At 45.1% G+C, this 72,089-nt stretch overlaps 2 protein-coding genes across 2 annotated transcripts; both read left to right on the plus strand.

Moving 5' to 3' along the window:
• Positions 1-12,100: 12,100 nt before the first annotated feature.
• LOC309557653 (uncharacterized protein) lies at positions 12,101-52,046 on the plus strand (the record flags this gene model as incomplete). Its single annotated transcript, XM_082260442.1, has 6 exons — positions 12,101-12,228; positions 15,136-15,273; positions 32,755-32,830; positions 34,716-37,537; positions 45,620-46,605; positions 51,974-52,046. The coding sequence occupies exons 1-6, from the start codon at positions 12,172-12,174 to the stop codon at positions 52,044-52,046; spliced, it is 4,152 nt and encodes a 1,383-aa protein (XP_082116568.1). The 5' UTR covers positions 12,101-12,171.
• Positions 37,547-44,485, plus strand: LOC309557654 (uncharacterized protein; the record flags this gene model as incomplete). Its single annotated transcript, XM_082260443.1, has 2 exons — positions 37,547-41,014; positions 41,354-44,485. Exons 1-2 carry the CDS (start codon positions 37,829-37,831, stop codon positions 44,483-44,485), a joined length of 6,318 nt encoding a protein of 2,105 aa, XP_082116569.1. The 5' UTR covers positions 37,547-37,828.
• Positions 52,047-72,089: the final 20,043 nt, after the last annotated feature.

The raw sequence follows: 72,089 nt of genomic DNA on the forward strand, positions 1-72,089 counted from the left end.
GCTGAAGCTGATTGGCTACTATGAACAACTGTACCAGATTCTGTGTGTACCAGTTTAAGTAAATCTCACCCAAAGTTTCAACATTTACACATTTTTTCATTATTTTGTTTACCTTGTTTCAGGAGAAATTGTAAGGTAGTGGTCTCCAAACTGCAGCCCGGGAGCCAGATGTGGCCCTCTGCTTGCTTTTATCCAGCCCTTGGGGGGTGCTATTTTATTTACTGACACCGATGAAGGGCACAATTACTCCCAACGACACCAACGATGGGACCCAATGACACCAATGATGGGGCACAATTCCTCACAATGACACCAACAACAGAGCCCAATGACAACAATAAAGGGCACAATTTCTCCCAATGATACCAACGATGGGGCCCAATGACACCAATGAAGGGCACACTTTCTCCCACTGATACCAATGATGGGGCTTAATTACACCAATGATGGGGCACAATTCCTCCCAATGGGACCAATAATGGGACCCAATGATACCAATGATGGGGCACAATTCCTCCCCATTACACCAACAATGGGGCCCAATGACAAAAATTAATGGCACAATTCCTCTCAATGACACCAACAACAGGGCCCAATGACAACAAGAAAGTGTACAATTCCTCCCAATGACCCAAACAATGGGGCCCAATGACAACAAGGAAGTGTACAATTCCTCCCAATGATACCAACAATGGGACCCAATGACACCAATGATGGGGCACAATTTCTCCCAATGAGACTAATAATGGGGCCCAATGATACCAATGATGGGGGCACAATTCCTCCCAATGTCATCAACAACGGGGCCCAATGACAACAATGAAGTGTACAATTCCTCCCAAAGACACCAATGATGGGGCCCAATGACACCAATCATGGGGCACAATTCCACCCAATGGGAGCAATAATGGGGCCTAATGATACCAATGATGGGGCACAATTCTTCCCAATGACACCAACGATGGGGCCCAATAAACCCAATGATGGGGCACAATTCCTTCCAAAGACATCAACAACGGGGCCCTAAGACAACAATGAAGTGTACAATTCTTCCCAGTGACACCAACAATGGGGCCCAATGACACCAATGAAGGGCACAATTCCTTCAAATAATACCAACGATGGGGCCCAATGACACCAATGATGGGGCATAATTCCTCCCAATAATACCAACAATGGGGCCCAATGACACAAATAAGGGCACAATTCCTCCCAATGATACCAGCGATGGGGCTCAATGACACCAATGATGGGGCACAATTCCTCCCAATGACACCAACAATGAAGCCAAAAGATGGGGCACAATTACTTCCACTGACACCAATGATGGGGGATTGTTTACTCCTACTGATGCTGGGACATTTTGTTCTCCCGATGGCCATAGTCTGGCTGCTCCTAAAGTCTGAAGGACAGTATTCTTGCCCTTTGCTTAGAAAGTTGGGAGACCCCTGCTGTAAGGGATGTAGGGGTTGTTGAGGGGAGTCAGAAGGATACACAGCTCAAAAAACAATTGATCTACAATGGCTAAATGTAGAGAAATGTTGGGGTACGGGTGCAGGGGACTTAACATCTGACACCATCTTTCCTTTCTACAGTGTGCTGTTCTATATATTTTAAAAGGTTTCCCACATGTAAAGGAGATCCAGGGGCGGACATGCTATTTACTGTGCAGATGCATTTGGATCCTCTTGGACTTTAGATCCCATTTTTACTAGACAGGGGCCAGATGGAGATGGGGCTGAGACCCTCCCCACTATTCTTGGCCATGTCTTGCTTCTTGGAGGGGGGGGGGGGGGGTTGTGTTGGATCCAAAACTTGTTGTAGCACATGGGCCCTTTGCTAAATTTGGAGCTTCCACATATCTCACAATGGAGGAAAGCTCCCTGATGAAGTGTGGGTGGTATCTATGCCCAATGGCCAACTTGGAGCAAAGTCTGTATTTGTATACTGCCCCTCCCCTGTCTAGGGGTATGCACATTGGGCACATTGCAGTTGAATTATAGGCAATATTACTGCCATCAAGGTAGAGTCATTTTTGAAGTTTCTCTTTATAGTATTGAACCCTCTGTGGTTTTTGGCTTAACACAGTGGTCTCTAAACTGCGGCCCGGGGGCCCTTTGTCTGCATTTATCTGGCCCTTGGAGCACTATTCCTCCCACTGGCATTAACAATGGGGTACTATTCCTCTCATTGAAACCAATGATGGGGCACTATATCTCCCACTGATACCATAGATGGGGCACAATGCTTCCCACTGACACCAACGATGGAGCACAATTCCTCAATTCCTCCCACTGACACCAATGATGGGGCACTATGCTTCCCACTGACACCAACGATTGGGCACTATACCTCCCACTGACACCAACGATGGGGCACTATACCTCCCACTGACACCAACGATGAGGCACTATTCCTCCCACTGACACCAATGATGGGGCACTATTCCTCCCACTGACACCAATGATGGGGCACTATTCCTCCCACTGAATACAGTGATGGGGCACTATTCCTCCCACTGATACCAGTGATGTAGCACTATTCCTCCCACTGACACTAACGATGGGGCACTATTCCTCCCACTGACAACAACAATGGGGCACTATTTCTCCCACTGACACCAATGATGGGGCACTATTCCTCCCACTGGCACCAATGATGGGGCACTATTCCTTCCACTGGCACCAATGATGGGACACTATTCCTCCCACTGACACCAATGATGGGGCACTATTCCTCCCACTGGCACCAATGATGGGGCACTATTCCTTCCACTGGCACCAATGATGGGACACTATTCCTCCCACTGACATCAATGATGGGGCACTATTACTCCCACTGACACCAATGATGGGGCACTATTCCTCCCACTGACACCAATGATGGGGCACTATTCCTCCCACTGACACCAATGATGAGGCACTATTGATCTTTTATTGAAAAGAATCAAGCAACATATTTTATACAAAAGTAAAAAACAGAACTATAGTACAATATTCCAACAGAAAAAAACAAAGGAATTCACATCCATGTGCAGAATATATACAATATATACATAATCCACTTCCAACATTCTTAGAAAACTATTTACATAAAGCAGCAGAGAGGGCCTAAGAGGCACAACCCATCACCTATGTATGCAGCCATTTATCAAAAACTGAGCATTAAGAAAAAATCTAGGGTGATAAGAGACAGAAAGCCACACCCGGGAAAGAGACTCCTGGCAGTCAGGGAGGCTTGAAACCCCTCCACGCCTTCAGCCAAGCCCTGTGACCCCACTTGTCTCTCTCAAGCGCCCGAATCTTCCCCACCTCATGCAGAATGTCACACACCACCACCTGAACAGGAAGGATTTTACGCCGAAGGGTGACCTGACACCGTGCGTTCCATGTGTAATAACGGACTACTAAACTAACTAAAAAAAGTGTATCCAAACAAAAGCCCCCACCAGTATTGAATGCTCCGTACACCCACTCAGCATAACCCAGCCTGGAGAGGAAAGGAACACAGAGGGCCCGCCCAACCTGTTTGTATACCTCTATGTTAAAAGGGCAACGAAGCAGAAAATGGTCCATAGTCTCCTCCTCACCTGCACATTCCTCCCGAGGACAACCACGATCCATCCCACTGCGGAATTTCAAATTGCCCCGAACATAGAGCCTCCCGTGGAAGCACAACCAGGCCAGATCCCTGAATTTAAGGGGGACTCTAGCCAAATTAATCAATCTTAACCCTTCCCTCAAAATTGGGCCTGGGCAATCCCTTAAGGCCAGTGGGTCATGAAAGACTTCACTCAAGACTCGGCTCATAAGGACTTTCCTCGGAGCGGATCTGAGATCTTCAGCCGACAGTCGCCACTGCCGCAGCAACTTCAGACACGGAGCGACATAGGCTGGGAGCTGACCACGATGACCCCTGAGATTCTTCACTTGGCCACCTTCTTCCCAAAGTCGCAGAAAAGGCCTAAACCAAGATCTAAACATGCCTGCCCATCCAGGAGGTTCCACTGCAAGCATACTACCAATGTTAAACTTGAGAAATAGCAGTGAAAAGAAAAGAACGGGGTTGACCATACCTAAGCCACCCTCACTCCTGGATAGATAGGTGACATTCCTCTTGATGGGGTTCAGTCTGTTCCCCCACAGCATCTGGAAGAACACACTATAGATCCTAGCATAGAGAGACACTGGCAAGATGCAGACAGGGCTGACATACAAGAAGATCGGTATCAGGTAAGTCTTAATCAGATCAACCCTTTCCCTCAGAGATAACTTCCATCTCTTCCAGCTGACCACCTTAGTATTTGCAACTTCCAGCCTGCCTTCCCAGTTTTTGAGGCCATAATCGCCAGGTCCAAATTCAATGCCTAATATCTTAATTTTTTCCTGGGGCACTGGAAAGGTGTCCGGGAGATCAAACCCCTCACCTTCCTTTCCCATCCAAAAAACTTCACTCTTTTCCTGATTGATCTTGGAGCCTGATGCTTCAGAGTACCGTGATGTCAGAGAGACCACCTCCTCCGCTTCATCTGTCCCAGTGACAATCACTGACACATCATCCGCATAGGCAACAACCCTCAAAGGCGGCTCACCCGGGATTCCCACTGGTACCCCACACAACATGCTGCTCTCTAGCCTCCTGATGAAGGGATCGATTGCAAACACATAGAGCAGGGGACTCAGCGGACAACCCTGGCGCACCCCAGAACCAACCTCAAAGGACTGTCCAACCCAACCATTAACAAGAGGGAAGCTTTCTGCCCCCTTATACAAAACTTTTAACCAATCGACAAAACCACCCGGCAGACCGTACTTACTAAAGAGCAACCACAGGTACTCATGGTTGACACGATCGAAAGCCTTTGCCTGATCCAATGCCAGTAGATACTTTCCCCAGCCTGCAGCCCTGCACTGCTCCAAGGCCTCCCGGACAGCTAAAACCGCTGTGAAGGTGCTCCTACCCTGGATCGAACAGTGCTGATGGCGAGAAAGCAAAGACTCTGCTACTGCCGATAGGCGCCAGAAAAGTATCTTCGCCAGCACCTTTCTATCGACATTGAGAAGGCTGATGGGGCGCCAATTCTCAATCATCGAAGGATCTTTACCTTTTGAAAGAAGAATCACAGCTGAGTGTCTCATGGAAGGGGGAAGCACCCCCTCCGCAAGACAACTGTTAAAAACCTCTACCAAATGTGGGGCCAGAATAGACTTAAAGGCTTTGTAAAACTCAGCCGTCAGACCATCCGGTCCAGGTGACTTTTTGATGGCAAGCTGTTCAATTGCCCTCGTCACCTCTTCAACTGTGATCTCTTCTGTCAAATTCATCAAAGGGACATCTCCACCATTTAGACCTGGAGTAGAGTCCAAAAAGCTTTCCATTTTGTCTCGGTCAAGCTCTTTCCTCCCAAGAAGTTCAGCATAAAAAGACCTCACGACCTCCAGGATCCCTGACCTGGACTTTGTCAAGGAACCTGTACTATCCTTAAGGCCAACGACCATCTTAACAGCTACACCCTGTTTGCAGTTCTGGTAAGAGTCAGGCGAGTGGTATTTCCCATAGTCCCGCTCGAGAACCAAAGAGGTATGCCGGTCATATTGACACTTCCTGAGGAGGATTTTCACTTCAGAGATTGCCCCAGGATCTCCTCCTCTCGAGACAAGAATATCCAGCTTCCTCCGCAAACGTTGGTAGGTCATGTATCTATTAAACTGTTTTTTATTGGCTAGGCCCCTGAAGAATCCAGCAATCCTCTTTTTGGTCAGCTCCCACCACTCAGCCTTGCTGCTACAAAAGTCCAGGATGGTCACCTGTGCCTGAAAGAATTCCTCAAAGGATTGTCTAACATGTTCTTCCTCAAGGAGAGTCGAATTTAATCTCCAGATGCCTTTGCCCCTCTGAGGGAAGTCTGAAGCATTCAAGACCACAGATAGCATACAGTGATCAGAGAACTCCACTGCCTGCACCACTGGGGGTGAGAAAGCAGAGGCCTCCTTCAAAAAAAACCTATCTATCCTACTCTGACTATTACCTCGATGAAATGTGAACCCTGTGTCATCCGGAAGGTGCTTAATGTGCACATCCACAAGACCAGCATCCCTAACCATACTATTTAAAAAAACGCTATCATATCCCAGCCGGTCATTGAAGTCCTTCCTGTCCTTGGGCCTAGTCACAGTATTAAAGTCACCTCCAAAAACCACTTGCCGGGATGTAAAAAGAAATGGCTTGATCCTTGTAAAAAGGCATTTCCTGTCCCACTTTGTGTGCGGCCCATAAATATTAATTAGGCGCAGGTCCTGCCCTCCCACAAGAACGTCTAAGACCATACATCTCCCAATCTCCACCTCAATAACCCGCCGGACAGTTACCATGCCGGTTTTAAACAACACCGCCACCCCGCCGTAAGGCTCGGCCGCAAGAGACCAGTAAGATGGACCATACCTCCACTCTCTCTTGGCCATATGAATATCTGCCAAGGAGGTGAGCCTAGTCTCCTGCAAAAATAAAATTTCAGCATCTAATTGGCTGAACAAAAAGAAGGCCATAGAACGAGCTCTTACTGACTTAATACTGGCGACATTTATTGTCACCACTTTTAACGGAGGGGGAACCGCCATTTGGGTTATTGAGTGGATTGCTTCTTAGCTCCCCTCTGCTGCTCATCACCAGAAGCCTCTCTCTTTCTTGAAGCCTCCTCCAACTCCATTTCAATTTCTGAATTCTGCTCAGAAGAATCCCCAGATGAGGAGATATCCCAAGCAGAAGCCCTAGAACAGTTGGGGACAGACACTGGGGCATCCTGTCCCTGTTCCGTCCTCACCGTCTGTCTCTTCCGCCTCACAACCTTCCTTCTCTCCTCCAGGTACTGCAGGTCAGATTCAGAGATGCTTTCATCTCTTGTTTTCTTCTTCTTCTTTGAAGTATTCACAGAAGACTTCTTTACAGAGGAAGCCGCAGCAGCACCCTTTTTGGTACCCTCTACCACTCCTGGTGGGTGGGGGGCTTCTTTAAGGTCACACTTAGGAAGGGAAGATTTATCGGGAATAACTGACTTGGGGGGCACAGACTTGGAAGGTTCTGACACAAGAGGAGCAGGGACAGTAGGCTGGGGGGACACAGGGACAGACACAGAAGGAATACTTACAGATACAGGAGGGGTGGGCACAGGGACTGGGGAGGGATCCTGAACAAGACCAGGGGGGTCAGTCACCGCAGAGGAGGGTGGTACACCAGGGGCCTCATCCTCCATCCTGTCCAGCCTTAAGAGGTCATCTATCACCTCTCTATCCATATTATGCAAGGCTTCAGGACATCGGCTGTAGGGGTGGCCAAGGCGCAGGCACAGGTTGCACCTTATCGCCTGGGTGCAGTCCCTGGCCACATGACCCTGCCCCCGACACACTGAACAGATCAGAGCTGAACAAGAGGAGCTAAAATGCCCCTTTTCTCCACAGCGGTGACACAGTTTTGGCTGACCGGGATAAAAAATGGTCATCCTATCCCTCCCTATAAAGGCAGAGGAGGGCAGGTGACGGACAACATTCCCATCCCTAGCCAACCTGACCGTTACCGACCAACCCCCGGTCCAGATGCCACGCTCATCATAAATTTTATCTGGCCTGGTCAAAACATCCCCATAATTTCTCAACCAGACCTCTAAGTCCCGAGCAGGAACACTCTCATTTGTGAGGATAATAGTGATTTTCTTTACTGTTGACCTTTGGGAAACTGCCACTGGCACCAGACCTTCCCATTCGGGTCTTGACCTGCACCGAGCCATATATCGTTCCCAGAACAGGTCAAGACCCTCTGGTCTGGTGAAACTAACCGTGTACTCCCGACTTCCAGCCACATGTATCAAGGCATATAGGTCATTAGCCCCGAAACCCATATCCAAGATCAGGTCCACAACCATACGCCGTGCTACAGGGACTGCACCACCTTCCCATTTAAGGAGGACTACGTTCCGCCTTGGACCCCCAGCAGGAGCCATAGACCCAAGACCAGATCCAATGGTGCTCATAGTGGCAGCCTGCAAGGGAAAACCCCGATTGGAAGCGGAGCTCCTCCTTGATTGTATTCCTGGCTTGATGATATTGCAAGGAGCACAGCTTACCACCTGTGCAAATGTAGGCTTATTAGGGCCAAGACCCCACACTGATGTCACATTATCAGGTACATTTCTATTATTATTTTCAGCTTGGCCTAAATCAGCAGCATTATCAGTTAAACATACAATGGTGGGTCCCACCACACCTGCAATGTTATTAGGTGTAGTTACTGTTTCTAATGCAGTACCAAATGCTTCCTGCTGCTGCGCTGTAGAGTCCTGGTTAGTTATTACTGAGACAGTTTTGGGCTCAGCAGAAGCAGGGTTAATCGGCTCTTCTGGGTTTTGTAGTTCCTGAGCAGAAATGTCATTTTTTAAACGTAACATTTTCTCAGCAGGCAAAGCATTGCTGAGCACAGGGGTATCATCCTGGGTGTCACTGGGAAAACCCTCATTATTAGGCAAGGTGCTAAAAGGCACAAAAACAGTTTTGTCTATTACCTGAGACTTGATAGCTTTTATCTTATCAGGTACATGATCCGGCAAGTCCTCCACATCACCAAACACCAGCTTATCTCCCTGTACTGGAGACTCCATTACCTGGATTACCTTTAGCATGCCTCCTGAGCCCTGAGATGGCAATGGGCTGCTTACCTCACCTTGAGGGGGAAGGGGGTCAGAACATGGGGTCTCCTCCTCCACCTCCATCTTTGCAAACCTTCGGTCGTTGCTAAACTTCTCCCTGAAGGGACCATCCCTGCCTTCCATCATGGCCACGATGGTTTCCTGATGTTCCACACGGACCTTAGCTAATTGGACCTCTGAATCCATGGATCCGCGGTTCTTGCTGAACAAGCCTTCACGCTGCTTTCTCAGGCGCTTTAAATCCGCTCTAAGCTTGTAGAGCTTGTCTCTTTCCTTATTGAGGACTTTGATCCCGGCCACCACTCGCTCCCGAATGGATCCAGCATCCTTATCCTCACCAGGTGCAGAGAGATCACCAACCACGGCTTGTCCAGGAGCAGGGGTGCCATCCATCCGACCAGGGGATGGCTGAGAGCCTCCAGCAGGAGAGGCCCCGCTGGCCTGCATGGCCTCCCCAGGAAGGAGCCAGCAGGGCTGGGAGGGATTTCACCTCACTCCCCTCTCAAACAGATCACCTGGAGCAGCTCCAGACACACAGCCAGAGAACCTTGCAGCAGCCACACCCGAAGCTGAATGATGGGAAACGACTCCTCCCACTGACAGCAATGATGGGGCACTATTCCTCCCACTGACACCATTGATGGGGCACTATTCCTCCCACTGACACTATTGATGTGGCACTATTCCTCCCACTGACACCAATGATGAGGCACTATTCCTCCCACTGACACCAATGATGGGGCACTATTCCTCCCACTGACATCAATGATGGGGCATTGTTACCGACGCCAGAACATTTTCTACTTTTGCTGGCAACAGCCCAGCCCTTTCAAAGTCGAAAGGATAATAAACTGGCCTTTTGTTTAGAAAGTTCGGAGACCCCTGGCTTAACACATTGAGCACAAAAAAAAAAAACATTCCCTGGTAAACTATTTGTAAATAATCTTACCGCAGCACTTGCACTTTACAACTTTCACTTCTGCTTGTTTCTGTTTCTTAGTGCTGCTTCCCTGAACTTCCAGTCTTTACAGGAAAGCATTAACAGTGGACAGTGCAGTCTGCAGTCAGTCTGTTAACTTAGAGAAGGGGTCAGGGGGGAGGAGGGAGGAGCAGGGGAGTGCCTTGCCATCCTAGCCTATAGGGTTGTGTGTTTCTATTGATGCACACAGTGAAGGGAGGTACAACTCTAGTCCCTGCATGAAAGGTGGCTCCATAGGACCACCATGCACCAATGATGGGGCACTATTCTTCCCACTGGCACCAACAATGGGGCACTATTTCTCCCACTGACACCAATGATGGGGCACTATTCCTCCCACTGGCACCAATGATGGGGCACTATTCCTCCCACTGACACCAATGATGGGGCACTATTCCTCCCACTGACACCAATGATGCAGCACTATTCCTCCAACTGACACCAATGATGGGGCACTATTCCTCCCACTGACACCAATGATGGGGCACTATTCCTCCCACTGACACCAATGATGGGGCACTATTCTCCCACTGGCACTAACACTTGGGCACTATTCCTCCCACTGACACCAATGATGGGGCACTATTCCTCCCACTGACACCATTGATGGGGCACTATTCCTCCCACTGACACCAATGATGAGGCACTATTCCTCCCACTGACACCAATGATGGGGCACTATTCCTCCCACTGACATCAATGATGGGGCATTGTTACCGACGCCAGAACATTTTCTACTTTTGCTGGCAACAGCCCAGCCCTTTCAAAGTCGAAAGGATAATAAACTGGCCTTTTGTTTAGAAAGTTCGGAGACCCCTGGCTTAACACATTGAGCACAAAAAAAAAAACATTCCCTGGTAAACTATTTGTAAATAATCTTACCGCAGCACTTGCACTTTACAACTTTCACTTCTGCTTGTTTCTGTTTCTTAGTGCTGCTTCCCTGAACTTCCAGTCTTTACAGGAAAGCATTAACAGTGGACAGTGCAGTCTGCAGTCAGTCTGTTAACTTAGAGAAGGGGTCAGGGGGGAGGAGGGAGGAGCAGGGGAGTGCCTTGCCATCCTAGCCTATAGGGTTGTGTGTTTCTATTGATGCACACAGTGAAGGGAGGTACAACTCTAGTCCCTGCATGAAAGGTGGCTCCATAGGACCACCATGCACCAATGATGGGGCACTATTCTTCCCACTGGCACCAACAATGGGGCACTATTTCTCCCACTGACACCAATGATGGGGCACTATTCCTCCCACTGGCACCAATGATGGGGCACTATTCCTCCCACTGACACCAATGATGGGGCACTATTCCTCCCACTGACACCAATGATGGGGCACTATTCCTCCAACTGACACCAATGATGGGGCACTATTCCTCCCACTGACACCAATGATGGGGCACTATTCCTCCCACTGACACCAATGATGGGGCACTATTCCTCCCACTGACACCAATGATGGGGCACTATTCTCCCACTGGCACTAACACTTGGGCACTATTCCTCCCACTGACACCAATGATGGGGCATTATTCCTCCCACTGACACCAATGATGGGGCACTATTCCTCCCATTGACACCAATGATGGGGCACTATTCTCCCACTGGCACTAACACTTGGGCACTATTCCTCCCACTGACACCAATGATGGGGCACTATTCCTCCCACTGACACCAATGGTGGGGCACTATTCCTCCAAGATATATGAGCATTGTGTCAGCAAAAATTCCCCCAGAAAAACAATGAGCACTAATCTGCATGCTTACCCCCTAAGCATACATTACCCCTCCTCCCAGTACGAAACCACCCCCTGCTAAAATCCCTCCTCTCTTGCCTCCCATCCCCCAACCCCCCCCCCCCACCAGCTCAAATGCCCCCCCAAAAATTCCCACCTCCTAGCACAAATCCTCTACCCCTAAATTTTCCCCTCATAGTACACATCTCCCTCCCCCCACACACACACTACAAATCCCCCCTGCCAACACAAATTCCCCCCAAATCCTCCTTCCTAGCACAAATCTTCTCCCTCCCCCAATACAAATCCCCCTAAATCACCACTATTACCCCCCCCCCCCCAAATTCCACTCCTAAAACAATACTTACCTCCTGCTGCCCCTCAAATGCCCCCTTGATCTCTTGGTGGTGCCCCCCCCCCTTCTTCTTCACATGATACCACAGTGCCCGGGGCAGTCGCCCCTCCTGGGCACCAGCTTAAACTGGAACATAGGCAAGGATAAGAAGGTAAAAAAGTGCATACTCACTAAGTGAAAGTGCCTAAAAAAAAGGAGATTTGAATAAGACTTTAATGAGCCTGTAAGGTGCAGGCCCCCAGCAGTGAATGGGTTATGCAGAGTGAAGAGGAAGTGTATATGGTGGAAGGAGAAATAGCAGTGATGTTACACATTGCTTGTGGTTTATGGCCACTTCCCGCACACAAGTCTCATCGAACAGACGCAGAGGGAGAGACGGCCGTGAGACAGCGCAGGGTCTGCAAGCAGCATGGAGTTCCTGCAGCGACATCTCCCGCGGGTCTACCAGGCTGTACAGGATGCTATGGTGAGAAGAGGGGCAGAGGGGGGGTGGGGTCTGAGGACTTGGGGCGGATTGGTCTTTCAGTCAGTGGCTTGTGATCCTCATGTTGCACTAGAATACCCTCTGATGTTTACCCTCTCACTTTTCAATTTTCCTTCTTGTCTGAACCAATGTTGCAATTCCTACAGAGCACAAAGCCAGCTTCTAATTTCGTCAGCTAAAATATGCCTCCCCCATAATATTTGGTGGGGGGGTAGAGATGGCATAGGGCAGTGATGGTGAACCTTGGCACCCCAGATATTTTGGAACTACATTTCCCATGGTGATCATGCACTCTGCAGTGTAGTTGAGCTTCATGGGAAATGTAGTTCCAAAACATCTGGGGTGCCAAGGTTTGCCATCACAGGCATAGGGGGTGCTAAAAGGAACTTTGTTTAAACTGTATCTAAAGCCAAATTTTTTTTTTTTTTTATATATACAGTATATTGTCAAAAGTATTGGGACGCCTGCCTTTACACGCACATGAACTTTAATGGCACCCCAGTCTTAGTCCGTAGGGTTCAATATTGAGTTGGCCCACCCTTTGCAGCTATAACAGCTTCAACTCTTCTGGGAAGGCTGTCCACAAGGTTTAGGAGTGTGTCTATGGGAATGTTTGACCATTCTTCTAGAAGCACATTTGTGAGGTCAGGCACTGATGTTGGAGAGAAGGCCTGGCTCTAAAATCATAATCTTATCTAAACGATATTATCATATTTCAAAAAGCTAGGTTCCAAAATTCCAATCTGTCTCAGTTGACGTCCGCATTAGGAGGAAACGCGTCAGGGAGGAGCGCCGCATCGTCACCATTCATTCCGCGGTCCGCGCTGCAGGCGGCCGCAGTCTTTTTTCATATATCACTCGGTTCATTTTATGCCTCTATACAAGACTACTTCTGTAAGACCCCGTTCACACTGGGGCAACTTGTCAGGCGACCTGGTTGCCTGACAAGTCGCCGTAGGTCGCCTGCCATAGAGTAGCACAGGACCCCTTCTAATAGGAGCGACACAAGTCGCTCCGAATTAGAAAAAGGGTCCTGAGCTTCTTTGGGGCGACCTCGGAGCGACCTGCATTGACTTCAATGATATGAAGTCCGTGCAGGTCTCTCCGAGGTCGCGGTGCGCGCTGTGCACCGCGACCTCACAGGTCGCCTCGGCAAGTCGGGTCGCTGCAATGTGAACCGGCTCTTAGTGTTCCCATATATTTTATTAAACCTATTTTGAGGATACTACAGTATTAGTCCATTCCTTTTTTACATGGTTTATCCTGAGGTTCATACCAACAAGTAACCAGAGGGGTCCTCCTTGGCGTCGTATACAATGATTCCACTCCCTGTACCTAGAAGATGCATTTTTACAGTATATAGTATAGTTTTTATCTGCCACCATCATATGTGAAATTTGTAATGGGAATATTGTTATATAGGACCTGTGCAGTACTCAAGTACCGGGCTCCATTGGGACAGCATGGTGGCCTGGGCTTGGCAGGGGCTGTCTATGGGTGCATGCATTTGCCACAATTGATGGCCTGAGAAGTCGAAGATTTTGCAAAGCCTTTGACCCTCCATCATCACCTTCTTAGTGTTGAGGGCCATGCTTCCCAAGCACTATTCCAGGAGTAGAGTGTAATGAGCCCTATCGGGTCAGCGGAGTGGCCTGGGCCTTGCAGTGCATGAGGTTGCTGAAATTGAGGACCTTAAAAGTTCAATAATCTGCAGAGCCTTTGACCCTCCAGAATCACTACCCTGATGTTGAAGGCTGTGCTGCCCAAGTGATAGTTCAGTGGTAGTCCGTACTGGGCCCTACTGCATCATCAGGATGCCCTGGGCCTGGCAGGTGCTGCCTGTGAGTGCATAAAGTTGCTAAAATTGAGGACCTTAGAAGTTCAAGAATCTGCAGAGCCTTTGGCCCTCCAGAATCACTACCTTGGTGTTGAAGGCTGCGCTGCCCAAGTGATAGTCCAGTGGTAGTCCGTACTGGGCCCTACTGCATTAGCAGGGTGCCCTGGGCCTGGCAGGGGCTGCCTGTGAGTGCATGAAGTTGCTGAAATTGAGGACCTTAAAAGTTCAAGAATCTGCAGAGCCTTTGGCCCTCCAGAATCACTACCTTGGTGTTGAAGGCTGCGCTGCCCAAGTGATAGTCCAGTGGTAGTCCGTACCGGGCCCTACTGCATCAGCAGGGTGGCCTTGGCCTGGGAAAGGCTGTGGGTGCATGCAGTTGTCGAAATTGAGGACTTGAGAAGTACAGAAGCCTTTGGCCCTCCAGCATCACCATCTTGTTGTTGAGAGCCATGCTGCCAAAGCAGTAGTTCAGCTTCTGGCCGTACCAGACCACATTAAAGCAACTCCACCATACACATACAGTTGGAGTTGGACAGAGATGGGTCAACCCTCTTGGACTCTCCTCCTTGGCATTGTGAATGACCCTCCTTCTGATGCACTGGAAGTCCAGCACCCAGACCATCAAGGTGGTAAGCAGGAGGCAGGCCAAAGCAGATGGCCACCTGTTTGAGTAGTTTGCAGCAGGTGTGTGCTCCGGCCACGCCAGTTTCTGCTCCATGTCAGCTCTGCTCATCACAATCAGCTTAGGGGGCACTTGCTCCTCTTTTACCCCCCATTTTATAGGCACTTATTTAAAATGTATAGGAATACACTGGGGAAGGAGGGGGTTGGATCACCTGACAAGAAGGCTGTACAGGGCTCCATGATTTCTAATGGTGGCCCAATATATCCAAATTCTGCATTCCTTCAGAACATCAGTACACTGATCCTTATGCATGATCACGTTAAACTGGCATAGGGGCCCATTAATTAAACACACCCTGGGACCCTTGGTATAATTTAGGAACTGCTGGGCTCCAGTATCACATGACCTCTTTTCTTCTGTGTTGCAGACTTTTTTCACCAATTTCACAGCACAAGTTTTTGGAGCTCCACCGGATGCCCCACAGCCCAGGAATGCCAGGACCAACGTGCCGATTCAGAAAGAGTCAGAAGAACCACCCGCACCGGAAGAGACATGTGACAAGAAGGTATGAGAGTCTGTTCTCTAGATGTAACTCCTAATGATGGCTATTTGAAGCCTAACTTAATACTTTTTTTCTTTTTTAAAATATGACTATAATGGTAAAAAGTTAAAACTTCTGTAATGGTAACGTTTTGATTACCCTCTGTGAGATTTCCCCTACCTTCCAATGTCTGTGACACCCTGATGGATAGGGTGTTACCAAGACAGGAACTATGGGGATATCACAGACAGCAATACAAAACCTGGGAAAGTTTCAACATTTTTATCTCTTTGGGAAAAAAGTTTTGTTTGAATTTGGGTTTTAGAAATAAAGACAAAGCTTAACATATTTAATAATTAATCCTTGTTGTACCTGTCAAGTGAGTGAATAGAGTTGGGCTGCAACCTACCATTCATTTATCAGAAATTTGGCAAGAGACTGTAGACCCGCTCAATCTGAAAAGTTTTGGCACAGCAGCGCTTTGCCACTGTGTGGAACCGAACGGTACGGCTCTCTAATGGCGCTTTTCCACTGCATGGAACCGAATGGTTCGGCACGCTTTTGTGCTTTTCCACTGCTGGTACCGCATGGTATAGTGTCGGAACGGTTCGGTACGGTACGGCGGCGCTTTTCCACTGCATGGAACCGAACGGTACGGTACGGTACGGCTCTGAAAAAACAGTACCTACTCGATTGTGGTTCCAACAGGTACCATAACTGGTACCATATCCCACAATCCTTTGCATGCAGTCACTTCTAGCCACTGATTGGTCAGAGAATCCCACCCACCCCATTGTTATCCCACCCACTTAACTTTAGTACTACTTTAGTGGAAAAGCAAACCTATACCGTACCGTACCGAACCGTTCCAACACCGTACCATGCGGTACCAGCAGTGGAAAAGCAAACCGGGCCAAGCAGGGCCAAGCAGGGCCGAGTAGAGCCGAGCCGGTACTTGCAGTGGAAAAGTGCAAACAGTACCACCTCGATTGTGGTTCCAAGAGGTACCATACCGGTACCATATCCCACAATCCTTTGCATGCAGTCACTACTAGCCACTGATTGGTCAGAGAATCGTTGTTATCCCACCCACTTAACTTTAGTACTACTTTAGTGGAAAAGCAAACCGTACCGTACCGTACCGTTCCAACACCGTACCATGCGGTACCAGCAGTGGAAAAGCAAACCGGGCCAAGCAGGGCCGTGTAGAGCCGAGCCGGTACTTGCAGTGGAAAAGTGCTAATAGTAAAAATCAGACTACATATGACTTATTTCTCAGAAGACCTAAAGTCCTACTGCTTGTAGGCAGGAGAGTCAGGTGGTGCCCTCTGCTGGCTTCCGAGGGGCAATGTTAGGTGGTCATATGTCAGCTGCTTTACTACTGGCACCAAGGCGAGCACTGCATGTCCTCTGCTATGGTCACCATCATGGGGAAAAAGGTAAAAAAAATATAAGTTGCGCTAAAAATGTGAAAAATTGAAAATTGACATTCAAGAAATGTTCAGGTAAATATAAATAGTGTAATTAGAAAACAATAAATGTGATAAAAAGTCAATAATCAAACACCAGCGTCTGTCCAACATATATTGGTAATGTGAATCTTCAGACGTGAGAAAGAAACACAAAAATGATATCTGTGAGTTGATGTAGAATCCACCACCAAATGGAATATCCACCACCGCTAGGTTAATCTGCTTACCAGAACAACCTGACCTCAAGGGTCAATGGCGCTTGTAACAATCAAAGCCAAGGCATCCAACTCCAATGGGGATCACAGGGCCCTCATCCTTAGACCTCCATCCAGAGCTCACTTGGCAAAAGGACATAGATTCCCCATACAATGCAATAGAAGAGGCGCCATAGTGTTAAACTGCAATTTTATTTTAAAATACCATAAAATATTACACTTAGATGAGCAGTAGAAACAAAGCATAAAAAAAAAGCCAGCCGGCTACAGCTGCACATCCGTCCTTCCGGGATCGTATGCAGGGGAGGACTGGGCCAGGGGGCAGGGGGGCAATTGCCCCCCTGGGCTGCTCTGATGTCCCGTAAAAAGGCTGCACTGCTTCTACCACAGACATGCCTAAAGGATTCCTGGTGAAGAGAAGAAAAATGTCCCCACCACTGAGCTACTGAGTGCGGGATAAAGACAAGGACAGAGCACAGACCCCCCCAGCATGGATAGTGTAAACTGTGTCTGAGCAGAGGCCGGTTTCTCGCCCCACTGGAGACTCTCCTACCCCGGCCAGCCCTGAAGGAACTGTCCCAGCTCCCCCCAAACACCCCCTGCTGGCCAGGTCGGGAACCTGGATTCAGCCGGTGAGTAGAGAGTACCTGGAGCAGAGCTTCAGCTTGGAATGGGGATCAGGAGGAGGTTGGGAAGAGGGAGAGTAGGAGGAGGGCCGAGTCGTGCACCATGGGCCTCTGGTTTGTACTTGCCCCCTGGGCCAAAAGTTGGCAGGCTGCCCCTGATCGTATGAGCATGGTGACGTCATGATTCGGTGTATCTCTCACTTTATAGTTGCTGCTCCGGAACCATTTTTTACTACAGTTTAGCGCAGTTATCTTCTCCTTTTTATACTGCCACCATCATGGGGAAGCCTGTGCCAAAACTAGGCTTGAATTCCTGCAATATTTTGAAGGCTGATGTGCTATATATAACACAGTTTGCGTCACAAGGTGGACCTTGGATTGGGAAGTTAAGTAGAGACAGGAACCGGTCTTATGCAAGGATACTTAGGATATGAATACTTCCTCAAATGGGCGGCTTGGGTGCTTGACCAGAAAGTGCAGGCAGCTTTGGAGATAGGACCCATGTGGAGGTGCCAATCGGCAGAGTGTAGTGAAAAGAGCTACATTGGTTGCAGAGGTTTCCCTTTGTGGGACACTCATGTGCCTTGAAAAAAAGTGAGGACCTGTGAATAGTCATTAATGGAGCACTGAAATGTAACAATTGAATGATTAAGGGTGACATCCTCTGGTAATTCCCACTGTTCTGTATAAAGTGAAGTTCTGTGTGCTGAACCTGTTGAACCTGTATATAAAAAAAGCGCTACCTTACTTCCCTAAAGTCTGTATGTTGCTTTATTGGGATAAAAAAAATGTGCTGTGGTCTGCTGGCACAAAATCTAAGTGGTAATAAAGATTCAGCTTTAACCACTTAAGCCCCGGAAGATTTTACCCCCTTCCTGACCAGGGCCTATTTTGCGATTCGGCACTGTGTGACTTTAACGGACAATTGCACGGTCGTGCAGCGCTGTACCTAAACGAATTTGACGTCCTTTTTTCCCACAAACAGAGCTTTCTTTTCGTGGTATTTGATCACCTGTGCGATTTTTTGATCATGCGCTATAAACAAAAAAAGAGCGTCAATTTTGCAAAAATAACAATATTTTTCACATTTTTTTATATGAAATTCCCCCCCCAAAAAATTAAAAAATCTAAATTTTTTAACATTTTAGGCCAATTTGTTTTATGCTACATATGTTTGGTAAAAAAAGATCGCAAAAAGCGTATTTTGATTGGTTTGCGCAAAAGTTATTGCGTTTACTAACTAAGGGAAAGATTTTTGTCATTTTTGTTGGTTTTTTTTTTTTAACGAGTAATGGCGGCGATCTGCGATTTTTTTCGCGGTACTGCGACATTGCGGCGGGCAGATCGGACCCTTGACTGACATTTTTGACATTTTTGGGGTTACCAGTGACATTACTACAGTAATCAGTGCTATACATATGCACTGTTACTGTAAAAATGACACTGGCAGGGCAGGGGTTAACTTTATTGGAGAGGGAGGGGTTAAGCGTGTCCCTAGGGGCGTGCTTCTAACTGTGGCTTGAGGTGTAGGAACAGAGATCAACGGTCCTACATAGCAGAACCGTATGATCTCCATTCTTACACAGGGAAGAATGACAGGCGGCTTTTTTTACATTAGCCGCCTGCCTTTCTCCCGCTGTAACGGACAATCGCGAGTGCCTGGCGGACATCGGGTCTGCCGAGCACACGCGCGGGGGGGGTCCGTGAGCGAGCGGGAGCGGAAGCGCGCCTCCGGCGGCGCACGCTCGCTCCCTAGAGCCTCACAGGCTAGCAACGTAGACCTACGTCGCTTTGCCTGTGAGGGGCTGACCGCCGCCGTAAATAGTCGTGCGGAGGTCGGCAAGTGGTTAAAAAACCAAACAAAAACAAACATGTCATACTGCTCTGTGTAATGATTTTGCACAGAACAGCCTCGATCCTTCTTTTCTGGGGTCCACCACTAGCGCTCCTGGCTCCTCCCCCTTGACCAGTTCCCCCAATAGCAAGCTGCTTGCTATGGGGGCACTGGGGCATGCTCGCTCCCTAGCCCTGCTCTGTGCATCCATAGAACACATAGAGCCAGCCCCCTTCTTTCTCCTCATTGGCTCACTGGCTGTGATTGACCGCAGTGGGAGCCAACGAATGGAAAAAAACGTTCTGCCTTTACAATCACTTTAAGTCTCATATGGTCAAAGTCAAGCACCATTGTCCCAGTGCTCATCGGAGGTCATCATTCCACCATGTGGTGATCCAATGACAAGAGGTGGGAAAGGTAGATTAATAGCATGGTTGTCCCTAATCCATGGTGGTTAGAGATCTGCTGAGAGACCTAAACCAAACCCCTGATATCCTAAGATGGCCTTAGATGTGCAGAATTTAAACAAACATTGTTAGTAAAGGAATCTTTTAAGAAAGTTTGTTATTTTTTCTATTCATTAGTGGGGTCACATCGACATTCATTTCCAACCTTCAGTGACAAGAAGGAAGGAGGAAACAAAAGAGCGGAAGTTCCACTTTTGGATGGAACTCCGCTTTAACCGTCCGATATTCTTAGGCTTTAGCCTGAACCCTTCCAGCTAGGAGAGAAGGTTTAAAGGCTTCGCCAGTTTCTTTTTGCCATCTCTGTTGGGAAGATATCCCTTCACTTTCCATGACGTTGGAAAGCGGTAAGCATCACACCCACATCTCCAAGGTCTCCTCTCCAGCGTACAGCCATAGGCACTTACAGGTCTCAATGGGAATATCGATGCTGTAAACATTCAAGAGACATTTTTCCCTGATCAGTGCTGTGTCCTATCAGGAGACAGCTTTCCTGACTGGTGCCGTCTCAAAATGCGAAATGTCTTATAGCTTGGTGTTCCAGCAGAGGGCCACCAACCTTCTGCTGTGCCCCCTGCTGCTACAGTACAATTATTTATTATTATACAGGATTTATATAGCGCCAACAGTTTGCGCAGCTCTTTACAATGTGAGGGAAGACAATACAGTTACATTACAATTCAAAACAGGAGGAACTAGAGGGCTGACCGGAATACTGACTGGAATCCTCATGCCACCTCCATCCTCCATGCCAGCCTTCCAGTCTCCTCTAGGTAACGTAGTGGCTTTTGTGCGCCCTCTGTGTCTTCAGATGTTCCCCTGGTATGCCTGCTATTGATTCCTAGTGCCCCCGGTGCACCTCTGTGACACCTGCGTCCCCATTAAGCCACCAATACGTTTCTGCATCAAGTAGACAAGCCTTTCTCAAACTTTTTACCTCGGAGGAACCCTTGAAATAATAGGCATGTCTCACTAAATCCCTGCAAAGATTAGTTCATTGGGGGTCATTAGAAAAATGCTACTTACATTGGTGGTCAGTGGGAAAAATTACCCCCCCCCCCCCCCTTGCAGTGCTGAATAGAATGCCACCCTTACGGACAGCTTTCAAAATCATTGGCATCATGGTACTGGCTCTACCAAGTGGTGATGGACCCAGGTCTGTAAAGGCACCATCAGATGGGAGGTCAATCATCCACAGCTCAAGGAACCCATGGCAGCCCCTGGTGGCTGCTCTAAACAATCTTCTCTTAGAAGATATGAACCAACAGAGAGACAGAGAAATACAAAAACACCTTTTAGTAGAGTCATGAAGGGTTAGAACAGGGGTATCAACTCTGTTTCATTGTGGGCCAGCCGCATCAGCATTATGGCTGCCCTCAAAGGGCCGATTGTATCTGTAAGACTATATAAATTTATCCAGGTGGGTGTGGGAGAATCTTAAAGGTGCAATAAATACAAGGAGTGCATTATGTGAGGACCCAGGTCTGTAAAGGTACCATCAGATGGGAGGTCAATCATCCACAGCTCAAGAAACCCCTGGCAGCCCCTGGTGGAATCCTAGGGTTCCATGGAACCCTGGTTGAGAATGGCTGCTCTAGATAATCTTCTCTTAGAAGATATGGACCAACATTGTGGGCCAACCGCATCAGCATTATGGCTGCCCTCAAAGGGCCGATTGTATCTGTAAGACTATATAAATTTATCCAGGTGGGTGTGGGAGAATCTTAAAGGTGCAATAAATACGAGGAGTGCATTATGTGAGGAGTTCAGAGATGCGCTATGTACAGAGTGCAGAGATCAGGGGTGTGCTACGTGCATAGAGCAGAGTTCAGGGGTGTGCTACGTACAAAGTGCAGAGTTCAGGGGTGCGCTACGTACAAAGTGCAGAGTTCAGGGGTGCACTACATACCGACTGCAGAGTTCAGGAGTTCGTTACATACAGAGTGCAGGGTTGAAGAGTGCGCAACATACAGAGTGCAAGGTTTAAGGGTGTACTGTGCAAGGTTTAGCTCTCTTTCACAGGCTGTCCACATCTCACTTCCACCCCTCAGCTCTGACCTCTGCACCACTCTCCCCCATCCGCCACTTCTGCACTCATCCCCCCCCCCCCTAAATCTTCCTGACATCTCACCTACACAGCCTGACTCTAGTACCTCCCGGCAGTGGCTCTGCCTCTCTATCTTACTTGCAGGGCAATCATTTGTCCGCATCGGTGCACAGATGGGGATCACAGTGCAGTTTACTACGTGATACCCCATCCCACACTGCACATGCATCTGCATCTTGCTGGGCCCGTGAGTGCAGAGCGGAAAGCTTTCCTAGTGGTAAGTGGGGGGCCAAGGGCGAGAGCTGGAGGTGGCAGAACTGAGTTCCTCCATGTTCCAGCTTAAAAACAAGATCTGGGTGTGAGGGCCACATAAAATGGCCTAGAGGACTGGATTTGGCCCTCTGGTCTTGTGTTTGACACATCTGGGTTAGAACTAGTGATCGACCAATATTGTTTTTTTATTGCCGATACCGATACCGATATTTTGGTAATCGCATATCCGTATCGGCCGATATTGGCCAATATTTTCGTACAATAAAACATTTTTTTGACAGGTACTCTTATGGAGGGATCTGGGGGTCTAAAAGACCCCAAACCCCTCCTCTGCACTTTAAAGCATTCAAAACGCCAAGTTTGGCTGTTTTGAATGCTGTAATTTTTTTGAATTTGGCGCCGAGTACGCCGGAAGTGATGTGATGACATCACTTCCGGGTTTTTACATGGAGACCCGATCAGAGCCAAATGCGGCTTTGATTGGGTCTTCTCTTCGGCGGCCGTGCAGGCTGGTTGTCCGGGTCTCCCGGTGGGACGGGAGACCCAGACGAGCCATGGAAGGCGGCGGGAGGGGGGGGGGGTACGTCCTCCTTGTAATGGCAGCCGAGCGGCTTCTCAGCTGCATCGGTTGTCATTACAAGACAGCCGACCGTCGGCTATGGAGGCCGGTACCGGGGTGATGCCTCTAGCTGCAGGCATCACTCCGGTACAGCACTTTCCCGAAATATCGGCAATAACGGTAACCTCCGGGGTCGATTCCAATATTTCGGGGAAAGTGCATATCGGTCCCCCGATATATCGACTTTGACGATAATCGGTCGATCTCTAGTTAGAAAATCTGACATCCTGACATCTGTGTGTTTATTGCCGTGTGTTTTTATGTCTTGGTAACAACCCCATTGTATTGTACCATGTATTTACATCAGTACTTTTATTAAACGGCGGGCGGTCCGCTTTAACATAAGGGTGGTCCCAGCAGTGGATTCGCCACGGGATCACCTTTATGGGCGGCGCTGCCGCCCCTTCCCTTCTCTTTTTCCCTGCTTACCGGACTCGCCGTGGTATCACCCTTATGAGCCGCGGGAGAGGTGCCCCCCTCCTGCCGCTTCCCGGTCGTTTTCCCTGCTTACTGGACCCATCGGTAGCGGGGAAAACGATCTGGTCCGATGTCCTCTCAGGCAGGAAGTCAAGTGAGGGCAAGATGGCCCCCACTCCACTCTATGGCCCTGGAGGACTGGAGCGACGTCATACATCACTTCCTAGCAACAGTTTTAAAGAGCCCATTTTGTTCATCATGAAAAAAAAATGACTTTTTTTTTTCTTTTTTAGTGTAGATGTGAGGTGTGAGGTCTTTTTAACCCCAGATCTCACAATAAAGAGCTCCTGTTATGCCTATTTCTATTACAAGGGATGTTTACATTCCTTGTAATAGGAATAAAAGTGATCAAATTTTTTTTTTTTAAAAGGACAGTGTCAAAATAAAAAATAAAACCAAATAAATTGAAAAAAAAAAAAATTAAAGCACTCCGTCCCCGTTAGCTGGCGCGCAGTAGCGAACGCATACGCAAGTCGCGCCCACATATGTAAAAGGTGTTCAAACCACACATGTGAGGTATCGCCACGATCGTTCAAGCGAGAGCAATAATTTAAGCCCTAGACCTCCTCTGTAACTCTAAACTGGTAACCTGTAAACATTTTTAAAATGTCACCTATGGAGATTTATAAGTACCAATGTTTCTTGCCATTCCACGAGTGTGCGCAATTTTAAAGCGCGACATGTTGGGTATCTATTTACTCGGCGTAACATTATCTTTCACATTATATAGAAAAACATTGGGCTAACTTTACTGTTTCTTATTTTTAATTCAATAAAGTGTATTTTTCCCCATAAAATTGCGTTTGAAAGACTGCTGCCCAAATACAGTGTGATAAAAAATTTTGCAACAACCTCAGTTTTATTCTCTGGGGTCTCTGCTAAAAAAAAAATATATAATGTTTGGGGGTTCTAAGGAACTTTCCAGCAAAATACCTGATTTTAACTTGTAAACAACAAGTGTGAGAAAAAGGCCCGGTCCAGAAGTGGTTAAACATGACCATCAGTCGCGCACTTCTGCTAATGTCCTCATCGTGACTGATTTCACCATTTGTCATCGATGTGTCATCCTCTGCTTCCTCTTCTCCTAATACAGGCTTTGTCTCCTCTGACTCCTCCTTCCATTTATATTATTAGAACCAATAGAATAAAAAGATCAAAGTGTTCTCTGCTCCTGACAGACCACAGATAACCCATAATAATTATGGCATGGGAATTAGTCCACAGTGCCTTTAAAAAGTATTCATACCCCTTGAAATTTTTCCACATTTTGTCATGTTACAACTGAAACCGTAAATGTATTTTATTAGGATTTTTTCTGATAGACCGACACAAAGTGGCACATAATTGGGAAGTGGAAGGAAAATGATAAATGGTTTTCAACATTTTTTACTAATAAATCTGTGAAAAGTGTGGTTTGCATTTGTATTCACCCCCCTGAGTCAATACTTTGTAGAACCGCCTTTCCCTGCAATTACAGCTGCAAGTCTTTTTTGGGATGTCTCTACCAGCTTTGCACATCTAGAGAGGGACATTTTTGCCCATTCTTCTTTGCAAAATATCTCAAGCTCTGTCAGATTGGATGGAGAGCGTCTCCATCCATCTCTTGCCACAGATTCTCACTTGGATTCAGGTCTGGACTGTGACTGGGCCATTCTAACACATGAATATGCTTTGATCTAAACCATTCCTTTGTAGCTCTGGCTGTATGTTTCGGGTTGTTGTCTTGCTGGAAGGTGAACCTTCACCCCAGTCTCAAGTCTTTTGCAGACTCTAACAGGTTTTCTTCTAAGATTGTCCTGTATTTGGCTCCATCCATCTTCCCATCAACTCTGACCAGCTTCCCTGTCCCTGTTGAAGAAAAGCATCCCCACAACATGATACTGCCACCACCATGTTTCACGGTAGGGATGGTGTGTTCAGGGTGATGGGCAGTGTTAGTTTTCCACCACCTTTTAGGCCAAAAAGTTCTATTTTGGTCTCATCCGACCAGAGCACCTTCTTCCACATGTTTTCTCTGTCCCCCACATGGCTTCTCCCAAACTGCAAACAGGACTTCTTATGGCTTTCTTTCACCAATGGCTTTCTTCTTGTCACTCTTCCATAAAGGTCAGATTTGTGGAGTGCACGACTAATAGTTGTCATGTGGACAGATTCTCCCACCTGAGCTATGGATCTCTGCAGCTCCTCCAGAGTTCCCATAGGCCTTTTGGCTTTATCTGATGAATGCTCTCCTTGCCTGGCCGGTCAGTTTAGGTGGACGGCCATGTCTTGGTAGGGTTGCAGTTGTGCCATACTCTTTCCATTTTCGGACGGATTGAACAGCGCTCCCTGAGATGTTCAACGCTTGGGATATTTATTTCAAACTTAACCCTGCTTTAAACTTCTCCATAACTTTATCCCTGACTTGTCTGGTGTGTTCCTTGGCCTTCATGAAGCTGTTTGTTCACTACGGTTCTCTAACAAACCTTCACAGAACAGCTATATTTCTACTGAGATTAAATTACACACAGATGACCTAATTAGGAGACTTCAAAAGGCAATTGGTTCCACTAGATTTTAGTTAGGGGTATCAGAGTGAAGGGGGGTAAATACAAATGCATGTGTAGCACCCTCCTAGGTAGGTGCTAGGCAAATGCATAGAGTGGCTCTTTCTGCTTATCAGGAGAGCCTGATTTGTCAGTTTAGCCTGTCACATGTTCTCAGGTGTGATTCATTGGGTCTAAGGGAGTCTCCCCACTGTATCCAATAAGGGAGCTTGTTGGACAGTGGAGGAAACCTAACCAAAAGCACACCAGGGTTTATGACTGTCCCAGTGGGTGGGCATTGCTGCAATGCATCCTGGGATTGGGAATAAATCTGTAGTGGGATGTGAAATGGTGTCTTTTGGCGGGAGCAAAGTCCCAGGAGGAGGTGGATGGCTGTCTCTCCTCCTGCAGAGTGAGGTCGGCCTAGGGACCAGGAGTGGAGCTGAGCTGCAGAGGATCCAGAGTGCTGACCAGTGGAGCTGCTGGGCAGAGGACTTTGGGAAAAACAGTATTGTGAGTACAGAGAGATCTGTCTAAGAGAGGGGACCACTCCAGAGAAGTCAGGGGATCAAGGAGCCAGCTCACTCAGAGTGTTACAGTAAAGGGGGTGCCAAGTAGTTAAACCCTGAAGATTAGGGGATAAAGGGGGTGCCAGGAAGGGCCCTGAAGTGGTCAGCAGTACAGTCTACTGCTTGCCTCAGGATAGAGTTTATCTCAGGAAGCTTAAGCAAAACCTTTCACAGCCAAGGGCAAAGTGAAGCAGCGGCCTAGCCGTGACTAGCTCAATTTCAGCGTTACTCATCGTTAACCAGCATTTATTCAAGTGGTCCCTGCCTATTGTGCATAGTTCTATTCAGTTGGAGTATCCCACTCATACCTTCTCCTATCCCAGGGGAACCTGTAACCAGCAGCTCCCATGGGAGTAGTGCTACACATGCCACAATTTTTGCAAAGAAAAATGGGCAAAAATGTCCTCTCTAGATGTGCAAAGCTGGTAGAGACATCCCCAAAAAGACTTGCAGCTGTAATTGCAGGGAAAGGCGGTTCTACAAATTATTGACTCAGGGGGGTGAATACAAATGCACACCACACTTTTCACATGTTTGTAAAAAATTTTGAAAACTATTTATTTTCCTTCCACTTCACAATTATGTGCCACTTTGTGTCGGTCTATCACATAAAATCCCAATAAAATACATTTACGTTTTTGGTTGTAACATGACAAAATATGGAAAATTCTAGGGGTATGAATACTTTTTCAATTCAATTACATGTGCGTGCGCAGCCTAGCGTGTACATCGTAGGTTCAGCAGCCCATTCATTTGAATCTGGTAAAGTGCTGACGTCACCGAGAATTACGAGGATTTCGGAAGGACGGGTGCAGCCTTTAGCCGGCCGGCTTTTATACGTGCTTGATGTTATTTTACTTGCTGTAAGTGCATTACTTATTTCTTCAATAAATATCCTAAGATTTTACACCATGGCGTTTTATTTATGTAGCAGGTTTTCCAGGCGTTGGACCTTAGGTGGGTCTGCCATTGTTACCGGTTACCTCCCCAGCCCATGTGAGCTGCGACCCTGGGTGTGAGAACTGAGACATGGACAACTCCGGCATCTCTGTCTTGTTGTTTTATTGTATTTACGGGGATGGGAGAAGGGAATGAGTGGGATACTCCTTAGGCTCAACTAATTACAACTTGGGACCAGGGCTGGCCCAAGACATTGTGCTGCCTGGGTCCAAGAATAAAATGTTGCCCCCCCCCCCCCCCAAAAAAAAAAAAATCATGCCCAACAAAAGGCCCCCACATCCATTATTTTATATAAAAATAAAATGTAGAAAATATTATATATACTGTTAACTTCTTCCATGACTCACCCCCTGACCGGTTCATTAAACACCCACTGTCTGTCCTCACTCCTCCTGTCATTCCTTTGTCTGCCGTGCCCACCGCCCTAGAAGATCCAGCCTGCCCTGCATAAGATGGAGTGCACTGATGTCTGACATCATTATGCACACCACAATCACATGATGGACATTCCCCAGAGGAGACGTTCTGCCTCCTCATACTCATCAGTTTTCACTACGGGCGGCAGTATGAGATGGGGAAATGGCGCCCATAACGTGACGCAAACTGATGACACCCAAAACTGCTGAAAAATAAATTTTGGAAGTCAATTTGCTGCCCCTCTCCAAGTGCTGCCTGGGTCCAATGGAACCAGCGGGACCCATGGTAGGGCCGGCCCTGCTTGGGACTGCCTCAGCAAAAATGTCTTTTAACGCTGTCTTGACGCCAGCCAACGCTTACTGACGCTTGGTACACACTGTAACTTGAAAGAAGTGCTAGATCCTTGACTTGGAGTCCAGAAGATCCATAATAATGAGCTTCTGACGCTACTGTACTACAAAGTCACTTACTACTTCCTCCAGCCTTGGCACTGGCTTGAGGTAGATTTGCTGTGAATTCTTGTATGGCTGTAACTCTCTACTAAACACTGTACACTGTCTCTTTAGGGCCCAAACTGCAGGGTCCCCTGACTAGGTACCCCCTCTGTCACTTCAGGGTCCTCAACCTAGGTACCCCATTTTCAGCTAGCTGATGCCTGGATCCTAGAACCTTCTCCGGAGTGGTCTCCTCTAGCACTTCAGGCAGACCCCCAGGGGCAATCCTCAGTACTCACGACCTGTGTAGGCTTTCCTGGGACTGGAATCCTCTCTCTCCGCTGGTTCTCGGCACACCGGATCCCCTCAGCTTAGCTCAGCACTCTCTGGATTCTCAGGCAACACCCCGAGACATCCAATTCCTCAGACAGGAGGAGAGACAGCCATTCTCTCCCTCCTGGGACTCTGCTCCCGCCAAAGATACCCAATCATGCACTTCCCTCAAACTTATACCCACTCCCAGAATCCCTTGTGGCATAATCTGCCTTCTGGTGTAGTTACAAGCCTGAATGCGTCCCCTGATTGGGTTTCCTCCACTGCCCTATGAGAAGCCTCTCACAGGAACCAGTGGGGAGACTCCCCTCTCAGTAGGCACACCTGGAAACCATGACACCCTGACTAAAAGAAATCATGGCCCTTCTGTTAGGCAGACAAGGCCCACTATACATTTGCATAGCACCTACCTGTAGGGTGCTACATTTACATTTATGGGGGTAATCTGTTGCCAAGCAGAATATCTCTAAGGCTTGGTTCACACTGGAGCGGCTTCAAAGTCGCCCGACTCTGAAGACGCCCCGTGCAGCGCGACCTCAGCGGGTCTTGCAAACGACTTCTCTAATAGAAATCAAAGCACTTGAGTTGCTCCGATTAGAACGATTCCATTGCACTGAATGGAGCGCGACTTGTCAGGTGGCTAAGTCGCCTGACAAGTTGGCCCAGTGTGAACTGGGACTTAACCACTTACCGCAAATCGACGTAGCCCTACATCGTCAGCAAGAAGTGGTTGTTCGGGGGTGATGCCTGCAGCTAGAGGCATCATCCCGGTACTATTTTTTAGAGCCGGCAGTCGGCTTTCAGGGGGTAACAGCCGATGCGGCTCAGGAGCCGCTCGATCGTTACCCCAGTGAGTGGGAGGGGACGCCCCCCCCCCCCTCATGCTGCCCATCCCACCTGGAGACCCGAGCAACCAGCCGGGGCCTCTGCTGGCTGGTTGGACTACCGATCAAAGCTGGATGCGGCTTTGATCTGGTCTCCGATGACGTAACCCGGAGGCAGCGTCCATGACGTCACTTCCTGGTTACTCGGCGCTGAATTTAAAATGGGACAGTATTCAAAAATGACGTTTTCGGCATTTTGAATACATTGAAGTGCAGTGAAGGGGTTTGGGGTCTTTTAGACCCCCGGTCCTTGTTTTTATTGAAAAGTTTCTGCAATGACATAAGGCATGACCTTCAAGAGGTTGTACACCAAGAATTTTTTTTTTCCTCTTCTTTACAACCTGAAAGAGAAACCCATAATGAGCTAGTATGCATCGCATACTAGCTCATTATGAAATACTTACCTTAGAACGAGCCCCCGCCGTGCCGTCCGCTTACCTGTAGGACGGGCGACATGTATAGTCGCCCGTCTTCCGGGATCGCGGCATCCGGCCATCTGATTGGCCGGAGCCGCGGTGACGTCACTCCCGCGCACGCGCGCGGGAGCCGACGGTCACGGCACGGGGCTCTGAAGGAACGGCACGATCTGCCGTTCCTTCAGAGCGCATGCGCCAGTGACGTCACTGGCTGCATTAAAGGTAAATATCTCCTAAACGGTGCATGTTTAGGAGATATTTACAGTACCTATAGGTAAGCCTTAATATAGGCTTACCTATAGGTACAACTTCCTGAGGAGGGTTTACTTCCTCTTTCAGTCTGAGAGACAGCACAGCAACTGCTATTCTGTTCCCCCCAGGAACAAAGGTCTCTTTTTTTTGTTCCCCATGCCTTGCTTGCAGTTGAAACTCTGTGCTTTGTGCTGCCATCTACTGGTGATTTAATAGAAATGCCATGAAATGGAAATGTGATCTTTATTAGTTTGTTTTCTATATAAGGGACCTGACATCCCTTACAAAGAGTACCTGTCACTGTCTATTGCTGTCACAAGGGATGATCAAAAAAGTGATCTTTTTTTTTTTGAAAAAAAAACCTGTGCTAAAATAAAAAAAAAAAAAAATAATAATAAAAAAAAAAATTTAACAACCCCCGTCGCCGTGAGCTTGCGCACGAAAGAAAAAGTATACGGAAGTCGTGCCTGCAAATGAAATCGCTGTTCAAACCACACATGTGAGGTATCGCCGTGATCGCCAGAGTGAGAGCAATAATTAAAAAAAAGAGCTACCCTGTAACTCTAAACTGGTAACCGTTAACATTTTTTAAAGCGTCGCTTATGGAGATTTTTATTGACCGTAGTTTGTCGCCATTCTGCGGGTGTGCGCAATTTTAAACCGTAACATGTTGGGTATCTATTTACTCGGTGTGACATCATCTTTCACAATATACAAAAAAATGGGCTAACTTTACTGTTTAGTTTTTTTTAAATGCAGTTAAATGTAATCTTTCCAAAAAATGGCATTTGAAAGACCACTGCTTAAATATCGCGTGACAAAAAATATTGCTACGACCGCCATTTTATTCTCCAGAGTCTTTGCTAAAAAAATAAATAAATATATGTTTATAATGTTTGGGGGTTCTAAGTAGTTTTCTAGCAAAAAATACTGATTTAACTTGTAAACAGCAAGTGTTAGAAATAGGCCCAGTCCTTGAGTGGTTAAGGAGCTCAGCGGAGAGGTCTACTGGTCACCTATGACCTACTTACCTCTGGCGTGTTTGATTCTTTTGGGTCTCTTTATCTGGTAAGCAGGCATTTTGTGTGGTGGTTACACAAGTTGGCGGAGGAAGACCTTTATATGTCATCATTTATTTGCAATCTATTTAGGCCCCTTTCACACGGGCGATCCGATCCGCCTGTCAGTTTTTCAGGCAGACCGGATCGGATCCTCCATGCATCCCTATGGGGCAGCGGGTCTCAGTGGAGATAGTTCCGCTGACACCCGCTGCTATCTGATCCGATCCTGTCCGTGAAATCCGGACGGATGGAAACCCTATTTTCCATCCGTCTGGAGGATCGAATCATAGAAACATAGAATGTGTCGGCAGATAAGAACCATTTGGCCCATCTAGTCTGCCCAATATATCTGAATCCTATGAATAGTCCCTGGCCCTATCTTATATGAAGGATAGCCTTATGCCTATCCCATGCATGCTTAAACTCCTTCACTGTATTTGCAGCTACCACTTCTGCAGGAAGGTTATTCCATGCATCCACTACTCTCTCAGTAAAGTAATACTTCCTCATATTACTTTTAAACCTTTGCCCCTCTAATTTAAAACTGTGTCCTCTTGTGGTAGTTTTTCTTCTTTTAAATATGCTCTCCTCCTTTACGGATGGGATCGGATGAGAACGGACAAGCGGTCCGTTCTCATCCGACCTCCCATAGAGGAGAGCAGAGATCTGACAGCTCTGTCTCTGCAAACAGATCGGAGACGGAGCTGTCATCCGCCTGCTCAGCGGGGATCGGCGGATCCATCCCCCGCTGAGCAGAATGGACTCTGTCTGGCGGTGCGCCCGTGTGAAAGGGGCCTTACAATTGCATCAGGGGCGTAACTACAGGGGTTGCAATTGCAACCGGGCCCCATGCTCCAGGGCCTGTGCAGCTCCCCTGTACACCTGGATAGGAGGGGCGGCGGGGGCAGCATGTAGAGGAATCACTGTCCTCCTTTTTCCTCCTGTAGCTGCAGGAGGAGAATGGAGGAGATTGGTTCCTCTGTATGCTGCCCCCGCCACTCCTCCTATCCAGTTCACTTGTGTTCTGCTGTCTCAGGGCCCCTGTGTGCTTCCCTGCCCCCCCCCCCCCCCCACAGTGCTGCCCCCCCTCTCCTGCCGGCTGCTGCAGGGGATGTGTCACATTAGAGAACCAGGAAGGGGTCAGTAGATATGTAATTTACCAGCTCCTTCCTTTTCTGAATGGACAGAGTCATAGTCAGTGACATTGTAAAAAAATAAAATAAAATGATAAAAAATAATACAATTAAAATACCAAAAAATAAAAAACTACTGACACCAGTGGGTGAACTTCCAGGATCGCAAAGGTCACATCTCTATTAGAGTTGGCAGCAAACATAATACCATACAAGACATTGCTTCCAGATATACATAATATAGAACCTTAGCTGAATTCATTTAGCGTGGTTTCCTGAGACTGTTACTCTATAATGTAATGTTAATGGAGGAGGTAGAGGAGGATACTCTCTATTTGGTTGGGCTGCCCTTGGATCTCCCCCTCCTACTCCTGAGAGACATAAAGAGCCAGTGAGCGATTTAATCTGCCTGTGTACACCAAAAATGAAGTAGATTGACCCTTTAACAGTGACGTGAAGATTGTTGATGTAACATTGGTGTCCCCTTCTTCCAGGAGACAGGCCTGCTAACCTCAACCCCAGAGCTCTCCGGTATCACAGAAGAGAATGAAGACGCCAGGTTCCATCCAGGTAAAGACTGCAACTTCAGTAAAATCATAACACTTCCCATTGGGTACAGGAGCTAGAGCCTTATGGTGTTTTCCAGTTTTCCTGTGTGTGTATATATTATATATATATATATATAGCCAATTTGCCCATGATAAAGATCAATGTAATATATATTGATTGATGTGGGTGAGCTTCTAAGACCAAGGCATGACCCTTTTGTGTTATTATATCACTGTTAAACATATATTGATGTAATTTCTCATAGACAAGCAATAAATCAGTCCTTTTTGGCTCATGGGCTTGCCAAGGGCTTTGGATTTCAGCCTACAAACAGGTCCCTGACATGGTACATATGTCATATTTTTCCTTATACATGTACGCAGGTGTAGTTAGCTGGCTGGTCACTAGAAAGCTCTGTTCCCATTATAGCCCATTAAGAGAAAAGTTAAAAGAAAGTGATAGCTACCCTTTTAGCTAGAGCCCTCCAACTTGACTACTGCAATGCTCTACTCGTTGGTGTACCTAAATCCACTACTAATCAACTACAATATGTACAAAATTCTGCAGCCAGAATCCTGACTAGGTCTGGTACAAGTGATCCTATTACCCCTATCCTGGAGTCCTTGCACTGGTTACCCGTCAGGTTTTGCATAGACTTTAGGATCCTCTTGCTCACCTATATGACTCTTCATGGCTTGGCACCCTATTATCTCTCTGAACTCTTATCTTCTTACTTCACTCCCTCGTAACCTCTGATTCTCAAATGTTGGTCTTCTGTGTGTTCCCCCTACTCACCCACACTTGATGGGAAACAGAGCCTTCTGCTGCTTTGCTTCAAAACTCTGGAATTCACTTCAAAAAGGCATCAGATAATCATCTTCTCTAAACTCATTCAAATCAAATTGTTAAAGACGTTTTTCTTTAGACAAGCTTTCATGTAATTGTCCATTTTTTCCCTTTATTTTACTTGTATTTCTTGTGTTTTCTTTGTAAAGCGCTTTGAGAAGCTACCTTTAAAGGTGCTATATAAAATAAAGTTTATTATTATGATTATTAAGATAGTTATGTCAGGGGTGAGTCAGCACCCATAAATAAGCTAGGTGGGGAGGAGCACACACTCTTTTGGGGGATGCGAGCAAAACACCCCACACGTGTAAGGATGTAACCGGCATATGTGGGCCCTGGACAGAGCAGGAGGCCGGGTGAAGTGGCCCTTTATATAGGAGGAGCCAGCTGTTGTCATTCTGTCCCTTATTGAGTTGGGAGCTAAGGCAGATTGCAAAGGCTTTATTGGCGAGGCTGGAGATCTCAGTATAGGGCTGTTTCCCTGAAGGGTTCCTGAGAGAGGTGTACCCAGCTGGGAGGCATGCCTCCACCCGTGACTATCGCTGACTGTCCATTTTATGTGGTTGACTGTGTAAGCCAATTGACTCCTGAATATATGTCCTAGTGATGTGACTGTCATGCCATTCCCTGAACAAAATCAGAAAAGTGCAATGAAGCCAAGTCGTGTGGACATTCCCTTTTGTGCATATAAGGGTCTGTGGCAGGGGATGTCCTGAGGCCTATAGCGAGGAGAAGGGCACAAGATGGCATAGGGCTCGACCTCAGCAGGTGGGATTGTGTTCTAGCAGGGCTGGAGCAGGGGTTGGGCCTTTGGCTTGGGTGCCAAAACTAGCTAACCACAAAACCCCTCTTACACACAGCCTAATTTACTGGAAAAAAAATACATTATAAAGTCTTGGAACATTGGAGATAGTTTTTGGCAACTCTATTCAAAATGTAGGAAAAAAAAATAAAATACCCTTTGGCTGGACATACATTTTAAACCCCTTTAGAAAGACTATAGATTCCTTTCATGTTGAAGAAACTGATCAAACCTAAACTATTTAATTTTACATGACAGGTGATGAGGAGTATCCAACACAGGAAACAGATTTGAGACATGGAAAGAGTGATCCTGGAGGAAGACGGGACTTGGAGCACAAAATAACAGAAGAAGAAGATATTGTTCTTCACACAACAGCAGAAGTCACAACTCACAGCTATGAAATAAAAGTAATAGAGTCCACAGAATCGAAAAACATAGTGGCCATATCCCACAATGTCCAAAGCATCCTTATTCAGGAACAGGTCAACCCACCTGACCTGCTAGAATTGAAAAAAGAAGTATTGATTGGCTGTGAAATCAAAGTTTCCCAGTATGAAGAAGAACCCACAAGTAGGGTTGAAAATTTGGAGGACAATGAGCCTTTGGGGAACTCAGAGCATAAAGTCTATAAAGGTGGACAACATGGTCAATATGAAGAAAGTCTCTTTCAGCCAATTACCTTAACAAGTATTTCATTCGAAGATCAGAACCAGCTGGTGGGCCCTACTGGACAAGAAAGTCTTATCGAAACCACAACAGAAAGTGGAGAATATAACATAACTATTGAACAAGAAGCACAGGTATTGGTGGAGACTATAGATTCTACAGTCACATTTGAGTTTGATGTTGATAACATTTTAGATGTGATTGAAAACAACAAGAAACTGGTAACACCAGTGGATGAAACAGAAAGCTCTTCCAGCCAAGGAGGAGATAGCAGGAAGACATTGGAAGACCTACTGGAGACAGCCAACCGCTTAGAAAAGCACTGTGATTTATTTAAAAAAGTCGAGGACCAAAAAGTATCTAAAACCCTAGATCTTGATAAAACTTCAGGTTCAGTGCCCGCATCGAACTTATCTACAGACCAAGGATACACAGAGGGAGATCTGACATCTGTGGATGTATCATTAACAAAAAGCACCTTTTTTTTAGAACAGAGTGAAAATAACCAAATCAATGTGGAAGAAGAAACCATAAAAACACAATCTTTGGTGCTTGGGCTAAGCAATAGAAATTCTGAGGAAGAATGGAAGGACGTTTCAGCAAAGGACGTTAGAAAACCTACCAACAACGAAGATGTACAGGGCATAGAAGAGCATCTGACAGAAAAACTTGAGGAAAAACATAAATTTCAGGAATCTGAGAGGCAGCCTAATGTTTCCAAAAAAGAAAGGATTAAACGAAGAGTTCATTTTTCTCCAAGTACAGAAGACTTATTCAAAAAAAAATCAGAACGTGCATCAAGAAATACACTTCAGATGGTTTGTGATGAAATTCTTGAAGGGGAATTGCAACCAGGAGAAGATCCTGAACAATTAGAAAGTTCATACATAATAAAAGACTTGGGTCAATCTCCAAGCAAGGAAAGAGAAGGGAACTATCTTGGAGGTACCACCTGCAGCCATGATAGTCATTATGATGGACAGTCAACCAGTGAGGAAGAAGAGATGAATGAAATAAATGAGGGTCGAACGGTGTGGTATGATGACCACCCAGCTCAAGCAGAACATGATGAGAGATGCGATTCCTTGGGAGCCCCGACCGACCAAAATGTGCATGTGGATTCCAAACTGGAGGAATTATTTGTGATTGCTACAGATAGTAGATCAACAGAAGAACATTTGGATCACATTCCTTCCAGTGAGGAAATGCTTTTAGTTGAAAAAGAGTCTGCTGGAAATCGAGATACGTCTAACATTACCAATGTAAATCTTGAGCAAAAAGAACTCTTTACGGAAAATAAAAACGAGTCACATGCTTTCCGAGAAACAGTGAACAAATCAGAAAAGGAATTTCTTGCACCCCCAGATGGCACAGAAGAGACTGCAAGAAAAGAGGACTCATTCTTAGAGGTAGAAAACAGCCAGGTAGATTACCTAATAGAAGAAAGGAAAAATCTTCTAGAATACGACCCCACATATGTGAAAGAATTTATAGATGATATTAGACAATCAAGTGACACATCAGACACAAACAATGATGACTTACCAAAAGATTTCACAGATGAGCAAAAGCAGACTGATGACCTGTTTCTGGAACAGGCAATCCTTGGTGAAGACTACCCATCTGAGGACACTGATAACAAACAACTTGAAAACATAATTCATTATTCAGCCCATAGCGACATTACAGAGACTGGATCAGCTGAGAAAGAACTTACCTTAGGTCAATGTAGTATAAAGGAAACTGATAAAGTTATCAAAAGTGAACAGGATGGAAAAGAGGTTCAAGAAGAAACCTTTTTATCAGAAGCAAAAGATGCTCTGAAGTCTTTTGAAGAGCAAACGCCATCCAGCATTGTTCAGTTAGAAGAAGACACATTACTCAGACAACCAGTTTCCAGAAACAGTTATGATGAATACCCTGAAAAATTGCATGAAACGCAACTAAGCGCATCAGTGGATGAAATATGTATGCCAATAGTGGGAGATGTCGAAATAAGAGATGGTCTACCATCAGAAGAACACAAAGAGATGTTCAGAGATGCAAATTTTGAAGGAGAAAGTGAACACAATAATGAAACATCCACCAATGAAATGGAAGAGCAGCAAGAGCACATAACTGAGAAACAAAGTTATGACTACAAACATGAAGGCTTTCCACCGGAGACCAGCAAACCACAAGAAGAAGATAGCAAAGTCAAGACTGGTCACATAGAGGTAGAACCTTTAACAGAGCAACAGTGGGTAGCTGAAGAGCAGGATGGTTCTGGTAATGAAGCTTCTCCAACAGAAGGACGTGTCACTGAACAGATGCAAGATGGCAATTCATTTAGACAGCTAGCTCCCAGAGATGGTAATGAAGAATGCCCTGAAGAATCATATGAAACCGATCAAAGTGCATCGCTGAATGAGGTACGTACATCAATTGTTCAGGATGTCCTGATAAGAGAGGGTTTAGTGCCAGAAGAAAGCAGTGAGATATTTAAAGATGCACATTTTAAAGCTCAAAGTGAACCCCACAACAAAACAACTACCTATGAAATACAGGAACACACAACTGTGCAGCAAAATAATGACTACACATATGAAGATTTCCAGTTAGATGCCAGAGAATCACAAGAAGAAGATGACAGGAAAGTCAAGAATAGTCATACAGAAGTAGAAATTTTAAATAAAGAGCAGCTTGTAGATGAAGAGCATTTGATGGTCCTTAATGAAGATTCTTTGATAGGGATATCCTGCAATGATCAATTGCAAGAAGACAGTTTACAAGAACAACCAGTTTTCAGAAACAGTGATGAAGTATGCCATAATGAACTGGTTGCAACAGAGCAAAACACATCAGTAGTGGTGATGTGTACATCAATTGTTGAGGAGATCCTAAAACAAGAAGATCAAGTGCCAGAAGAATTTAATGATATCTTTAAAGATGCTAATTTTAGAGCGGAAAGTGAATCCATCAAAGAAATAATGACCCATGAAGTACAGGAACACACAGCTAATATTCAAAATGATGACTACATACATAAACCTTTCCAGCCAGATGCTAGAGAATCACAAGAAGAAGTTATTCAGGTCAGGATAGAAGAAGACATTTTAAGTGAAGAGCAGTTGGTAGTCCATAAAGAAGATTCTTTGATAGAGGTATCCTACAATGACCAGTTGCAAGAACACATATTACAAGGACAACCAGTTTTCAGAGACAGTGATGAAGTATGCCATAAAGAACTGGTTGAAATAGAACAAGACACATCAGTAATAGAGATGGATACATCAATTGTTGAGCACATCCCGAAAGGAGAGGGTCAGGTGTCAGAAGAATTTAATGATATCTTAAAAGATGTGAATTTTAGAGCAGAAAGTGAATCCATCAAAGAAATAATTAGCCATGAAGTACAGGGACACACATCTATAATTCAAAATGATGACTACGTACATGAAGATTTCCAGGAAAATGCTAAAGAATCACAGGAAGAAGATATCCAGGTCAGGATTGGTGACGTAGAAGTTGGAATTTTAAATGAAGATCAGTTTGCAGCTGAAGAGCAGTTGGTGGTTCATAAAGAAAATGCTTTGATAGAGATATCCAGCAATGACCAGTTGCAAGAACACATATTACAGGAACAACTAGTTTTCAGAGACAGTGATGAAGTATGCCATAAAGAACTGGTTGAAACAGAACAAGACACATCAAAAATAGAGATGTATACATCAATTGTTGAGCATATCCCGAAAGGAGAGGGTCAAATGTCAGAAGAATTTAATGATGATATCTTAAAAGATGTGAATTTTAGAGCAGAAAGTGAATCCATCAAAGAAATAATTAGCCATGAAGTACAGAAAAACACATCTATAATTCAAAATGATGACTACGTACATGAAGATTTCCAGCCAGATGCTAGAGAATCACAAGAAGAAGATATCCAGGTCAGGACTGGTGACATAGAAGTTGGAATTTTAAATGAAGACCAGTTTTCAGCTGAAGAGCAGTTGGTGGTTCATAAAGAAAATTATTTGATAGAAGTATCCAGCAATGACCAGTTGCAAGAAGACAGATTACAGGAACAACTAGTTTTCAGAAACATGGATGAAGTATGCCGTAAAGAACCGCTTGAAACACAACAAAGCACATCAGTAATACAGATGTGTACATCAGTTGTTGAGGATGTCCTAAAAAGAGAGGATCAAGTGTCAGAAGAATTCAATGTGAATTTTAGAGCGGAAAGTGATTCCCTTGAAGAAATGATGACCTATGAAGTACAGGAACACACATCTATAAGTCAAAATGATGACTACGTACATGAAGATTTCCATCCAGATGTTACAGAATCGCAAGAGGAAGATACCCAGGTCCGGACTGATCACACAGAAGTGGAATTTTTAACTAAAGAGCAGTTTGTTTTAACAGATAAAATTTGTTCAGCAGAGGGGTCCAGTAATGACCAGTACCATAAAGACAGTCTACTCATTCAACTGGTTCCCAGACAGAGTGATAAAGGTAGCCTTGAAAAATTGCAAGAAACAGAGCTAAGCAAATTAACGGGAGAGACATTCACATCCATTGCTGAGGAATTCCTGATAGAAAATAGTTTTGAATCAGAAGAAGAAAGAGATGTCTTTAGAGAAGTGAATTTAATAACAGAAGGCAAACCCCACAGTGAAACACCAACCTGTGAACTGGATGAATTGCAACTGTACACAAATGAGGAACAAAATTATAACTGCATATATGAGGATTCATCAATAAAGACCAGAAAATCACAAGGAGATGATAGTGAAGTCAGCTCTGGTCACTTAGAAGTTGAACATTTAACTGAAGAACAGCTTGTAGCTCAAGAGAAATTTCAAGTAGTTAATGAAACTTCTGCAAAAGACAATTTACAAGAAGACAGATTACTTGAAAAAACAGTTTTCAGAGACAGCGATGAAATTAGCCCTGAAATACTGCATGAAACAGAACTAAGCAAAACAGTAAATGAGATATGTACATCCATTGTCAATGATGTTCTCAGAGATAGTCTAGTATCAGAAGAAAGCAGAGAATCCTTTACAGAAGCAGGTTTGAAAGAAGAGAGCATATCTCATAGTGACACATCCACCTGTGAAGTAAAGAAACTGCAAGACCACACAGCTGAAGAGAAAAATAATGACTACAGAAATGAGGTTTCATTGATAGAGACCAGGAAATCCCAAGAAGATGACAGTGAAGGCAATACTGGTCACTTAGAAGAAGAAAATGTAACTGAAGAACCTTTCGTACCTGAAGAGCAATTTAAGGTTGATAATGAAACTTCTCTAATAGAGGGATTAGGCACCAGTGACCAATTGCAAGAGGATAGATTACTTGGACAACCAGATTCAAGAGAAAGTGATGAATTAAGCCACAGACAACTGTTTGAAACAGTGCAAAGTATATCAGTGGTCGAAATATGTACATCAGTTGTTGAAGATGTCCTGATAACAGAGGGTTTGGTGCCAGAAGAATGCAGTGAGGTAATTAAAGATGAACAACTTCAAACAGAAAGTGAATCCCTCAATGAAACATCTACCTATGAAATACAAGAACACAGATCTGCAAAGCAAAATGACTACACTCGTGAAGATTCCCAGTTAGATGCCAGGGAATCAGAATCTGAAGTCAAAGACAAAATTGGTCACATAGATGAAGAGAAGTTAGTAGCTGAGCAGCAATTGGTGATTGAAAATGAAGGTCCTACAACAGAGGGATCACAAGAAGAAGATAGCAAAGCCACAAGCCATATAGAAGTGGAATTTTTAAATAAAGAGCAGTGGGTAGCTGAAGAGCAGTTGGTGGTCCATAATGAAGGCTCTTTGACAGAGGTATCCTGCAACAACCAGTTGCAAGAAGACAGATTACAAGAACAACAAGTTTCCAGAGACATGGAGGAAGTATGCCGTAAAGAACAGCTTGAAACACAACAAAGCACATCAGTAATAGAGATGTGTACGTCAGTTGTTGAGGATGTCCTAAAAAGAGAGGATCAAGTGTCAGAAGAATTCAATGTGAATTTTAGAGCAGAAAGTGATTCCCTTGAAGAAATGATGACCTATGGAGTACAGGAACACACATCTATAAGTCAAAATGATGACTACGTACATGAAGATTTCCAGCCAAATGCTAGAGAATCACAAGAAGAAGATATCCAGGTCAGGACTGGTGACATAGAAGTTGGAATTTTAAATGAAGACCAGTTTTCAGCTGAAGAGCAGTTGGTGGACATTGATAAAGTAAGACACCAAGAACTGTATGAATCAGAGCAAAGCACGTCAATGGTTGAGATATGTCCATTAATTGTTGAAGATGACTTGATGAGAGAAGATCTGGTGTCAGAAGAATTCAGTGGGGCCTCTAAAGATGTTAATTTATCATTAGAAAGTGAATCTCTTAATGAATCAACTACCTGCGAGGTACAGGACCACATGGCTGTCAAGCAAAATTCTGACTATACACACAAAGATATCCAGCAAGATGCCAGTGAATCACAAGTAGAGGATAGCCACTTAGAAGTAGAATTTCTAACTGGAGAGCAGTTTGTGGTCACGGGTGAACCTTGTCCAGCAGAGGGATCCAGCAATGATCAGTTGCAAAAAGAAGGATTACTCAAAGAACCAGTTTCCAGAGACATTGATAAAGTAAGACACCAAGAACTGTATGAATCCGAGCAAAGCACATCAATGGTTGAGATATGTCCATTAATTGTTGAAGATAACTTGATGAGAGAAGATCTAGTGTCAGAAGAATTCAGTGAACCAGTTTCCAGAGACAGTGATAAATTATGGCCTAAAGAATTGAATGAAACAGAGTTGAGTGCATTAGAGAATGAAATACTTACATCCTTTTCTGAGGATGTCCAGATAAGAGACATTATAAGATCTGAAGATCACACAGAGGTCCTTACAGAAGCAGTTTTACAACAAGAGAGTAAATCCTACATGGGAACATCCACATGTGAAGTGGAGGAACTACACAAATACATAGCTGGGGAGAACAATGATGACCACATATTTGAGTTTTCATTGACAGAGACCAGCAAATCACAAGGAAATGACAGTGAAGTCAATACTGTTTGCTCAGAAGCAGAAAAAATAACCAAAGAACAGCTTGTAGCTGAGACGCAATTTGAGGTCCCCAATGAAGATTCTCAGATAGAAGGGTCCAGCACTGACCAACTGCAAGAAGATGGATTACTCCGAACAATTTCCAAAGAAAGTGATGAAATAAATGATAAAGAACTTGATGAAACAGAACAAAGTGCATCAATGGTGAAGTTATGTACATCCATTGCTGATGATATCCTAAGGGAGAGTCTAATATCAGAAGAATTGAGTGGGATCATTAAAGATACACATTTTAAAGCAGAAAGTGAATCCCACAATGAAACTACTACCTGTGAAATACAAGAACACTCAGCTGAGAAGAATGATAATGACTACACACATGAAGATTTCCAGCCAGAGAGCAACGCATCACAAGAAGAAGATGGCAAGTTCAAGGGTAGCCACACAGAAGTTGCATTTTTAACTGAAGAGCAGTTTGTGGTTACAGATGAAGCTTATCTAGTAGAGAGATCCATCAATGACCAGTTGCAAGAAGACAGATTATCTGAAGAACACAGAGATTTCTTTAAAGAAGTAAGTCTAAAAACAGAGAACAAATCCGACAGTAAAATGCCCACCTGTGAAATAGAGGACTTGCAAACACATACAACTGAGAAGCAAAACGATAAATACATCTGGGAGGATTTTCAGATGGAAACTAGCAAATTACAAGAAGAGGATAGTAAGGCCAACATTGCTCCCATGGAAGTAGAATTTTTACCTAATGAACAGTTTATGGTTGAAGAGCAGTTTGTGTTAAAAAACAATGCTTCTGTAACAGATGAAGATAGAGATCACACAGAAGAAAAGCATGATTTTTCAAATGATACAAACAAGGCATATATTAAAGACATTGAGGAATATGAACCTCAACTTGAGCAAGATAATAAAAAACTCCTTAAAGAAAGTTATGAAGATAAAGGATTTTCTCATCAGGCCACCAATGCAGTGGCTCAGAACGCTAGCACAGATCACATTATTGTCCTAGACACTACTGCCGAACAGGAAAACCAATTTGAAAAAATCTTTCAATGTCATGAAAAAGAGTTAGACCTATTATCAGAAATTAACTCTACCATTTACTCAAATCTATTAGACCAAAGCATCAGTGTGTCATCAGAGGGAACCAATGCCACCTTAGACTCACAAAAAACGGAGAGTGAATTGTATGCTTCACATATTACAGCACCTAATTTGGATAGTGTCTTAGAAGTCACAGAATTATCAGATTTTGAGGTTGAAAACGTCCCTAAATCTCCCAAAGAACTCGATCTCATGTCGGAAATTCAGTGTATGCTTAGCCCAGATCACACAGAACGTAGGTTTCCTGAAATAGTGGATGATTTAAACATAAAAGTAACGGTTTCTTCTGAAGACCAGTCAAGTGCTTATGCTGAAGAGCAAGCTTCAGAAATTAGCAAGGATCTTGATAGTCCTTCTGGATCACTTTTAGAAGGTCCCACTGAGAACAAAGATATAAACTGGAGATCTACTTCAGACACAAATAATGAGACAGCCAAAGATCTTTTGTTAGAAATTCATTCTGTGATTACAGCAGATTGCAATATTAAGACTGCAAACGTTTCATCTTCTGGCAAACTCATAGAGTCAGATGTGAAGGTAGAAGAAGATGAAAAAGCATCCCATCTAACTTTGGGTAACACTGTGGATGCAGCTGAAGAATGTATCCGTTTAGAGACCTCCACTGTGGAAGAACAGGTGGAAAATGAACAAAAGGTCATATCTATGGAAAAACTTAGATTAATTCATGAACCCAGTCAAGTTGAGGGAGACGCCAACCAACAAGACTCTCTATTAGGAACTATGGTAATTTACACAAATGTATTAGAAGAATCTGTGGATGTGGACATCACACATTCAGCAGATAGTGAAATTTCTTTAACCAATGAGCTTTGTGGACCAGAGATAGATATCAAGCCTCTAGCACAAACAGGTCATCTCCAGGTGGACATAAATAAAGTGCAATCATCCACTAATGAAGAAACCACCACAATCTACTTGAATAAAGTTGAGCATGAAAACGGAGAACACAGCATCAAGGAGGAATATCTACCAATAATACAGACATCAGATCATGGGGACATCACCAGAGGTCAAGAGCAAACTCTAGTTGATGAAACGGGAATGTCAAATGAACCAGCTGAGGAGGATGATTTAGACATCAAAGTGGTGAGCTTTGTGAACATTGATCTTAGACAAGTAGAAGCTTCTGTTTGCTAAATATTCCAACCCTACTGGTATATAGTATTGTTGGGCAAATCTCCCTGGGTTGGTTTTGCCAAGGGTTTTGGCTAATTTTGTTCAAAGTTTGATGAACCAGAACTAAGAGGCAAATCCCAAGAAAATCTATGGGGCCAAATCTTGTTATATTTTAGCTCTTTTTAGGGATAATAGGCAAACTATTGTTTAAAACAAATAGCATAAAAAAGATGTGCAATGTCATGGGGGACATGTACCAATGTATGTCCCCCATAGCATTGCCCAATTGGTCTTTCATTTCGGGGAAAAATTGAAAATACACAAATGCTTGGAGAATGCCTTACAGCTGTATGGGATCTTACAGAACAGTAACATTTTCACAGAAAAACCCCAAATATCCTGTTTTTCTTTTAAGACCCCGTTCACACTGGGGCGACGCTACTTGCGCAGCTCACACCGCAACCTCGGAGCGGCCGGCACGGACTTCATATCATTGAAGTCAATGCAGGTCGCTCCAGGTCGCCCCAAAGAAGTTCCGGACCCTTTTTCTAAGTCGGAGCGACTTGTGTCGCTCCTATTAGAACGGGTCCACAGCTTCTCTATGGCAGGCGACCTACGGCGACCTGTCAGGCGACCAGGTCGCCTGACAGGTCGCCCCAGTGTGAACAGGGTCTAAAAGTGAAGCCGTGCAGCAAAAATAAATAAATAAAAGTTGGCTGTGGATGGGAGGGCAAACTGGACTTCTGACCTCAAATAAACCACAAAATAAAATAAAAGACAAAAGAGCCTCCAATAATTAAAAAAACAACAAGTGGGTTGATTACCAGAAGAGCTAGCAATTAGATTTAAATTACAGTTTCCTAACTGCCCTAATCCCTCCTCTGCAGTTTGTCAGGTTTCCAAGAGCCACCTTGAACCCATGATAATGGCGAACCAAAAGCTCTAGTATAAAGTAGGGCAATAATGGCTTTTATACAGTTCTATGCAGTATCGAAAAAGTAGTAGTTTGGGGTATGTACCATAGCACAGTGCACAGGTTGTATTGTTCTGCATTTTCCTCTCCTACAGTTATATTTAAACACTTGATGATTTATTTATTATTAAATATTCAAGATATTGTTAACTGGTCTCTCATGAAGTAATTTCTCTGCTTAGCCCTTTCACAGCATCCTGGATGTAAGTGCACAGAAAAGCCGCATTCACCTCCTCAGAAAGACCTCAGTTCGCCGACGCCCAGGTCAGCGTCCAGTGATGTTTCAGGAAGAGCTGGCAGATCCATCAGCAATCCCACCACTAAATATAGGAGTACAACCAGCTCCAGAATCATTTTATTCCACTGAGGAAGCTACAGAGATGAGTAACGCCTCAGAGCCGTTATTACGTAGAAAGTCCTCTATTCGTCGACGGGGGCAGCATCCAGCGACGTCTCAGGAAGAGCTTGCTGGTTCATCAGCACTCCCACCACTAAATATGGGCGAGCCACCAGCTCCTGAGTCATCAAATCCCACTGAAGAAGCTACAGAGACGAGTAACACCTCAGAGCCTTTATTACGTAGAAAGTCCACTATTCGTCGAAAGGGGCCACGTCCAGTGACATTTCAGGGGGAACCATCGTTGCCATCAATCCCATCTGCTGAGTCACCACACCCCACCGAAGAACCCAGGGATAACAGTACCATTTCAGAGAACATATTAAAGAGACATTCCTCAATTCATCAACAACAGGGGCAGCATACAGTGGCATTTGAAGATGAGCCAGTTGAGCCATCACCACCAGTGATCACGCCACATTTTTTGGGGGGTATACCCATAATTTCACCAGCTGTGGCCCTAACTCCTGAATCATCGCACCCTGCTGAGGAACCCATGGACGAGGGTACCATCTCAGAGCCAGTGTTACGCAGAAAGTCCTCCGTTCGTCGTTCCAAGGGGAAGCAACCAGTGACATCTAAGGAGCAGCCTATTGAGCCGCCATTGCCTGTGACTGCACCAATAAGAATGGGAGTGGCATTATTCCCGGGAGTTCCTGTACATATGACCCCAGCTCCTACGCCATCACATCCTGAAGAGGAATCTAGAGAGGAGAAGAAGGCCTCAGAGGAACTGATCAAGCCAAAGAAGGGGTTCCTAAAGCATGCTGGGTAAGCATAAAAACAAGGCTATCAAAGGGTAGTAAGTCTACTGACTGTCAGTCACTGTATAGCTTAATGGTTTTGTGTCACTGGTTTTTAGTGGTTAGAAGAAAGAAAAGTGCCTCATTTATAAAAATTTGACCATCCAATCAGGTTTCATATTAAATTGGGTCATATGGGCTTCAGTTACTTTTTTGCTCCAATTTCCAATAGATTAACCAGTGTTGCTGTCAAAAAATTTATTGGCCCTCACAGCCGCCCACTTCTCTTTCCACTTTAAACCAGTCCCTGCAGGGTTTATCTGAAGTCCTATTTCAAAGAGCTACTGTCACCTTAGCTATCCGGAGCTAAGTGAAGATGTGTTCATCTTTGACCCACTTAAACATTGCCAGCACTCCCCTTCTGCTCCTTTCTACATGCTTCCAAGGGTAGGGGAGCATGTAACCTCCTCCCATGTGACATTGCTTGGGTCTAGCTGCCAATCTCTTGACAGAGGGAGTGACACCATCATCCCCCTAGTGTCCGACATCAGCTTTTGGAGAGTGCTAAACCTATGCATATAACATAAGTTTAGTTCTTATATTTTAGGTGAGGTAGGACACTTAGCCTAACAATCATGTAATAGTATTTCTTGTACAACCGCCTTTGTTATATATTTCATGATGGAAAGTAGCAATACCACATTTTTTTACAAAATAAAAACAAGTGTCCTCCCTTCTTCAGATAACCAGGCCCTATGGAAAGGGGCAAAGCCTCTGTAGCCCCTTCAATGTTGAAGGGTCGGGGGAAAGGGGAGGGGGGCTTTACAAAGGCTTACCAAAAAAGAGATGTACAAGATTGCCTGGTGAATATAACAGCAAATCCTTGGTGAATGTACCTTTAAGTGGCCATAACATTATAATATATTTACTGCAATTCACCCTGAACTAAAAAAAATTATAACAACAGTGACATCTGTTGGTTAAAATTTGGTATTGCTACTTTCCGCCATTAAATATTTGACAAAGGTGGTTATACAAAGGATATAAATACTTTCATAGAAATTTTGGACTTAGTGTCCTCCCTCACCCACTCATGACATCTATACCCTCTACTGCAGATCTCAAACCAGCCAGCAACATTCTTCATGGACTGCTGCCTACATTAGCTTTGGGGGCCCTGTTTTCTTAGCCCCTGGGCTGTTATACACTGCTCAAAAAAATTAAAGGAACACTTTTAAAACACATCAGAACTCAATGGGGCAAAATATCATGCTGGATATCTATACTGATATGAACTGGGTAATGTGTTAGGAAGGAAAGCATGCCACATCGTTTGATAGAAATGAAAACGATCAACCTACAGAGGGCTGAATTCAAAGACACCCCGAAAATCAAAGTGTAAAAATGATGCAGCAGGGTACTGTAGTCCTTTTTGCTCAAATTTCATTGCAGCAACTCAGATGATACTCAGTGGTTTGTATTGCCGCCGCGTGTTTGCATACCTGACAACGTCGGGGCATGCTCCTAATGAGATGACGGATGGTGTCTTGGGGTATTTCCTCCCAGATCTGGACCAGGGCATCACTGAGTTCCTGAACAGACTGGAGTGCAACCTGGCGGCGTCGGATGGACCAAAACATAATGTTCCAGAGGATTTAAGTCAAGCGAGCGTGGGGGTCATTGAATGGTATCCATTCCTTCAGGAACTGGATGCAGACTCTCGCCACATGAGGCTAGGCATTGTTGTGCACCAGGAGGAACCCAGGACCCACTGCATCACCGTAGGGTCTGACAATGGTTTCAGGGATTTCATCCTTATACCTAATGGCAGCCAGGGTGCCATTGTCTAGCCAGTAGAGGTCTCCAAGGATATGCCTCCCCTAGATCATCACTGACCAAACCGGTCATGCGGAACAATATTACAGGCAGCATAAGGTTCTCCACGGCTTCTCCAAATCCTTTCATGTCTGTCACATGTGCTCAGGGTGAACCTGCTCTCATCTGTGAAAAGCACAGGACGCCAGTGGCGGACCTGCCAATTCTGTTGTTCAATGGCAAATGACAATCGAGCCCCACAGTGCCGGGCAGTGAGCACAGGGCTCACTAGAGGGCGTCGGGCCCTCATGCCACCCTCATGAAGTCTGTTTCTGATTGTTTGGTCAGAGACATTTACACCGGTGGCCTGCTGGAGGTGATTCTGTAGGGCTCTGGCAGTGCTCATCCTGTTCCTCCTTGCACAAAGGAGCAGATACGGGTCCTGCTGATGGGTTAAGGACCTTCCACAGCCCTGTCCAGCTCTCCTAGAGTAACTGCCTGTCTCCTGGAATCTCCTCCATGCTCTTGAGACTGTGCTGGGAGACACAGCAAACCTTCTGGCAATGGCACAGATTAATGTGCCATCCTGGAGGAGTTGGACTGCCTGTGCAATCTCTTTAGGGTCCAGTCTCATGCTGCCAGTGGTGACACTGACCTTAGCCAAATGCAAAACTAGTGAAAAACAGTCAGAAAAGATGAGTGGCAAAACAAATGTCAGCGGCATCCACCTGTAAAACTATTCCTGTTTTGGTGGTTGTTTCATTGTTGCCCATCTAGAGCACCAAAGCAGTTGAAGCAAATTAACAACATCCTCTGCTACTTAACTGACCAGATCAATATCCCAGGAGTTTACCTGATTTGATGCTATACTCTGATTAAAAAGTGTACCTTTATTTTTTTTTAAACAGTGTATATTGTGCATATATGGCTTTTCTGTATAGGCCACAATGAAAAAACATCTCTTGCCAGGAACAGCATTAGCTAGTGCACAAGGTAGCTGGAACACCCAATGTCTGTAGTAGGAGTTAAATAGGGGAGGGAGAGAGGAGGGAAATTTGTCCCCAAATTATGTATTAAATATTGTTATTCTCTAAATAGGAGCAAAAAGTACCCAAGACTGGAACTTTAATGAAAGCTAGCTTGTCCTCCTTTCATATATGTCCATTCTATTGTAAAAAATGGAGATACCACTTTACAGTCCCATCACTAACCTGCAACAGGATAGTGCCACCTTGGATTTTCTTATCATAATTCCATGTTCCTGGAAACATGGAGCCAGCATGGTGTAGTCATCTGACTATCCCGGAGCTGAACACCATGATCCATCGGTCTAAGGTCCTGACGTCTTCAAGCAGGGTCCAGAGCCCTGCACTGGACGTGATAACATTGATGGACAGTCCACTCCAGGAGCATAGGGGAAGGTGAGTATAATTGCCTTTACTCTCTCCTAGAATAAATAAGCAGTTAACCCTTGAAGTGCAGGTGCAGTCCCTCTGCAAGGTAGATTTTTGGATTTCCTGAAGTTGGGCTTTAAATCTGCTGGACCACTTTTTGCTAAAACACTGGGCTTATTCTGCTTTCCCAGTGACTGTTCAATCCTAATGGTGTATATAAGAATAGACAAAGAAATATTTAACACTGTTCCACTTCAATAGCTGCTCTCTCAAATTTGGTGGTACAATAATGGGAACCTACTGATCCCTCAATAATGGGCACATTGAGACCCCATTACTGTACCACAACTGTGAGACATTTCTGAACTTTGTATACATTCAGTTACCACTGTGAAAGTAGACTGACTATGTCATTTTCAAATATGTCTGCTAAATATATAGTGAGTGGCAAGTAACCAAATTGCTGCAAGCGCTGATTTCACCTTTCTAGTGACAAACAATGAAAAAGAAAACTTCTCCAATCATAATGATGAGTGTGAAACTCCCTCAGCTTCTCCCTTAATTTAACTCCATTGGGGAAACCCTAATAGGGTCAAAAAAGGAATTATTTTTGTTAAAGACAGACGCGCCCCTCTTCTTATTCTTTAATCCACTTTCTCCTTATTAATTCTCATTGCTGTTCAGTATGTTTTTTTTTTAAATAACCAGGAATATAAGCCATAGCAGAAAACTTCCCCCACACACACACTGAACAACACCTTCTATGGCTGAATAAATAAGAAGTTTATTGACAACGATTCTAACTGTGACTATTGAAAGAAAGTTTTGCTGACTCTGTGTACAGCACGGTTTATTTAAAGGGCCAAGTATCCAAAACTGATATTTTAGTTAAAGGTTAAAGTGGTAGTAAAGTCTTTTTTTCACTTGTACCTACAGGTGAGCCTTACCTGTAGGTACAGTGAATATCTCCTAAACCTGCACTGTTCAAGAGATATTCACACTACATGCAGCTGGTGACGTCACATACCTCTACCATCCCTTCAGAGCTCTGTGCCGCGGTCTCCCGCGAGACCCATGAAGAACGAAGCTCTGTCAGCGGTGACAGCGCGCTGCTGGAGGGCTTCGTTTTAAGCTAAGTATTTCATATTGTGCGTTGCATACTAGCACATTATGCCATTGTCTTGTAGGGTTTTATTTTTTTAAAGGTGCGGTTTACTACTATACTACTACTACTACACTCTATGCATTAAGATAAAAAGCCTTCTGTGTGCAGCAGCCCCCTCCCAGCCCCCCTAATACTTATCTGAGCCCCCTCTCTATCCAGCGATGTTCATGAGTGCCTCGGCCATCGGGACTCTCCCGCCATTGGCTCCCACTGCTCTCAATCAAACTCAGTTAGCCAATCAGGCTAGAGAGAGAGAGGGGGCGGGGCCGAACCAAAGCTCCGTTTCTGAATGGATACACCGAGCTGCAGCCCAGCTCGGGTGTCCCATAGCAAGCTGCTTGTTGTGGGGGCACTCAACAGGAGGGAGGAGCCAGGATCACAGAAGAGGGACCTGAGAAGAGGAGGATCCGAGCTGCTCTGTGAAAAACCAAATGCACAGGGTAGGTAAGTATGACATGTTTGTTATTTTATTAGAAAAAATACTGAGACTTTACAATCCCTTCAATGCCTAAGGACTATGGGGGTGATGTCTTCAGGAGTGGGCGTTCCTAGGCAGGCTTTTCGGGCATAGATAAGGCCCATATGTAATGCTGAGCCTCCATTTTTAAAAGAACTAAAATCCAAATATTGAAAGGGGAGGCCAGAGACAGTAAGGCTGGGAAGGAAATGTCTAGGTGATACTGGATGTTCTCCCATCAGGAAATGTTGAAGGTTCTAGCTGACTTGCTGCAGCTTGTGATGCACATTGTGAAAAGCTCACAGTGTGCAGTGAAATCAGGGTAAGCACTATCAGTCCAGGAGAGGAGTCTGTACAAACGTGCAAGACTGAAGGAAAGGCTGGAGGTCAGAATTAAATAATCGCAAAGCTTAACACAGAGTGATAAGGAGTGGTAAGAACAGAGGGACAGTAGAGTACAATTCAGAAGCTAAACTTGTGAAGCTGAGATATAGAGGCTAGGAGACCCAAGAAGTTACAAACACATTGCTCACCTGACTTTGTTCTCCCCTCTTTCTATGAACAGGTTTGGAGGGGCCCACCCTGGGATGATGCAAGAACTACAGGCACGACTCCACAAGAAGAAACCAAAAGAGTAAATGAAGAGGGGACAGCTATGTATGATGTGTGTGAATGGTTACTTGCCGTGTAAATAAGGACTACAATAAAGAACTGAATCATTTACTATACTACTCAGTGTGTATCCATATAAAATTTAGAAAGGCCTTAAAGTGACACTAAACTCTGATTTAAACAAAAATGAAATTCAAGAATATATTCATAACACAGAAGAGTCTCCTCTATTGCTCCTCTCAGCCTCCTCCATATTAATTTTTTTGCTGCTGTGATCTGACTTCCAATTGGTGGCTACATTCGTTCTCCATAGTCCCACTGTGTGTAGGAATGTAGCCACCCTCTCCTGCTCGCGTCTGAGATGGTCTGTGAATGATGGGACTTGTAGTGTGCACAGAGCGGTGCGCATACCCGCAACTAACATGCACTGCCCATTCCAAACAATTGGAAGCAAGAGTGAAAAGGAGAGATTTGTGAGCTCAAGGAGGACCTTAAAGAGATTTAGACTTAGACAGGACAAAGTCCTTTACCACCCAAGGCAAAAAGGCCAAAGTGCACCCCCTAGCCATGGTTGGTGAACTAGATCAGCAGCATTAGTTGAAGGTTCTAAGCCCCCACAATGTGGCTGCCTCTTGTGCCTACCCCTCAGCTTGGGCAGAAGCCTTTTTTAATGATAACAGTATTAAAGTGGAGTTCCACCCATTTTTAATAAATTGGATTACATAGATGTATGTAATCCCCTTTAAAACAACTTTTACCAATGGAAAGTTTTTTTTTTTTTGTTGTTGCTAGTAAATACCTTTTTTTCTGCTTTATTTATCCTCTTCTCACTTCCGGGTCCGGTCGGCGATTACGTCATTCGGCGATTCGCAGTGTGTGCTGGGATGTATTTCAGTGCATGAAATATCGCAGTATTACACAGGAGATGAGCTGTACTGCATTCTCTGCCCCGCCTCCGCCCCACCTCCTCTCAGTGAGCTGTATGTATGTATTGTATTGAGGCCGTGCTTCCGCCCCGCCTCCACCCCGCCTCCTCTCAGTGAGCTCAGTGAGGATATATTGCTTTCAGTCCTCGCTCACTCAGAGGAGGCGGGGCGGAGGCGGGGCGGAAGCATGGCCTCAATACAATACATACATACAGTCACTGAGAGGAGGTGGGGCGGAGGCGGGGCAGAGGCGGGGAAGAGCAAACAGTACTGCTCATCTCCTGTGTAATACTGCGAGATTTCATGCACTGAAATACATCCCAGCACACACTGCGAATCGCCGAATGACGTAATCGCCGACCGGACCCGGAAGTGAGAAGAGGATAAATAAAGCAGAAAATAAGGTATTTACTAGCAACAACAAAAAAAAAAACTTTCCATTGGTAAAAGTGGTTTTAAAGGGGATTACATAGATCTAAAGTCACAAAAATGGGTGGAAATCCACTTTAAAGAAACCTTGTTGTTAATATAGTGCCACCCGGTAGAAGAATAATATGGGCCTGTTCATGTTAGAATACAGCACAATGCAGCACACATGTTTTTCCTGCTGCACTGTACTGTAATGCAGCTGCATCTTAGAAGTGCATTGGTAGTGGCAACTAAGTGGTAGTGTGATCATATCCTTGCATTGACCTTTCCAGCAAGTGGCCACTCCAATCTCCATTCCCTTGCAGAACTATGGCCTCCAATACTGTCTAACAGTGTGTTAAATGGTATGTTCTTCACTGTGTGCTCCCCTTTCCGCTGGTTCCTTCAGAACAGTATATAATAAATGTAAATAAATGTCCACATCATCTTAATCATCATCACATAGTATATCCATTTGAAACAATATATAATAAGTGCAATATTGAAAAAACTATGCAAAAATTCTGTGCAAACTGTAGCCTTAAATTGAGGCCTATTGTAATTGCTGCCAACACCTATCAGAGTGTGTCCACCTGTGACTCTCCAAACCAAAATCAGTATAACATCATCAGTGTAGCACAACCAATATAAATTACAGTAAAACCTAGGATTGAGAGTAACTTGGTCTGAGAGTGTTTCTCAAGACAAGCAAATGTTTTAATATTATTAATAATTAATAAATTGCGACTTGATGAACAAGCGATGTCTTGATATACAAGCAGCGTCATGTCACAACTGAGTATAAAAGAGAAGAGAGGCGCCTCTAACTGTAGCAATATGGTTACATTTAATGAAGGTACAACATTTAGCAACTCACATGGTTGATGACTAAATCAGGCACATCTAAGTATGCACGCACCTGGGGGAAAAGATGCCCACATAGACCATCCTCTGCACCGCCATCTACGTCATCCCTTCCACACTGCGCTCCATGAGTGCTTCAAGCCTCACTTTCAGATCGCTCCACTGCAGGGTAATCTTCCAGGTCACAACTGCAGACTGACGGCTGTGAGAGGCGGCGGTGAGGAGGACGGTCTATGCGGACAGCTTTACCCCAGTTGCCTGTATTCTTAGATGTGCCTCTTTTATTCATCAACCATGTGAGTTGCTAAATATTGAACCTTCGTTAAATGTAACCATATTACTACACTTAGAGGCGCCTCTCTTCTCTTTTATACTCTGTAGCTGTAGGTTTTGCTTTTAATCCCTTTGTGGAGGCGGCCATATGGGGATGGACATTTTATGTTTAGGCAACCTTCATCGCATTGCTATAATCTTTTTATATTGAGTATAAACTGAAGGATTTATGAATAAATGGTTGTGGAACAAATCATCTGAGTTTCCGTTATTTCTTATAGGGAAATTTGCTTTGAATTACAAGCATGTTTCCGGAAAGGATTATGGTCACAATCCAAGGTTTTACTGTACAATCAAGAATATAATCCAATAAAAAGTCCCAAATTTGTGTAGGAATTCCACCATTATGTAACTCAAAGTAATAGTTCAAGATAATATTTCAAAAAATAAAGTGATCCAGTTGACCTGCTGAAGAAGCTCAATAGAGGGCGTAATGTGTACAGGTGGAGGAGTCCTTACTCAGGCCGTTTTTTTTTTTGCTTGTGTGTCAGTGTGGAAAGCTAATGATAAGCATGTTTTTCACACATTTATGTGTGTTTTTTTTTTTTTTTTTTAATCCCTGTGTAAAGTTTTATAATAAATATTCAAAGCAGAGATCACTATGGTTTCCCCTTATTATTTTATGGCCGCACATGATTGATTGAGATCCCAAGAGGAGGTCAGCATAGTTCAGGGGGTCCTGTGAAGGAGAACCCCTGTGGCATCCTGAGAGGCATCCAAACAGGCAATTGGGACTCTGTAGTGGGGTCATAATTTGGAGGGGAGCAGGCGCTCCAACCAGAGGTGGTCACTGAATTCACTGGATCACGTTATTTTTTTAAATATTATCTCAAATTATCACTTGAGTTGCACAACGGTGAAATTCATACACAAAACTGGGACTTTTTTTATTGGATTATATTATTGATAGTATTTTAAATTGGTTAAGCTATTATGTTTTACTGACATACTTTATCCAGCTTCAGTATTTTCCCTTGAAGTGCAGATGCAGTCGCACTGCAAGAGAGAATTTTCAGATTACCCGGAGTTGGGCTTTAAAGCTGCTGGACCCCTTTCGCTAAAACTCTGAGCTTATGCTGTTTTATAAGTGACTGCTCAACCCTAACAGTCAATCTTAGAATAGACAAAGAAAGCCTAAAGCATTATTCCACATCAATAGCCGTTCTCTCAAACTTGGTGGTACAATAATGGGAACCTACTTTTCCCTCAATAATGGGCACATTTAGACCCCATTATTGTACCACCATTTTGTAAATTGTGTACAATTAATTACAGGTGTGAAAGTCGATTGACTATGTAATTTTCAGATAATACTCCTGAATAAAAATGAGTGGCATGCAACCTAATTGCAGCAGGCACTGATAAATAATATAGATAGTATAATAGAATTATCATCATCACATACTCTATCCAGCCTCAGTTGTTTCCTTAGTTCCTTCCCCCCTAATGCCAGGTGACATACCAGTGGATAGCCCGGATTTAAGCGGTTATATGGGAATAATGCCTGCAGCTGCAGACATCACCCAGGTATTGTTTTTTAGAGCTGGCAGAGCTCTTTCTTGAAAAGGCAATCCTAGCGGCTAAATAGTCACTGGATTGCTTTTACAAGCGGCAGGAGAGGCTTCCCCCTTCCGATGCTTTCCTGGGCTTGCCTATCCCACCATAGGATCCAGGATTGTAGATGGCAGTTCTGCCAGCTGACCAAGAAGCTTATTGGGGACCAGAATGCACCCGATCATCTCTATAGTCTAAGAAACAATGAGTATTTTGTCACTTCAAGTTTTGCTGAATGTAAACAAACCATTAGTGGTTTGCAAAAAGCATAGGATCATACCAATCCTGGTATGATCCGAAGCTTTTAAGAGCAGAGGAAAGATCGGGGGTGTAATAGACTCCAGATGTCTCATTAAAGAGGACCTGTCCTTATGATAACAATAAAAGTGATCAAAAAGAAAAAAAATTAAAGGTACAGTGTAAAAAAATAAAAATAAATAAAAAAACAATCCCCCCACGTTTATGCGCAAAGGCGAAAGAAAGCATTGGTCCTACGTTGGTATGTAAACAGTAATTGCACCACACATGTGAGGTATCAGAGTCAGATGGAGAGCAATAATTCTAGCACCAGACCTCCTGTGTAAATCTAAAGTGGTAAGTGAGTGACATATTTAGTGTCTATTTACTCGGTGTAACATCATATTTTATATCTTACCAGACAATTGGGTATTATATTGTATTTTTGTGCATTAAAAAATTAATTAAAGAGAAGCTTCAGGCTCCCCCCCCCAGAAGAAAATTTAAAGTCAGCAGCTACAAATACTGTAGCTTCTGACTTTTAATATTAGGGCACTTACCTGTCCAGGCCTCCAGCGGTGTCCTCACCCAGCTATCCTACTGTGCATGCATGAAGTGTGCTGCGATTTGGGAATGGCCCGTATTCTTCTGTGAATTGTCCCAGAAGGCTGCGGGGGAAGAAGAGGGGCTGAACTTCCGGCTCAGTTCGCCGCAGTGAACTGACCCAGAAGTGGGAGCGGGTACCTGGCAAAACCAAGTACCTACTCCCCCCCAAAAGATGCCAAATGTGGCAGCAGAGGGGGGAGGGGGTGGTGGGAGGAGGGCAGACAAGGGGAGCTTCCCCTTTTGGGTGGAGCTCTGCTTTAAAGTGTATTTTTTCCCAAAAAAAATTGCGTTTGAAAAAGCCTCTACAGTGTAAAATAAAAAAAATTGCAACACTCATCATTTTATTTTCTAGGGCCTCTGTTTTAAAAAAATATATATATAATGTTTTGAGGCTCTAGGTAATTTTCTAGCAAAATACTGGTTTTTACATGTAGGAGAGAAATTCTAAAATAGGCCTGGTCTACAAGTAGTTAAAGCTGAACTACGAGCACAAAAACTGCCATTTAAATGCATTTCTTAATAGCAACAAAGGATATAAATCTACTTTGTGTGCACCTAATGGGTTTGCAAATCCAGATATTACCTTGTAGAGTGGGCAGGGACAAGGCCAATCACTTTTTATTAGGAGAGAGAGCAGCAGTGAGCGGTCTTTATTACATGAAGTCTCACACTGGATTACTGCACAGATCTGGAAGAAATACACAAAGCTCACTGAGATTTAGGAAGAATACTCATGATGAATGGATATAGACTATTGTATATTTGCTTATCCCGGAGTTCAACTTTAAAGCATTTGTTACCCCAACACTTTATATTCCTGATACGTGGCCTCTGTGCCATGTACTTGTATGAGAAAGTCTCCTGTTCTCTTTGTATTGCTTCCTTTATGTGAAATCCCTGCTGATCCCACCACTCCCATTGCTTTCCTATTAAACATTGACCACACTAAGCAGGAGAGCATAGTGTGGTCAGTTGGAACTCAGTGTGCTCCCCTCCAATGATTACATTTGTCCTGACAGCCCACCTGCACAGTCATTCACTAGCAAGCTCAGTGTGCTGCTGTTTCTCCTTCCCCAGCTCTTATGCAGCTGAGAACAAAGGGAATGTGATCACTTATAAAAAAATACTTTAACCACTTGCCGACCAGCCGCGGCAGATATGAAGTGGAAGGTCGGCAGGTTGCGGCGAATCGCCGTACCTGTACAGCAGATCGCGGGAGCTATCCTGGGGGCACGCGCGTGCGCGCCCACTCCCCAGCGGGGAAGCTGATCCGGCCAAGATTGCCGCCGGGGACCTGCGATTTTTTCCCATGAAGAGAGAACAGCGGTCTGCTGTTGTAAACACAGCAGACTGTTGTTCTCTCAGAAATCAATACAGAGCTCCTGTGTTCCTCCTATTTAGGAACACATGTCTTTGTATTGATTTCACAAGCTAGAGTCAAGTTAGAAAACACCCCCTAGGCTCACACTTAACCCTTTGATCACCCCTGGGTTAACCCCTTCCCTGCCAGTGTCATTATTACAGTAACAGTGCATATTTTATAGCACTGATTACTGTAGTAATGTCACTGTTCCCTCAAAAATGTAAAAAATATCAGTTAGGGGTCCGATCTGTCTGCTGCAATTTCGCAGTCCCATTAAAAAAATCGCAGATCACCGCAATTACTAGTAAAAAAAACAAATAAATAGAAATGACATAAATCCTTCCCCTAGTTTGTAGAGGCGATAACTTTTGCGCAAACCAATCAAAATACGCTTATTGGGATTTTTTTTTTTTTACCAAAAATATGTAGCAGAATACATATTGGCATGAAAGGATGAAAAAAATAGATTTTTTTTTTGGGAATGTTATATAGCAGAAAGTAAAAAAAATTATATATATTTTTTATATTATATATGTTTTTTTTTTCAGAATTGTCGTTTTTTTTTTTTTTTAGTTTACATCGCAAAAAATAAAAATCGCAGAGGTGATCAAATACCACCAAAAGAAAGCTAAAAAAAAAGACATCAATTGTATTTGGGTACAGCGTCGCACGACCGCGCAATTGTCTGTTGAATTAACACAGTGCCGAATTGCGAAAAATGGCCTGGTCATTAAGGGGGCAAATCCTTCCGGTCCAGAAGTGGTTAAGAAATGAAGTGTATTCTATGGGAACATTGGAGTCACAGATCTCTGTATATCATTTATGAATATTTTTGTCTCAGTTTCTGACACTTAGGAGATGACTAAAGTCATGACATGCAAATAATGGGGGTGTGGTCACATGCTGCTCCCAGTTTTTGTGAATTCTTCTACATGCGTCTGATCGCTGAGAGATTTATTTATTATTTTTACACATAAAGTCTTGCTATTTTCTTCTGGTCATATTACCAGTGTACTGTATTTGTACACACTGCTCTACAGACTTCCTCTTTTATTGTTTTCATGTACAAATATAGATGCCTGCTCTCAGATGTGTGTGTGGTTTGTGCAATACAGGAACACATGCATAATCGTGTGCGTTCCCGCAACGCATTAAAAACACGCATTGGCTTTGCAGGCATATGGTGGTGCCATTAACTCTTATCAGCACCCCAACACACCTTGTACCATGTCATAGTTGCCAACATTTAAAAAAAAATTTCCAGGGACACTTTGCAGCACAGCTATCAATTACTTACCACACCCACTTCCATGAAGCTCCGCCCACTCTGCATAATTAATCTCCGCCTACTTATCAGATTATAGGGACTACTTCATAAAGAGAGAATTACAGGAAATTGAAAAGGGAATTGAAAACTTGAGGCCAAAGTAGCAGAGTTGGAATAATTCTCCCATTCAGCTGCACTACTTCTGCCTAAAGTTTAAAATTCTCATCACAATTCCCTGCAATTCTAAAGTGTCAGCTTGTCGGAAGGTGCTCTGCCTCCCCCTGTTGGCGGATTTCGGAAAGTGCACCATGCTGACACCCTGGCTCCGGTGACACGTTAAATTTGCGACAGACGGGAAGAGTGAGCGGGCACCAAGAGAGAGAGACAACCTGCTGCCAGAACAACAACACATAGCTGGGGTGAGAGCGACACTGTGTGGAACAAAATTAAAAAAAAATAAATAAATAAATAAAAACATTTTTTTTTAAAAAAATGATTTACATTGTCCCTGATTAACAGGGACAGTGTAAATTACCCGGGACAGGCTCCTATTTGCCGGGATTGTCCCGGGGAAAACGGGACAGTCTGCAGGTATGCAAAAAAAAAAAAAGGGCTATGCACTTTGTTTGTGCAGTTATTACTAATTGAAATGCATGGGCTGCCCTAAGCATGATGCCCAAATAGTGCAATAACGCACATGCACTGTTACAACTGCATAGATGTGAACGGAGCCTAGAAAGCCATCCTCTGAGCTCCACACAGTGACTTTGCCTAGGCTCTGATGATGTCATCAGTCTGCTGCAGACAGGAAGTAACATCGGGTCCGCCGGTCACACGCGCGGGGGGGTCCGTGACCGCGCGGGAGCGTGCCTCCGGGGGCGCGCGCTCGCTCCCTAGACCCTCACAGGCTCCCTAGACCCTCACAGGCTAGTACTACGTCGCTTTGCCTGTGAGGGGCTGACCGCCGCAGTAAATAGTCGTGCGGCGGTCGGCAAGCGGTTAACATATTAGATTTAGCAGGAATTATGCGAGTTATGTTATATTTGTGTCTGATAATAGTGATTTTGTTGTAATTTTAGCTAAATATATCTTTAATATTTTCTTGGGGGGCCCCGCGATTTCTAACAGCAGCCCTGGCCAGGTGCATAGCTCCCAACTGTCCCTGATTTTGAGGGACTGTCCCTGATTTTGAGGGACTGTCCCTGATTTGGAACAAAGTCCCTCTTTCCTCCTCATTTTTTGTCTGATTCGTATAGTTTTAAATAAAATGCACTTTTTATCTATCAAAAAGTGTTTTCCAGTGCTAAACCTTTCATCCAAATTCTAAAAGGAATAGTAGTGGTAAAAAATCACTTGTGGGTTTAACCAATCATTTTTTTTTGTACAATTCGTCTTTAAGGGGGCGTGGCATGGGGGTGTGTCCTATTATATTATATGTATATAATATATTATATAACCTATAATATGTGTGCTATACATATGATATATATATATTTGTCCATACTGTTGCTAATAGGTGTCCCTCATTCCCATCTCAAAAAGTTGGGAGGTATTCGGAGGTGTGCCTGGGCACACCCTAAACACTCTGTGGCGTGCCAAATCCCCCTACTGTCTGGGCTTCCCCTCATGTTGCGCCCCCCCCCCCCCACCACAGTGCTGCTGGCTTCCCTTCTCTCCTCTCCCCATTGCTGCGGGGGATGTTTTAGATGGAGAGCGGGGGAAGGGGCTAATTAACCGCTTAACGACCACCCACTGTAGTTATATTGCGGCAGGCCGCCAACTCCCGCGCAAACCACCGTAGCTTTACATTAGTTGCGCACCTACAGCTAGGGGGCGAGCGTGCGCCGCCGGCAGCGCGCTTCCGCCCCCGCTCGTCAGCGGGGACTCCGATGCACGGGGCAGGCGGCTCCGATTGCCGCCTGACACCGAGATCGCTTCCCGCTGAGGGAGAAGAACGGTCGGCTGTTGTAAACACAGCTGACCGTTCTTCTCTCTGGAATGATCACAGAGCGCCTGTGATCCTTCTATATAAGATCACAGGTCTCTATGATCATTTCACAAGCCACGCCCCCCCACAGTTAGAATCACTCCCCTAGGCTCACATCTAACACCTTGATCACCCACAGTGTTAACCCCTTCCCTGCCAGTGTCATTATTACAGTAACAGTGCATATTTTTAGCACTGATTACTGTAGTAATGTCACTGGTCCCCCCAAAAGTGTCAAAATGTCAGTTAGGGGTCCGATCTGTCCACCGCAATGTCGCAGCCCCGCAAAAAAATCGCCATTACTAGTAAAAAAAAAAAAAACAATAAAAATTACATAAATCTTTCTCGTAGTTTGTAGACGTGATAACTTTTGCGCAAACCAATCAAAATACGCTTATTGCAAATTTTTTTACCAAAAATATGTAGCAGAAAATAAAATATGTGAAAAATATTTTTAATTTTTTTTTCAGAATTGTCGCTCTTTTTTTGTTTATAGCTCAAAAAATAAAAATCGCACATGTGATCAAATACCACCAAAAGAAAGCTCTGTTTGTGGGAAAAAAAAGAACATCAATTTTTGTTGGGTACAGCGTCGCGTGACTGAGCAATTATCTGTTAAAATAACGCAGTGCCGAATCGCACAATATGGCCTGGTCATTAAGCGGGCAAATCCTTCCGGTCCAGAAGTGGTTAACAGACAATTACGCGGTCGTGCGACGCTGTACCCAAATACAATAGATGTCCTTTTTTTCCCACAAATAGAGATTTCTTTTGGTGGTATTTGATCACCTGTGCGCTTTTTATTTTTTGCGCAAAAAAAAAGACAATTCTGAAAAAAAATAAAAAAACAATATTTTTCACTTTCTGCTATATAACATTCCCAATAATAAAAAAAAAATTTTAAATCTAATTTTTTCATCCTTTTAGGCCAATTTGTATTCTGCTACATATTTTTGGTAAAAAAAAATCCCAATAAGCGTATTTTGATTGGTTTGCGCAAAAGTTATCGCGTATACTAACTACGGGAAAGATTTTTGTAATTTTTATTTATTTATTTGTTTATTTTACTAGTAATGGCGGCGATCTGCGATTTTTAGCAGGACTGCGACAATGCGGCGGACAGATTGGACCCCTGACTGACATTTTTGACACTTTTGGGGGGACCAGTGACGTTACTACAGTAATCAGGGCTAAAAATATGCCATGTTACTGTAATAATGACACTGGCAGGGAAGGGGTTAACTCAGGGGCGATCAAAGGGTTAAGTGTGAGCCTAGGGGGTGCTTTCTAACTGTGAGGGGGATGGGCTTGTTTAATCAACACAGAGACCTGTGTTTCTAAATAGGAGGATCACAGGCACTCTGTGCTGATTTCTGAGAGAACAACGGTCTGCTGTGTTTACAACAGCAGACCATCATTCTCTCTCCACGGGGAGAGATCGCGGGTGCCCAGCGGCAATCGCAGCCGCCAACCCAATGAGTCAGCTTTCCCACTGGCTAATGGGGGCATGAGGTTCATGCAGCTGAGCCAGCCTGCCGCAGTACATCTGCGGCGGATGGTCAACAAGTAGATAAAGTGGTTGTAAAGGCTTCAGGTTTTTTACCTTCATGCAGGGCTGGGGCTACCGCTAGGGGAACTAGGCAGCCGCTTAGGGTGCACTGCCGCCTAGGTTGCAGCCACGCCCCGCTGGTTTCCCTACTCTCCTCCAGCTTCTGGGGGCAGGTAGGAGGGTGGGCATTGTTGGGTCTCCGGGGCACTGCTGATTTCCCCCTCTTCCTCCGCCTCTGTCTCCATGTAAGGAGAGCACCAGGTCTCCCACGGGTTGAGGACCTATTGATAGCACCTCAGGCAAAACAGTGGTGGGGACTGGTGAAGATGTAGCAGGTAAAGCGACATGAGCCACAGATCCTTCTGGCTCCTCTGCCATGGCGGTACCTTAAATGGGCATCCCACAAAGCCCAAGGCCACTCCTCAAGCTCCTCACAAGGGGCTGAAGGCTCACCCACCACCACCGACTGTGGCAGTTCCTTGGGTTGGGCTGACGGCTGTATCTCCAATGGTCCTAGAGAACCACTTCTCTCTGTTGGGTGTGCTACTGTAGGTGGCATTGCCTCAATCGCCTCCACAAAGGGTACCTCCGATGCAGGCTCTCGACAGAGTTTGACCCCTCTGGTACTGGGGGTGCGCTCAACCCCGTGGTCCATGGGGGAGCCCTAGTGGGTGCTATTGTAGCACCCTACAGGTAGGTACTAGGTAAAGTATAGTGGGCCTTGTCTGCCTAACAGCAGGGCCATGATTTCTTTTTGTCAGTCAGGGTGTCATGGCTTCCTGGTGTGTCTGCTGAGAGGGGAGTCTCCCTACTGGCTCTGTGAGAGGCTTCTCATTGGGCAGTGGAGGAAACCCAATCAGAGACACATTCAGGCTTGTAACTACCCCAGAAGGCAGATTCTGCCACAGAGGATTCTGGGATGGGTATCAGTCTGAGGGGGGGCGCATGACTCAGCGTCTTTGGCGAGAAGCAGAGTCCCAGGAGGGAGAGTACGGCTGTCTCTCCTCCTGTCAGAGGAAGCAGGTGTCCCGGGTGGCGGCCTGGGAATCCAAAGAGTGTGAAGCTGAGCTGCCGAGGGGATCCGGTGTGCTGAGAATCAGCGGAGAGAGAGAGGGGTCCAGTTCCAGGAAAGCCTACAAAGGTCGTGAGTACTGTGGACTACCCCTGGGGGTCTGCCTAGAGTCTGAAGGGACCACTCCGGAGAAAGTTCTAGGGATCCAGGAGTCAGCTAGCTGTTAAAGGGGGTACCTAGCGAGAGGACCCTGAAGTATTAGAGGGGATACCTAGCGAGAGGACCCTGAAGTATTAGAGAAGGTACCCAGGTAGAGGACCCTGAAGTGTTAAAGGGGGCGCCTGCAGTTTAGGCCCTGAAGAGCCAGTGTACAGTGCGAAGTGTACAAGGTTAGGAGTTGCAGCAGCACAAGCAGTGACAAGGAGCTACCTCAGCCAGTGAAGGGCTGTTCCGTGACTTTTGAGCCAAAAGCAGTGTCAGGAGTCAAGTGTTCTACAGTCCTGGATCTTCTGAGTTAAAGTCCAGGGTCCAGCACAGTTTCAGTACTTCAGTGTCTCTAAGTGCCAGGAAGCATTGGTCGGCATTCAGCTGGCGTCAAGACAGCGCTAACAAGTATTTTTCTTCAAGTGTCCCAAAGTGTACCTAGTTGAGCCAGAGGAGTATCTCACTCATTCCCTTCTCCCATCCCCTAAATACAATAAAACAAACCAAAGATGCCGGAATGGTCATTGTCTCAGTTCTCACACCTGGGGTCACAACTCAAATGTGTTGGAGGTGTCACCGGTAACAATGGCAGACCCACATCAGGCTCAAGGCCTAGAAAACCTGCTGCACTATCATCCTCCTCCTCCACCAGGTCTGGAGAGCCCAGGTGTTGCTCTGCAGATATAGCACAAAAACAAGTAAAATCTCCTTTGCTCAAGTGCTGCGTTAAAGGGACGGCTGTAAGTATGCATAAAAAATGTCCTTAGGAGAGCTCCAGGACAAGGATGCTTGGTGGTAAAGCAGGAGGACTGGAAGGCGCTTGTGGTGATAGGGCTGACACGTTTCAAGGGAGAACCTTCTTCATCAGAGCTCTGCAGATGACTTGGCCACGATGCAAGTAGCTGGTCGTGCCTAGGGTGCAAAAAAATCTAGCACTGGCTCTGCCTTTATGCATTCTATGCCTAAAGGTAAAAAACCTTCAGAGTGCAGCTCCCCCTCAGCCCCCTCCCCCTTATACTCATTTGAGCCAGATCCGGGTCCAGCGATTTGCATGAGAGCAGAAGCTCTCCCGGGTCCCTCCCTCCTCATTGGCTGAGACACAGCAGCAAGAGACATTGGCTCCCACTGCTGTCAATCACAGCCAGTTAGGAAGCAGCGGGGGGTAGCTCAGGATTGAGCACACTTGAGTGCCCCCAGAGCAAGCAGATTGCTCTGGGGGCACTCATGAGGGGGGGGCGGAGCCAGAAGCACCAACGGAGGACCCGAGAAGAAGAGAATGGGGATTGCTCTGTGCAAAACCATTACACAGAGCAGGAAAGTATAACATGTTTGTTATTTGTAAAAATATAACCACTTTTGGACCGCCCGCCACAGAAATACTGCGGCAGGCTGGCCCTCCTGTGCAAACCGCCGTAGGCAGTGCTGTATCTTGGCCTAGGCCAACAAGGCCTAGGCCTAGGGCAGCACTTTGCAGGGGGGCAGCAAAAAAGCTGTACCACGCACGAGAAAAAAACAACCTCCTCCCGCCTCCCCCACTAAAAAGAGTCCCTGACGGCATGCGCTACACACTTTTAGTATAGTGCCAGTCTTATAGGGCAAATTGGGCTGGAGGGCAGGGTCCAGGAGGCAAATCAGTCTGGCACCCCCATAAAGCGGTCACACTGCTACCTCCTGGTATGATATGATGGTATGATATGATGGTATGATGATGGGCACTGCTGAGGCTAACCTTATGGGAACTGATGAGGCTACACTGATAGGCACTGATAGACTGTGGTTGTGGTTTACAGATGACAGGGCAGGTCATAAATAGGAAGAGGTGTGGCCTTTACAAGAATTGGTGGGTCATATTTAAATTAGGGGGTGCACAAGTTTAGTCAGGCCTAGGGCAGCACAAAACCTAAATACACCACTGGCCGTAGGTATACGTCGGTCGCGTGCCTGCAGCTAGGGGGCGAGCTCCCACCCCAACTCCTCAGCGGGGCAGGCCGCTCCGATTGCTGTCTGACACCCACGATCGCTCCCCGCTAACAGAGAAAAACACAGCTGACCGTTCTCCTCCCTGGAATGATCACAGAGCGCCTGTGATCCTTCTTTATAGGATTACATGTCTCTATGATCATTTCACAAGCCCCGCCCCATACAGTTAGAAACACTCCCCTAGGTACACATTTAACCCTTTGATCACCCCTGGGTTAACCTCTTCCCTTCCAATGTCATTATTACAGTAACAGTGCATATTTTTAGCACTGATTACTGTAGTAATGTCACTGGTCCCCCCAAAAGTGCCAAAAATGTCAGTCAGGGGTCTGATCTGTCCGCCGCAATGTCGCAGTCCCGCTAAAAATCGCAGATCGCCACTTTTACTAGTAAAAAAAAAAAAAACAATAAAAAGACATAAATCTTTCCTGTAGTTAGTAGACGTGATTACTTTTGCGCAAACCAATCAAAATACGCATATTGCAATTTTTTTACCAAAAATATGTAGCAGAAAACAAATTGGCCTAAAATGTTAAAAAATTTTGATTTTTAAATTTTTTGGGGGGAATGTTATATAGCCGAATGTGAAAAATATTGTTTTTTTTTCAGATTTGTTGCTCTTTTTTTGTTTATAGCGCAAAAAATAAAAGTCGCACAGGTGATCAAATACCACCAAAAGAAAGCTCTATTTGTGGGAAAAAAAAGACGTAAATTTCGTTTGGGTACGGCGTCGCATGACCGTGCAATTGTCAGTTAAAGTCGCACAGTGCCGAATTGCAAAAAGCGGCCTGGACGTAAGACAGCAAAATCCTCCGGTGGTAAAGCGGTTAATATTTAATTTTTTATTAATTAACAAAATGGAAAGTTTAGGAAAAGATGAGAAATACAAATCGAATTAATATTTGGGGTGACCATCTTTTGCCTTCAAACCATCATCAGTTCTTCTAGGTACTTACACACAGTTTTTGAAGGAACTCGGCAGGTAGGTTGTTCCAAACATCTTGGAGAACTAAGCACAGATCTTCTGTGGATGTCGGCTGCCTCAAATCCTTCTGTCTCTTCATGTCATCCCAGACTAAGGTGAACATTTTTTAAAATTAAATCTGGGGACATATTTTTTCTTTTTTATTGGCAAATGGCACAAGACTACGTAATACACAGAGCGCTGGGTACAAGACTGCGTAATACACAGAGTGCTGGGTACAGGACTGCGTAATACACAGAGTGCTGGGCGCAGGACTACATAATACACAGAGTGCTGGGCGCAGGACTACATAATACACAGAGTGCTGGGCCCAGGACTACATAATACATAGAGCGCTGGGCACAGGACTGCATAATACACAGAGTGCTGGGCATAAGACTACATAATACACAGAGCGCTGGGCACAGGACTACATAATACACAGAGTGCTGGGCGCAGGACTACATAATACACAGAGTGCTGGGCCCAGGACTACATAATACATAGAGCGCTGGGCACAGGACTGCATAATACACAGAGTGCTGGGCATAAGACTACATAATACACAGAGCGCTGGGCACAGGACTACATAATACACAGAGCGCTGGGCACAGGACTGCATAATAAACAGAGTGATGGGCACAGGACTACATAATACACAGAGCGCTGGGCACAGGACTACATAATACACAGAGCGCTGGGCACAGGACTACATAATACACAGAGCGCTGGGCACAGGACTACATAATACACAGAGCGCTGGGCACAGAACTGCATAATACAAAGAGTGCTGGGTACAGGACTACATATTACACAGAGCGCTGGATACAGCACTACATAATACACAAAGCACTGGGCACAGAACTGCATAATACACAGAGTGCTGGGCACAGGACTGCATAATACACAGAGTGCTGGGCACAGGACTACATAATACACAAAGCACTGGGCACAGAACTGCATAATACACAGAGTGGTGGGCACAGGACTGCATAATACACAGAGTGCTGGGCACAGGACTGCATAATACACAGAGCACTGAGCACAGGACTATAGAATACACAGAGCGCTGGGCACAGGACTGCATAATACACAGAGCGCTGGGCACAGGACTACATAATACACAGAGTGCTGGGCACAGAACTGCATAATACAAAGACCGCTGGGTTTAGGAATACATATTACACAGAGCGCTGGGTACAGCACTACATAATATGCAGAGCACTGGGTTTAGGACTACATAATACACAGAGCGCTGGGTTCAGGACTGCATAATACACAGAGCGCCGGGTACAGGACTGCATAATACACAGAGCGCTGGGCACAGGACTACATAATACGCAGAGCGCTGGGCACAGGACTACATAATACACAGAGCGCTGGGCACTGGACTACATAATACAGAGAGCGCTGGGCACATGACTGAATAATACACAGAGCGCTGGGCATAGGACTACATAATACATCTGAGCATCAGATGCCCTGTCTACGTTAATCTGGCCCTGAATCTGGGGACAAAACCGGGGACAGACTTGGTCCGGGGACAGTGTCCTCAGTCCAGGGATTGTCCCCGTGAACCGGGGACGTCTGGTCACCCTATCCCAGACAGACTCCATGATGATGAGATCAGGGCTCTGTGGGGACCAAACCTTCACTTCCAGGACTCCTTGTTCTTCTTTTAACTGAAGATAGTTCTTAATGACGTTGGCTGTATGTTTGTGGTCGTTGTCCTGATGCAGAATGAATTTGGGGCCAATCACATGCCTGATAGTATGGCATGATGGATAAGCATCTGCCTATTTCTCAGTATTGAGGACACCGTTGATCCTGACCAAATCTCCAACTCCATTTACAGTAGTCCAGCCCCAAACTTGCAAGGAACCTCCACCATGCTTCACAGTTGCCTTCAGACACTCATTATTGTACCGCTCTCCATTCCTTCAGCAAATAAACTGACTCCTGCTACAGACAAATATTTTTTACATTTAGACTCAGAATCAGTCCAGAGCACCTGCTGCCCTTTTCTGTACCCCTGTTTAATGTTTTCCTGCATACTTGAGTGGCTTAGCCTTGCTTCCACATCAGAGGTATGGTGGCTTTTTAGTCTCAATTCTTCCATGAAGACCACTTCTGACCAAACTTCTCCGAGCAGTAGATGGGTGTACCTGGGTCCTACTGGTTTCCACCAGTTCTGTGGTGATGGTACTGCTGGACATCTTCTGATGCATGATGAGTCTTTCATCTGCTGCATTAAGTTTTCTTGGCTGATAACTGCATCTACGGTCCTTAACATTGCCCATTTCTTTGTACTTCTTCAGAACAGCACACCATGAAACCCCAGTCTGCTTTGAAATCTTTGCCTGGGAGCGACCTTGCTGATGCAATATAACTACCTTGTGTCTTGTTGTTGTGCTCAGTCTTGCCATGTGTGACCTGTGACATGAAACTGTCTTCCACAACCTCACCTAAGTAGCAGAGTTAGGCTGTTCCTCACCCAGTTTTAAGCCTCCTACACAGCTGTTTTTGTTTCAGTTAATGACAGGGTTTCAACCTACATATGAAATTGATGATCATTAGCACTTGCTTGGTATAATTGGTTAATCATACACCTGATTCCAATCCTACAAAATCCTTGACTTTGTGCAAATGTACAAATTGTGCAAGAAATTTCGTTGCTTTGAGACCAAAGGGTAGTCGAACCAAATGTTGATTTGATTTAGATTTCTTCCTTTGTTCACTCGCTTTGCTTTTTGTAAACTGATAAATATGAACTATTAAAATCTATATTTTGAAAGCATTCTTACTTTACAACATTTTTTCAAACCTTTTTAAAATTTTTGCACAGTACTGTGCATTCACTTCAGTCCCTGACCTTGGGAGCTTACAATCAAAGATGTCTATCTCACATTCGTACATACTAGGGCCAGTTTGGACAGGAGCCACCTAATCTACCAGCATGTCTTTGGAGTTTGGGAGGGAACCTTATCCAATAGAACTTCAGTCTTTGGGGTCCCCCCCCCCCCGGGTCTGGATTGTTTCTGTAGTGTGAGTGCATCTAACCATGCCTGGGCATGGTTAAGTGTACTGCGTCTGGGACCACCTGAAAGATGTGGATGCAGGCATGGTTCACTTGTGTAATGTACAATATAAGGCTGTGCTAATTAAATATGACAAGTTTGAAAGCTGCTGGCACATAAATGCTGGAATAACAACATAAAACAATTTTAGTGAATTGAGAGGCTCACTTAATTTACTTCCTGTGTGTGGGCCACACAGGTTAAACATATCCCACAAGTACAGGAGGAGTATCCCCTCCTCTTCCTGTCTGTGGAACGCAATTAATGCCGCAAGCTACCACCTCCGGTTGCTATATATATATATATATATATATATATATATATATATATATATATAGGTATATATATATCCCCGATGTTGTGCTCTGACCACGCCCCTGGCGACGTCAATAAGGTTGAAACACGTAGGGAGGAGTCGTGGCGTGTGACGTCATCATGCATCGGGACGCGACAGCTATTTTGATGGTTAGAAACTTCGGTTTCTTCGTACTGATGCTTGATTCGACCAAGTGAGTGTATATGACTTTTCAAATAATAAACTTTATCCAAAATAATACACTATGATATGCCCCTTTTATCACTCTATCTATACGTTCATGGGAGTATTAAGGATATCCTGAGTGGTGAAGGAGCATCCTTTTAGTGGTTCAATTACATTGACACTATTCCAGGACCATTTTGAACATGCTTGTCTGACCTTCCTTGGTGGAGTCAACATTGAGGGCTAAGAGGCAGTGTGCACAGGTGCTGGTGATGGCTCTTTCTTGGACCCTTCTATCTATTCATATTGATTGTCACATTTCAACTAATACTTGGAGGAGGATTGGGAATGTTTTTATGGACTGATCAATAATATGTAAATTAGACTTTATAATCAGATTTTTTGGTTTTAAGCACTGCACCTACGTTATACAATGGTTCACTTGTGGTCTAAGTACAGACTGGGACGGGAGACGGGAGACCTGGGGGGGGGGGGGGAGGGGGGGTTAGTGGAAACAGTTCAGATTAACCATGCCCAGCGTTATTGCACTCTTATAACCATCAGGTCCTGGTGTGACCACCCAAAGCCACAGTGGCTAGCTCAATAGGTGTACTCGTCTCCAGGGCTTTTTTTCAGCGGGAACGCGGGGGAACGCAGTTCCGGCACCTCCAGCACTGACTGTATGTAATGGCAAGGGGTTCAAGGTCTATTAATGCTAGCTGCTGGGGGGATCTATTGTTGCTCAGGAGGTCTGTTGTTTTCGGTGGGTGGGAGGGTCTACTGTTGCTGGTGGTCAGTTGTGGCTGGGAGATAACTAGTGATGCTGGCTGCAGGGAAATCTGTTGTTGCTGCTGGGGGTCTATTGTTGCTAGGGGAGGGGGTATTTTGTTGGAAGTGATACATTGTTGCTGGGGGAGGGTCTATTGTTGCTGGCTGCTGTAGAGTCTATTGGTGCTCGCTGCAGGGAGAGCTGTTATTGGTGCTAGAGATCTTTTGTTGCTGGGGGAGAGGATATTTCCTTCTGGGTGGTTTATTGTTGCTGAGGGGGTCTATTGTTGTTGGCTACATGTGATCTAGTTTACTGTTTTTCTTGTTATTATTAACAAATTCCATACAAATTAGTTAGTACCACAATTGTTCTGTATTCTCTAAAAGGAGCAGTACTTGTGAGGTGGGTAGGGGGTGGAACCAAGGAATGGTGCAGGAGGTGGGTAGGGGGGCGGAGACAAGGGGTGACTCGGAAAGGGGAGTTCCTGC

This window comes from Pelophylax lessonae (genome assembly GCF_965119305.1).
Source record: "Pelophylax lessonae genome assembly, chromosome: 6".
Classification (NCBI taxonomy): Eukaryota; Metazoa; Chordata; class Amphibia; order Anura; family Ranidae; genus Pelophylax; species Pelophylax lessonae.